Source organism: Abrus precatorius, unplaced genomic scaffold (assembly GCF_003935025.1).
Source record: "Abrus precatorius isolate BTA unplaced genomic scaffold, Abrus_2018 Scaffold1, whole genome shotgun sequence".
In the NCBI taxonomy this organism is placed as follows: domain Eukaryota; kingdom Viridiplantae; phylum Streptophyta; class Magnoliopsida; order Fabales; family Fabaceae; genus Abrus; species Abrus precatorius.
The window spans coordinates 5451654-5523742 of NW_020874291.1; the positions used below are offsets into that span (position 1 = coordinate 5451654).

Genomic DNA, 72089 nt, shown 5'->3' on the forward strand with positions numbered 1-72089 from the left:
AGCCAAAATGGCCAAGAGCTAGTATTTTTAAAAATTTAGAAACAACTATGTACTTATTGCAGAAAACTGGAAAACTTCATATTTGCACAATGTTTGAAAAATTAAGTGTAACAGACTCAAAGGAAGTCCAAATCATGATCCGCTTGTTAGAAAGCTAAGATGCTAAGGGTCAAAATCAATTTTTAAAAATTAAGTTTTCATTCATAGGAAAGTGCAGAAAAATCAAACTACACTGCTGTTCACGCAGGTTTTTCAGCTTTCCACCATTTTTGTAATTCATTTCGTAAGGTATTCAAATGAAGTCCAAAATTAACATAAAAATATGCGTCGGAAAGATATTTTCATGTAGTTTATGAAAATAAAGTAGTTTATGAAAATAAATATTTTGGGTTGAAAAAACTCTGTACAAAGGGTGTAAAAATTATTTCTTTATACTGTTTCTGCGAAAAACATAAAAATGAAGGTCCTCACATATTCTAGGCGATTAAGGGGGCAAACGATATCAGATTTGAGCTCAAGATACACCGTTGGAAAGATAATTCTGAAAGGAACACATAGGGATGTTGCATGTCAAGTTTTGGAGATCACAAAAGTGAGAAAAATAATCTCCTTTGCTGCTAAAACACTGAAAACGCAGAACAATGAACGATCTCACCATTTCACTATAACTTGTGATTTTGATGTTCGTTTTGAGTTAAACCACTTGCGTTTGAAAGATTTTTCACTGCACAATCCAAATATACAGAGGTTAGGCCAAACAAAATATGTTTAGACAGTCAAAATTGACTCACACAGCGGCTGGACGCAGAAAGCTCCATGCTTTTTCATGGGGAGGGTGCAAGAACATCATCTCTTTACTTTGATGGGTGAAAATACTAAGAAACCAAGATGGAAACCTTGTTCTAATATTTAAAGAGACAATCAACACTCACCTCCTCAACATGCAAGAATGGGAGCAACAATCTTGGTTCAAAAGAGGTTGTGGTTTGAAGTTTTGGAGGAGGAAAAGTGAGAAAACCTTGCTCCAAGCATGGAACTCACCCGAGAGAGAGAATCATGCAGGGGCATCATGGACTTTTCACACACTTAAAAATATGAAATCAAAATTTCCTTTCTTACTATTTACTTGAAATACCTCCTCCTCCTTACCTTGGTGAGTGAGGTAGTCCGCAAGTTCTTTTTCTTGGAATTCGCGGTATTAGAATTTGCAGTTTTTTAGTTCGTTGCGTTCCTAGTTCAGAGAAGAGTCTATTAGAATCCTTTGAGCCAAAATGGCCAAGAGCTAGTATTTTTAAAAATTTAGAAACAACTATGTACTTATTGCAGAAAACTGGAAAACTTCATATTTGCACAATGTTTGAAAAATTAAGTGTAACAGACTCAAAGGAAGTCCAAATCATGATCCGCTTGTTAGAAAGCTAAGATGCTAAGGGTCAAAATCAATTTTTAAAAATTAAGTTTTCATTCATAGGAAAGTGCAGAAAAATCAAACTACACTGCTGTTCACGCAGGTTTTTCAGCTTTCCACCATTTTTGTAATTCATTTCGTAAGGTATTCAAATGAAGTCCAAAATTAACATAAAAATATGCGTCGGAAAGATATTTTCATGTAGTTTATGAAAATAAAGTAGTTTATGAAAATAAATATTTTGGGTTGAAAAAACTCTGTACAAAGGGTGTAAAAATTATTTCTTTATACTGTTTCTGCGAAAAACATAAAAATGAAGGTCCTCACATATTCTAGGCGATTAAGGGGGCAAACGATATCAGATTTGAGCTCAAGATACACCGTTGGAAAGATAATTCTGAAAGGAACACATAGGGATGTTGCATGTCAAGTTTTGGAGATCACAAAAGTGAGAAAAATAATCTCCTTTGCTGCTAAAACACTGAAAACGCAGAACAATGAACGATCTCACCATTTCACTATAACTTGTGATTTTGATGTTCGTTTTGAGTTAAACCACTTGCGTTTGAAAGATTTTTCACTGCACAATCCAAATATACAGAGGTTAGGCCAAACAAAATATGTTTAGACAGTCAAAATTGACTCACACAGCGGCTGGACGCAGAAAGCTCCATGCTTTTTCATGGGGAGGGTGCAAGAACATCATCTCTTTACTTTGATGGGTGAAAATACTAAGAAACCAAGATGGAAACCTTGTTCTAATATTTAAAGAGACAATCAACACTCACCTCCTCAACATGCAAGAATGGGAGCAACAATCTTGGTTCAAAAGAGGTTGTGGTTTGAAGTTTTGGAGGAGGAAAAGTGAGAAAACCTTGCTCCAAGCATGGAACTCACCCGAGAGAGAGAATCATGCAGGGGCATCATGGACTTTTCACACACTTAAAAATATGAAATCAAAATTTCCTTTCTTACTATTTACTTGAAATACCTCCTCCTCCTTACCTTGGTGAGTGAGGTAGTCCGCAAGTTCTTTTTCTTGGAATTCGCGGTATTAGAATTTGCAGTTTTTTAGTTCGTTGCGTTCCTAGTTCAGAGAAGAGTCTATTAGAATCCTTTGAGCCAAAATGGCCAAGAGCTAGTATTTTTAAAAATTTAGAAACAACTATGTACTTATTGCAGAAAACTGGAAAACTTCATATTTGCACAATGTTTGAAAAATTAAGTGTAACAGACTCAAAGGAAGTCCAAATCATGATCCGCTTGTTAGAAAGCTAAGATGCTAAGGGTCAAAATCAATTTTTAAAAATTAAGTTTTCATTCATAGGAAAGTGCAGAAAAATCAAACTACACTGCTGTTCACGCAGGTTTTTCAGCTTTCCACCATTTTTGTAATTCATTTCGTAAGGTATTCAAATGAAGTCCAAAATTAACATAAAAATATGCGTCGGAAAGATATTTTCATGTAGTTTATGAAAATAAAGTAGTTTATGAAAATAAATATTTTGGGTTGAAAAAACTCTGTACAAAGGGTGTAAAAATTATTTCTTTATACTGTTTCTGCGAAAAACATAAAAATGAAGGTCCTCACATATTCTAGGCGATTAAGGGGGCAAACGATATCAGATTTGAGCTCAAGATACACCGTTGGAAAGATAATTCTGAAAGGAACACATAGGGATGTTGCATGTCAAGTTTTGGAGATCACAAAAGTGAGAAAAATAATCTCCTTTGCTGCTAAAACACTGAAAACGCAGAACAATGAACGATCTCACCATTTCACTATAACTTGTGATTTTGATGTTCGTTTTGAGTTAAACCACTTGCGTTTGAAAGATTTTTCACTGCACAATCCAAATATACAGAGGTTAGGCCAAACAAAATATGTTTAGACAGTCAAAATTGACTCACACAGCGGCTGGACGCAGAAAGCTCCATGCTTTTTCATGGGGAGGGTGCAAGAACATCATCTCTTTACTTTGATGGGTGAAAATACTAAGAAACCAAGATGGAAACCTTGTTCTAATATTTAAAGAGACAATCAACACTCACCTCCTCAACATGCAAGAATGGGAGCAACAATCTTGGTTCAAAAGAGGTTGTGGTTTGAAGTTTTGGAGGAGGAAAAGTGAGAAAACCTTGCTCCAAGCATGGAACTCACCCGAGAGAGAGAATCATGCAGGGGCATCATGGACTTTTCACACACTTAAAAATATGAAATCAAAATTTCCTTTCTTACTATTTACTTGAAATACCTCCTCCTCCTTACCTTGGTGAGTGAGGTAGTCCGCAAGTTCTTTTTCTTGGAATTCGCGGTATTAGAATTTGCAGTTTTTTAGTTCGTTGCGTTCCTAGTTCAGAGAAGAGTCTATTACAATCCTTTGAGCCAAAATGGCCAAGAGCTAGTATTTTTAAAAATTTAGAAACAACTATGTACTTATTGCAGAAAACTGGAAAACTTCATATTTGCACAATGTTTGAAAAATTAAGTGTAACAGACTCAAAGGAAGTCCAAATCATGATCCGCTTGTTAGAAAGCTAAGATGCTAAGGGTCAAAATCAATTTTTAAAAATTAAGTTTTCATTCATAGGAAAGTGCAGAAAAATCAAACTACACTGCTGTTCACGCAGGTTTTTCAGCTTTCCACCATTTTTGTAATTCATTTCGTAAGGTATTCAAATGAAGTCCAAAATTAACATAAAAATATGCGTCGGAAAGATATTTTCATGTAGTTTATGAAAATAAAGTAGTTTATGAAAATAAATTTTTTGGGTTGAAAAAACTCTGTACAAAGGGTGTAAAAATTATTTCTTTATACTGTTTCTGCGAAAAACATAAAAATGAAGGTCCTCACATATTCTAGGCGATTAAGGGGGCAAACGATATCAGATTTGAGCTCAAGATACACCGTTGGAAAGATAATTCTGAAAGGAACACATAGGGATGTTGCATGTCAAGTTTTGGAGATCACAAAAGTGAGAAAAATGATCTCCTTTGCTGCTAAAACACTGAAAACGCAGAACAATGAGTGATCTCACCATTTCACTATAACTTGTGATTTTGATGTTCGTTTTGAGTTAAACCACTTGCGTTTGAAAGATTTTTCACTGCACAATCCAAATATACAGAGGTTAGGCCAAACAAAATATGTTTAGACAGTCAAAATTGACTCACACAGCGGCTGGACGCAGAAAGCTCCATGCTTTTTCATGGAGAGGGTGCAAGAACATCATCTCTTTACTTTGATGGGTGAAAATACTAAGAAACCAAGATGGAAACCTTGTTCTAATATTTAAAGAGACAATCAACACTCACCTCCTCAACATGCAAGAATGGGAGCAACAATCTTAGTTTTGGAGGAGGAAAAGTGAGAAAACCTTGCTCCAAGCATGGAACTCACCCGAGAGAGAGAATCATGCAGGGGCATCATGGACTTTTCACACACTTAAAAATCTGAAATCAAAATTTGACTTAATGGAACTGGAACCCAAGTCCTCCAAGTCCAAAGTAAAGGACCACTCCTTACACCACTACACCACCTTTGTTGGTGTGTAAGAAATTTGGAAATCAATTATAATTAAGGGATTGTAAATAATTCATAGTATTAGTAAATCTCATCTTTCAAAAATAAATCAAACATGTATTTAAAGATGAATTATTTTAACGAAATAAAAATAAGCACTTTTATCTCAAAACTAATTTAATTAACATTGTAAAATTTTGCAAAATACATTGAATTACACCTTTGAAAAAGATTAAATCGTGCTAACACACATGAACATAAAGAGAGTAAAAATCAAGATGTTACATAAACCCCTTTAAATCTCTTTCTAGTCGCTACAGCAAAAATTTCAGAAGAAATCGCACTCTGGTTTTTGCAGAATCTTGCTACAGTAATGCCCTCTTGCTACAGCGAGACTACACTTAGAAATGCACCACAAACTATTGCTCTCTCGCTGCAGCGAGAAAACGACAATTTCACCCCTTCTCATGGCCACCTCGCTACAGTGAGAACACCCTGCATCAGACACTTAGCTAAAATTTTAGTCCAATTTCAATCATCTACAGCAATTCTAGTTCCACCATAATCAGTACACATGCTCATACCAGCTTACATCATCACATATAAGTATATTCTCATTACAACGCATATATATATACATATATATATATATATATATATATCAAGTATACAACATATGAAAATTCCCATACACCCTTATATTAATAATCAAATAATATTACAAAATTTGAGGCATCACATCTGCCATGGGACAATCAAATGGAGAAGGGCCAAATTGTGATTCTAACGCTCTAGTCCGTGTTGACCAAGTATTCACCACTGCCATTTTTTGAAGCATCTGAAACCATGGAACTACCTTTTTATCGAAATGCATTGTAGCAATATCCACCCTAGAGACATCTGGAGTGTTATGGTAAGTAAAAAATTTCTCAGCCTTAAAGATCCATTCAACCACTGGCGTGGTACCATTAAAATGCAAAAATCCCAAGGAAATATCCTTGATCGGAAGAGCTACATTCACCGGCATATCTAGCGGGGAGCCATTATTTGAAGAACTTCCATGAAGGTGAGAAGTGTTCTACAAAAGTAAAGCCAAAGAAGCCTAGATCTATTCCATACGAAGATTTTATTCCTGATAACGCAACTCCATCATTTCACCAATGCGAAGAATGTCATCAGCATGAGCATTCACCGCATTTTGCAAATCTCTCATCCTTGTGTTCTCAGCCATGGAAGTCAATGAAAGCACCAATATAATAGATATATATTTTTATGAATGGAAATAGTAACTTTGAATTCAGAAACAGAGCAAAACGAAACAAAAGAAAAAATACATTAAACAAAATTTTTAGAGCTTTCAAGCACGCCTTAGAACCTGAGAATCGAAGAATAGAAGAATGGAGAACTTATCAGAGAAATAAAGAGAATCTGATAATCAGAGGGAATGAATTATATCAGAAGGAAGCCAAATACCATTTTTCATCCTCAATTCAGTTCATAATCTTTCCATTTATAGTTGGGCTTCCTTTCACGAGTGTTGCGCCTGGTCTCCACTATTTCCGAATCATCTGCCACGTGTCTTGATGCTCCAACTAACTCTCCCACCAATTGTTTCTTCCTTATGCACGTTACATGAGTATTTTGATTTGGCTTAAGAGAATTGTCTCTTGTGGAGTTTCGGAGCTTGACTCAAACAAGGCTCTAGCAACTAGTGTGAGAAGATCTTTTCCCATATATATATATATATATATATATATATATATTTTGAATGAAAAATTATATTGGAAAGCAAATTTTAAAATTGGAAATAGAGTTAATCTGAGTACAATGAATGAAAAATACAATTATACTATGTCAAATTATAACCATTTGAATAGCTTATTGCTTAATATGTGATTTTGAAAACTTTACATGCAAAAGAAAACTATTGACGATTTACAAGATATGTAATTATGTATAAATATCTAGATTGAGGTAAGAGAAACAAATATAACCAACCATAATTATACCAAAATTTATGATAATAACTCTCAAAATCATATGGATAAAGTTTATATAAATTAGAGAGAGAAAAAACTATCATGAAAAATTATAAAATGCATTCATAAGTATAAATCTCACTAACCAAACAATAATGGTGATTTAGATGCCACTTGTAGGAATTTCAATAAATTACTAAATTAACTACATACATAATCTACTATGTCAAATTATCAAGGTTCTTAAAAGTTTAAGAAATACTTGAGTCCATGTGAATTGAATGAAAACTATAGCATATTTTGAACAATAGTCCTGAGCCTTTAGTATAACGATTTTTTAATCAAATCATCATATATCATTTCTTTCTTTTCTGATTAGATGAATATATTTTTTGAAATTATTATATGTTTGTTCAATTAACTTGGATATACCTTTTATTACACATCCATGTTGGTCTTTAAAATAACAAATACTAAGAAAACAGAGAAGCAAAAATTAGCTTTAGGAGCAAATCTTAACGTGATAAAATCATATTGGTTGTAGAATGCAGTATTTTTTATTTTAATAGAACTTAATTTTAAAATATACTTAGCTATATTCCATAATTCTAGCAACTACCGTTAATAACTTAGCCGAAAATAGGAAATAGCTAATTCACTAACTAGTAGTCACAGATTCTAAGCAAATTATTTGACTTGTTCAAACTAAATCAAATTTATTTAAACTGAAACAAATCTAAAAATCTTCCAAAACTAAACGCATGCAAATGCAGTTCTCAACGGTCATGTGACTCTCACGGGAAATAATATACTAATATAATAATAATAATAATAATAATAATAATAATGATGATGATGATGATTGTTTATGATTATTTCAGTAAAATAAGTGATCAAATTATTTTACTAAAATAATTTAAACAAATAAATAACGTTATTAAATTAAAATTTATTTCTTTAACTTTTTATCGTTAATGTAAGCATAAAATATATAAAATAACAAATTAATTGATATTAATAGATTGAAGAAAAAATAATTTACGATATATTTCGTCAAATTATAAGTTAATTAGATATTAAAAAAGATTCACTAAAAATAATTATAACATTTATCAATTATAAACGTGGCAGAATAAAGAATATATCTGAACGGCGAATAAATGGTAATCTTGTCATTGTTAGTTTTTAAGAAATAAAGTAAATAGCAAAACATAGAAGAAAAAATAGTGAAAGAGATAACAGAGTGAGTAAAGGAAACAGTTAATTTACTAAGTAAGTAATGAGATCTTCTAACTAAAATAATTTGACTTATTCAAACGAAAACAAATCAAAGTTTCTTAAAAATATGCACCATCTAAGGTCACGTTCTCAAGCGTTATCACTCTTTCAATATAAATAAGTACTCTGATATGCACATTGTTTATTCAATCATTCTTTTATTGCATTACATCGACCTCACACAACCCAGCAAGGCTTGGAGGCAACAATGGAAGCCACAACTTTCATGAATCATGAATTCTTTCTCCTTTTTCTTTCTACGGTAGTTAATTTGAACACTTCGTAACTCTTGATGAATAATTTAAAGTTGATGCATCAACGACAGATACCTGCTCTCGGTTTCCCTGTTTTCTTGGCTTACTTAATCCTCGGAACGGTAAATCTCTTTCTGTGTCCTACTTGAAGATCACTTTCTACTGCCTAATGCCAAGCATACGACAGGAGGAGACTTGCCGTTTCCAGGATCTAAATAAGCTAAGGAAACAGGACCAACATGTGAGAGCAACCTCGTTGATGCATCAAACTTAACTTATAAGCTTAGGTTACGCAGGCCTCAAATTAACTAGCTTAGAAAGAATACAGGAAAAGGACTTCATGCAAGAAAAGTGTGTCTTGAGTATGCAGTGATTGGGGGAGATTTTGTTTGCTCGGCAAGGTAAACATGCATTATAATTGATTTATAATTTATTAAAAAAAGAAATATTTATTATATTATTGTAACTTTAATTTAATAATTGTGTATTTTTTTATAAAAAAAATTTATCTTTAAATGTTTAAACTCAATTTTAAAAGATTAAAGTTAACAAAACTCTAAGACAAGGAATATTAAAATAAAAATAAATTAAAGTAGAAATGCATATTTTAGTTTTTGTAAATTAAATTTTTTTATCCCACTATTATTATTACTAATTATAAGAATAATAAATAATAATATCTATGACAAAAAGAAATATAAATATTGAGATAAATGATATACTAATTTAATAATAATAAAAAAATAAATAAATAACTTTTAATTTTAAATTAATATTAAGAATTTATTTATATTTACTTTATATTATTGCTGGAAAAATCAAAAGGGATAAACTTAAAAAAATATAAACAAATAAATGATTAGTATTCTATTTATTCATAATAATAATAATAATAATAATAATTGTTTATTTAATTATTATTATTTGAGTAAAATAAATGATCAATATTTTTACTAATATAACTTAAATGAATAAATACGTACTTAATTTAACATTTCTTTATGTAACTTTTATCTTATTTATAATATTAAAAAATATAATTTAATTAAATGTCATCTAAATTATCTTTATTTAAATAATTAAAACAGTTCAATATTTATATATTTACGTAACTTTTTAGTAGTGAACAAATAATATTTACATTCCAGTGTAGCATACTAGATGTAATAAATAATTATTAAAGTTTTATTGTATATATATAACTATTTTCTAAAATATTTAAAATAATTTTATTATATATATAACTATTTTTCAAAATATGAAATTTTAGTTATTAAAAGCAGTCAATCATATGAGAAAGTCAATTACTTTTACTCAAGAGTAGATGACTGGTATAGAGGTTATTGCAGATGCTGGAAATTTCTATGATAAAGACCCGACACATTTCTATAATACACATTTCTATGATAAAGACCCGATATAGAAGAGCTGGAAGAGATAAAGAACTAGTTTGAAGATGATGACTAAGATTGTATTCTTGGTATTTTGTGGGTGAAGATAGAATGTTTATTAGGACTTAAATTATTTTCATTTTGTAATTATGTAAATGAAGTCCTAACATATTTTTGGAATTATGATATGTGAATATTAAACTCTTGTATCTAAATGAAAGTCAATGTATGTATATTTTCATATGGTTTAAGTGCAAATTTATTTAGCAAGTTATAATATAATGGTAAATATTTATCTAAAATGCTTTATCTCGCTTGAGCGAGAAACTCTACACCAAAATTCTAATTTTTTTCACACAAAGATAACAAAATTGTGAGTGTTACAATATACTCTTACATTTTTATTTTTTAAGAATATGAATTTATTGTTTGTTAATATGACTTATTTAGTTTTCAAAATAGAATCTATGTGAATTGTTTGATTTGGATGAATATGTGTGAAAGATAATTTGTGATAAGTCATTGATTAATGTAATAAATTAGATATTTTTTATTATTTCTATTGAATAATCAATCTAATTCGTGTAATTAATTAAAAAATTTAATAAAAAAATTATTTCCTTGAAGTTGCATTGAATAGTTCATTTATTGACTTTATTCAGTTGGTTTTGAAGTTTTAGAAAAATAATTATATGAGATTATTTTTACCTTATCACCTATCACTCTGTACACAAGTTCATTTTTTTAGCCATATAATAATGTCTCATATGAGATTACATCTAAAAAGACAAATGACATAACTTTTCGTAATTAATTTGTAAAACATTGCAACATTAACATAATGCAAATTTTTGAATGATGATAAATTTGAATTATTTTAAATTTTTATATGATTATGTAATATTACTGAAATTATTATCCAATATCCACATTTATTATTGTGAATGCTTTTGTTGAAAATTTGAATGCTTTCTCTTACTTATTATCTCCAATTACTAGAGAATAAGCTATAAATAAATGCATGTACAAAAAATATTAGAAGAAAGTTAAAGTTCTTTGCTATAAAAAACCATCCATAAATAGTTATTTTTCTTTTTATAAAAAATATATTTATATATAAAATACATAAAAATATTTATTTTTGACAAATAATTTTTATATAAACCTACATTTATATTTAAACCATAAAATAAATATTAAGTTATAGACATATTTTAATTGTTTTAAAAATTTTATAATCAACTATCTTTATATTACTCTTAATTTTTATTGATAATATTTTAATTTATTAATTATTTACTAACTTCATAATATATATATATATTTATCTGAAAAATTATCTTTTATACAAATAAATATTTTACGCAAGATTTAACAAGAGTTCAATTATTATTGCATCATATATTAAATTTATTTTATTTATAATATTAAAAATATAATTTATTTAAATATCATCCAAATTATCTTTAGTTAAATAATAAAAATAGTTCATATATTTATATTATTTACATAATATTTTTAACGATGAACAGAGAAAAAAACTTTACATTAATATTATTCCGTGTAACATATAAAGCGAAATATAATGAATAGTTATTGTAAATTTTATTATTAAAAAAAATAGAAAAGACATTATCAAAATTAATTTTTTGAAATTTCTAATTTAATATTTAATTATCCTTAATAAAATGTTGATGTTTAATAAAAATATATTTAATTTTAATTTGATTTTTAGAATTTTAGTCATATTAATGTCATGTTTAAATTAAAAATTTATTGTTCATATTACAAAAATTTTAAATATTAGTTAATTATATTTAAATTTTATTTATTAAGTTTGTCATATATTTATCTCACAAATTATATACTATTTAAATATATACTTTACACAAATATTAATAAGAATCCATTCATTATTTTGTTATATATAAATTTATTTAATTTATGATATTAAAAAATATATTTCATTTAAATATTATTCAAATTATTTTTTTAATAATAAAGCATAGTTCATATATTTACAATATTAAAATAGCTTTTTTTAGTCAATAAAAAAATAATGTTTACGTTAACAACTATAATAATTTGGTATATTAAATAATTATTAATTTTTTTACAAAATTACATGTTAAATAAATTTTGTAATTGTGTCTACTATTATAAAATAAATGTAATAAATAATTAGTATAAATATTTATTGTTTTAAAACAGTATCATCCGAATTGAAATGTCCTATCTAATATTTAACTTTAATTGACATGAAATTTTTCTTAATATATTTTAGTCATATTAATGTCATATTTTTAAATTTTAATATATTCAAAATTTTATTAATTTAAAATTTCAATAGCTTAAATTAATTTTATATTTTTTTATAAATAGTATATTTTTTTAAAAATATTATTAAACATTATTTCATGTTATGCACATGGCTAAAAACACTAGTATATATATATATATATATTATTTTTGAAGATTACATAGTCAAATTATATTGGAAAGTAAATTTTAAAATTAGAAATAGAGTTGATATGAATATAATGAATGAAAAATATAATTATATGTATGTCAAATTATAACCATTTGAATAATTTATTGTCGCATATATGTTTTTGAAAATTTTACATGCAAAAAAAAACTATCGCCGATTCAAAAGTTATGGATAAGTATCTAGATTGAAGCATGAGAAACAAATTCCTACTAATATTAAATTACTTATTTTTATATTGTTGAAAGTCCAGTAAAAACAAAACTATATGTAGGTTATGGCAAAATTAATTTTCAAATGTGGTTATTTTATTTTTTGATGTAATAAAAAATATTTTTATAATTTATATACTATTAAGCTCATTAATTTTAACTCACATTAAATAACTCAAAAAATTAGGTTGAAAGAGTTTTGGAGAGTTTAGAAAACCTCCAAGTTCTTTTCCTCTTAATTAAACAAGAGTTAACCTCTTTTAACCCCTCCCTTTCTTCCCTTTCCTCTCTTCTCTCCTCCTTAACACAACTCTCAAACATAGTCGAAGACAATGAATATATGACATAATGAGTCTATCTTTTTATAGATCCCTAATGTGCTCATATCTCATTTTGTATGAGACTCAATTTAGACAAGTGTTTGAAATAATAATTTTTTTTAATTAAATCACCAATTTTATACTATTCATTTTTTTCTAATTGGATCAATATTTTTTTTTCTAATTTGATGTCTGAGACAATGATCACACTTTAAGTTTTAAAATCTATTATTAAATTTTCATTATTCTATAATCGGCTGAAAAAAAATTTCAAATATAAATGAGATAATATGTAACTCACTTTAATTAAATATAATAATACTAATAATCTTTGTAACGTTATCAACAGCATAGATAGTTGTCGTCTGCCACCACACACGGATATAATGTGTGTTTTATTAGACATTCATAGAAAATATATAGTCAGGAGATCAGTCAAGAAATGAGCGTGAGGCTTATAAATGCTTTCGTTGTCAAGCGTGTACACGTAAGCTATTAACATTCATCACCCTCATTTTTTTAAAATATCTCGAATCTCTTCCGGACTCTATACTCTCAGTGTACTTCTGAATTATATTGCAGTAACTTAAATGTGACACATCACAATCATACTATTCCAATACACGTGTTACAATTATATTAATCAATATATTATAATATATGTGTTATAATATGATAATTTATAGACATAACCATATTATATATATTTAGATAGTAAAGAGAAGTGTTTTTAGAATACTTTGTATTTTTAACTAAATAAATTTTATATCAAATGAAAAAGTTTGAAATAACATGATTTTAAAGATAATTTAGAAAATTCACTTATTATACTAACTTGTAATTATTATTATTATTAACTCTTTTTATGTTTTACTCTCACTTAAATCATTCTAATTATTAACTTTATACTATCTAAGAATTCTAAAATTATCTATCCAAATATAATCTTAAGATATTGTGAATATCAATTTTTTTTATTACTTTCAAATATTTTTAAAAAAAGTAAAAAAGAGTATATATTAAAAAAGATATGTAAATAGGGTTGTTTTAATAAAAAAAAACTTAAAAAATTAATTTGACTTTGACAAGAAAAACCTGCATTATGCAGGTTTATACCTAGCATTTAGAATAAGCTTTAAACATGAGAAAAAGAAAAGAGCAGAAGAAGAAATCGGGCCAAGAAAACAGATAAAATCATATTATTATAGCTACTTATCATTCTTCATTGTTACTTAGATCTAAAACACTCATCAATCTTTTAAGGTATCATCATTGTTTATAAACTTATTTTTTAAACCATGTTTTGAGTTTATTTTTACAAAAATAAATGATGTAGAGTGAAAGATAAATATAGAGAGACAGAAGGTTATAGACTATTTGACTAATATTTATCCTTTTTTTTAATATTATTAATATAATATTTAAAAATATATAAAGTTTGAGACACATTGAACTTTGTAGCATCACACACAAGGTTTACTCGTAAATGCAATCGCACCACCATACAAAGTTCATCAAATCATTTTCTTTTTTATTTATTATTATTATCAAAAAAATTTAAACAATATATATTAGATAAAGATCAAAAAGTAAGAAATATCCAATTATCATTTGTACTTTTTTTTTGTAAAATTTTTATTATTATTACTTTTTAACTTTTTTTTTGTTGTTTTATTTTTTCAAATAAGATTCTTATTCTTATTTATGTTAGTATATTCCAAATGAAATATTTTAATTTTTTTATTGTTTATTTATTTTTATTATTTAGTTCTCTTAATCTCATTTATTAATTTTTTTAAGCAATAAAAATTAGAATAATAATAAAAAATGATTAAAATTGATTTAATTCTAATATTTTTTTGTTTCATTATTTTATTATTTGCATCTTAACCATTTATTTATGTTATTTAACATTATTATACTTTATTTTATCGTATAATTTCAAATAGTTGATGATAAACAAATTATATTTTTAATTTAATATTAAATAAATAAATAATACAATATTTGTGTCAATTTATAATATTAAAGTGTAACTTTTCTATCGTTATGTATTATAAATTGATAAAGTCTACGTGTACCTACATTACCTTAACTTTATGCAATATTAATCTATCATATGTTGTCTTTAATTAATTAGATAATTATCTTAATAATCAATTAAAAGGCGTTTCTCCTTTAATTGCTAATCTATTATTTAAATTGAATTTGTTTTATTGATGCAACGAATTATAATATTAATGTGTAACAACCCTACCTTTATGTATTATAAATTGTCAAAACTTATGTGTATTCAATGTTTCCTTAGATTTTATACATCATCAATATATTTAAAAAAAATTAATTTCTAAAATTAATTGATTGTATATATTTTTTATTTAATTAAAGTTTATTGATCAATTGGATTTTTATAACATTATTTCCTCTCATTCCTGGCTCATTAATCCTCTTTTGTGCCTAATTGGTTGAATTGGATCATTTTATGATGTTTGAATTTTATTTGGGCTTTATTTAATTTGTTTAGTATTTGGCAAATTTTGATACTATTTTAGTTTTTAGGCCATATCTTGAGTTGTAGAGCTCATTTTATTATGATTCTTGATTTGTAGGAAAGTTAAGAGAAAGGTCCATAATTCCTATGAGAGGTCAGAAACTAATTCTAATGATAAGAAGGTGAAACTGGGCTAGAAAAAGTCAGAACGCTGCAGTCACAATTTTTGACCTTGGTGCAGTATTTGGGCCATATCTCAGTTCATAGATGTCCGTTTAAGCCCATTCTAGTGGTGTTTTGAAGCTGACATCCAAAGCTACAATTGTCTTTCAGGCTACAAACCAAAAAGAGGCCGTTTTCATAGCTGAAAAAATGGAACAAAGTGACTAACGAAATTTTGAATTTTGAATTTGGAATTTAAATTTTTTTTGCTCTTCTCTTCTCTTCTCTTCTCTTCTCTTCTTCTCTCTCTCTCGTTCTCTCTCCCCTTTACGAATTGTTTCCCTCCATTCATGGAGGCTTAGACTTTCATCTAGTCTAAATATTGAAAAAGGGTTGAGATACTCTTGAGGATCAGTTTCGCAATTTATTCAACAACAAATTTGGTTTCATCTCTTCCTTCTTTCTCCTCTTACTAATTATGATTTTGAATTGAAGTTCTTCATTTAGATTGATAATTGTGCAGTTGTTTGATTACATATTATTCGGTTGATATATGTAATTAATTCTTAAAGGAGTGTGAATTAGATTTTCAGGTTTGAGATCTAAGATTAATGGCATTGGTGAATTAAATTAACACAAATCGATTAGGTTCTAGAGGTTTCTAAACTTTGACCGAATTGTGTGTTAATCAAATACATGAGGATTCTCGTGTGAATGCTTAATTTGTATAGGAGTTTCATTCGAATTTAATGTTAATCACTAATTTGTTGGTTAATGCATCTTCTTGGAATCTAGTGATAGAGTGGTCGTAGTTCTTCTAAATTCTTGGATTAAAGTTGTTAATTCTTGTTAACTTTTGATTCTAATTAGTGTTATTCTATAAATCAAACCTCCTCTAATTTTATAATCGTATAACGTTATCATCGTTGGGAGACGACTCGGATTGCACCTCTTACTACATAATTTTTATGCAATTTGATTTTTATTAATTTGTTCGAATGCAACACTCGCGATCAAATTTTGGCGCCGTTGTTGGGGATGATGATGTTATTTGATTATGTAATTCTGTGTTACTGTGATTGCATTGCATATTCTGTGTTGCGTTTTACATCTAATTAGAAATATGCATAATTAGCATTTTTCATTGAATTAGAATGCTGCATAATTAGCATTTTTCATCGAATTAGGATTCTACATAATTAACATTTTTATTTAGCATAATTGTGTCTATGCATTTTGTTTTAGTAGCCTTTGAATAGCATAGTAGGTAGTCATCTATCCTTGCTTAATATTACATCATTCAATTCTCTACACTTTGGGTTGTGTTTCTGCATATTTGTATTCTGCATTCGTCGAGAAAGTACACGGACATGTATATAACCGTGTAGATCACTGCCCAAAAATTCTCAAAAAAAAAGAAAAGAAAAAGTTGGCATAACTTAAAAGTGGTATAACTTTTTGCATACAGCTTCGATTTCTTATTATAATATATGCATTTCATATAACTCGACAAGATCTATGCAATAGCAATAGGCCGAAGGCCAGTTGGTGGTTTCTAAAAAACAAATATGTCTTTTAATTCTTATTTAAATATTATGACTGATAGAACTTTTCATGCTAATGATCAAAGAAGAATAGAAAACAAGCTAGATAATTTAGCTTCTTTGATCAAGCAATTGACTTTCTCACAGATGGATACAATGTTTTGTGAGATTTGTACTTCACCTGAATATTCCACTGACTTCTGTCCTATTTTGCATGGTATGGTACTCATAAAAATTCTTTAGGGTACCACAGAATTTATAACAATGAAATGAAGTTTTAATCTTTTTATTAAATAATTATATTCTTTAATTAATTCAAATATACTTATCTCATTCATTAAATGGAATTAATTTTATACTTTAAATTGTTTTACGTCATATTTCAAATTTTGATAAATTAAATAACAAAATATTTGATTGCTTAATTTTATTTATTTTATTATATAAATCTTTGCAATATTAATATGTAATTTATATTATCTTTGATTATTCAATAAATTATAAAAAATTTATGTATAATTTACGCTATCTTAAATTCTCTTCCAATATGAATATTCAAATTCAAATAAATTCAAACTTTTTTATTTACAAATAATAATATTTTTTAAATTATTAAATTATTTTTAATGATTTACAATGTAGTTGTGTGATCTCTTTCTATATTATTTATCGTAGGATAAGAGTATAACCATATTGAAATTGTATGAATTAGACTGAGTCTGAAGGTGTTCGACCTTCGACATATTGTTTGATTGTATATTGTGAGATTTGTGGTAATTTTTGTGTTAGATTGATATATTATACTGATTGTATGCTGTGATATTGTATGATAACTTTCTATGTTAGATTGTCATGATACAATAAATATAGATATGATTTGATAGCTAAAGTGTATTCAAATTGAGTAAATTCACATGAATGATTGAAGTATTGATTGATATTGAAAGTATATGATGTATGATAGAGAAAGAATGAGATACATGATTATGATGCGTGGATCAAAATAACTTGAAAAGGTTAATTATGATACATATTATAGCATATTGAAGAATGTGTTATATTATCTATTGTGATCCATGAATTTCTATAAATTATAACCCACGTATTATGACATGCTGATTGATAGAAAGAATATGAAAATGAGAAATGTTGAGAAATAGAAAGAGAATAAGTATAGATAGTACAGTGACACACACTGGGGGTATAGAGTCTAGAGAAGATTTGGAAAATCTTGAAAAAATGAGGATGATAATTGCTAATGATAAAAAGGTGCACAGTAATTTATTGAACAATAGACATTCACAGGTCACACCCTCATTTCCTGACGAAGCTCCTAACTATACCTTTGCTAAAAGGGACTAGGACGGCACATGTGTATCTGTGATATTGCGGCCAACCAGTAGCTATCTATGCTAGGAAGTCCTCAAGGGATCTTAGGGAAAATTATTATTAAAGTGTTATAGATGTATAATGGTAAAGAATATGTATGATTATAATATATTTATCGTAATGGATCAATTTTTTGTTGTTATAATATAAGTATTGTAGTACATTGACGCGTGTGACTGGGACACATATATCGTGACATATGAATTGAGATGATATGATATATATATATATATATATATATATATATATATATAATAACATGCATGTCAACATAGAAATGTATGTTTAATGAATGAAGTATTGTATATGCTTTGATTGATAGTTGTATTATTGTATATATTTGGATGGGATGAATGTAAATATGAATTGTGCAATATTGATAATGAATTAAAATAGAGTATTAGACAATAACTTTAATTGCTTTTATGATAATTCATAATAAAAGAGATTTAATGGGGCGGAAAAATATTCACCTTTACTGAAATATTTAAGGTAATGAAAGAGAAGAAACAAAGATAAATGATCCATTTTAGGGTCATATTCGTCAAAGATTATGGAAATAGAACTGCTCAGATATAATAAATTTTAATGTAATAGATGTATAATTCCGTTTATGTATTTTTATTCCTTGAAAGTAAAAGTTTTTATTGAGAGATTTTGTAAATTTGTCAAATTTTATTAATTTGTATTTTCATGTTGTATCATTTATTTAAACCTGTACAATTTCTTACAAAATTTCTTATTTATATTTTTAATAATGTAAATATTTAAAGAAAATTATTGATAGAAGAGAAGGATGTTACAATTCTCCCTTCACGAGGCATAACATACTTCTCTTTAGACCTCACCTATCTCAAATCCAATTAAGTCACAATTTTGCTTTATAGTTGTCACAATCGGATGGTTATAATGATATGGCAAAAATGTATTAAAAAAACATCTTCTAAGAATAATTTTTTTTTTTAAAAAAAAAATCAGAGGAGTCATAACCAAAGTTTATTAAAGAAAATCTTGAAAAAAGATATTTGGAACAAAAATTGAGTTTGAGAGTCGTTTACACTTATGAAAGGTATTAGAATCTTGAAAAGTTTGTTTAAATAATGGTTACCTTAAATTAATTGTGTAAATTTATTTTAATTTTAAAAAATATTTATTTAACCTCTAAATAAAAGTGTTGTTATTTTTATTTTTAAAAAAGAAAAATTTATTTATTAAAATATTAATTGGTATCTTTAGGAAAGAAAAATAATTTTGAAAATAGTTTTGACTCGACGTGTTTGTTCCTGTTCCTATGTATCCCAGGTGCAACGAAAAACTCAAAGTCAGTAGTTCTATCATAAATATTATGAAGTTGATTAATTAAAATTAAATTTAGTAAAAGTAAGTTTATTTTGAGACTAAAATTAATTTATAATATTATATTTTTGATACAAAATAATGTGGTTATACACGTATCTTATGATAAACAATATAGAAAAAAATTAAAAATTACATAACTATATTACAAATTGTTAAAAAAAAATCATTTTAAAGTATGTTTGTTTATGAATGAAATATTTGAAATTATATTCAAATTTAGAAGTTTATATTGAAAGAAAATTTTTTAAGATAGTGTAAGATATACATAAATCTTTTATAATTTATTAGATTATCGAAGGTGATATAAATTATATATCGATATTGCAAAAATTTATATAATAAAATGAAGAAATAAAATTAAGTAAAGAAAAGTTTGGTTATATAATTCATCAAAATTAGAAATGTAACTTAAGAAAATTTAACATATAAAATTAATATCATTTAATGAAAATAATAAATATATTTAAATTAATTAAATAAAGACAATTATTTAATAAAAAAAATTAAAATTATATTTAATAAATTTATATTACATAAGACTCAAATAACGTTTATACACGTGAGTCTTAACGATTTAAAGCATATAAAGGTAAAAATATTATAAAATAATGTTATAAATCATTGCATTAATATAATTAAAATATTCTATATGATAAATTTTAATTAAATAAAAAAATATATAATTGATTAATTTTAAAAGTCAGAAAATAAAAGATTATTTAATTAATAAAAAATGTAAATAAATAAAAGTAAAAACTTTTAACATTTTTCACTTGAAAAATCTTCTAAATTTTCAAAGTATAAAATTTTAGTAGATAAAAATTTATTTTCTCTAATTATTTATTAATATTTTATTTTATAAATACAAAATAAATTAAATTTTATTAAATAAAATAAATAATTAAAATATTTTTCTGAATAAAAAGTGGTCAGAAGTCCAAAATATACTAATAATTTAATTTCATATTCTTTGAAATATCAGTGAAGCAAGTCGAATTGGAATTTAGAACTTAGTAAAAATAGTTTTAAATATCAATCCTCTTTTTATTTATTTATTTTTTTATGTAGGAGGTCTCATGAAGTTACGAATCCCTTAGCTGAGTTTTTTACTTTTTCGCCACTTTAGAATAATTTGAGTTTCAGAGGGCACACTTAAGGTTAATTGCGGTTAGCTTATGCGAGAGAAAGGAGCTTATATTAGTAGGGAATTTGAAAATTAGGGTACTTTGCTGAGTTTTGTGTAGTTATTGAAATGTATGGTTTTTTGGAACGACATCTGTCAATGTATAGAGGTTTGTATTGTTATGTCTGTTTGCATTTAGATCCACGCTTGTCAATTTAAAAATAATAATTATCATATTAAGAGAGTGTTTTATATTCTATTTAGATTAGCGTTATAATTCTTCTATTATTTTAAAAATAGAAAATATTAATATATATTTTAATTATATTACTAATTTTATTTTTTATTAATATAAAATTAGATCATGATTATTTTATATGTAAAAAAATTAAATTATTATAAAAAAATTAAATCCTCTTAATTAAAAAGGGTAAATTTTATCTTTAAAAATATTACATTCTATTTATCATTTTGTATTAATAAAAAAAATCCTATAAATATTATGAGTACATTGAAATAAATAATTTAATCAATATATTTTATTACATAAATAATTATAAAGTATTTTTATATTGGTCTTCTAAATGTTCCTAAATCTAATTTTATGAAATTTTGGTAATATTGTACTATGCTGACTCACATCGGAAAAAAAAAAAACACTGCCTAAAATGCAAAGAAGGAACTATTGTTTGAACAACGCATGATCTGTAAGTGTGTTCTCGTAGGTGGAACCTCTGCGAGCAGTGGCGGAAACCACTTAATTCCCTCGTCAACATTCGATAATCAAGTGAGTGTTCATTTCGAAAGTCGATGCATTTCATTCATCTTCGTATTTTTCATTCAATTTGATCGCTTTTCCTCGAAAAAAAAAAAAGGGACAAACTGGTAAATGGATCAAGGGAGGCAGGTGTTCACAGTGGACCTTCTGGAACGATATGCTGCAAAAGGACGCGGAGTCATCACATGCATGGCTGCTGGAAATGATGTCATTGTGATTGGAACCAGCAGAGGATGGGTCATTCGCCATGATTTTGGGGTTGGCGATTCGTTTGGTAATGGTTCAATTCCTTCAATTCGCAGTTCCATATTTTCCTTTGAATTTTAAAGAGTAATCCTATACCTACCAACAATAATTGTTACTCAACGGAGAGGGATAGGAAGAGAAGGGGGTAGTGAGGTGTAAGTTAAGACAAAAAAAAAGTGAAGATGTAGAAATTGTTGTAAAATTTTGTGGTAAGAATAATAATAGTCATTTTTAAAGAGCGAAAGTGAATTGGTGTTTGACATGTTATTTACATGGGTATTTCAAATTCAGTAACTTTTACATTTTGGGTGTCTGAATTGGTGATTTAACTATGATATGGTGTAGATATAGAGTAGGGGTTCTCTGTTTATATGTTTTTTTAGGGTTATTGATAGTGGCGTGTAGTTGAGCTTATGCTGGGATTTGGGATTGTTTTTGTGCCTTGATGAAATGCTTGTTCAATTGGATTGTTGAGGGTCTGATATGTTATTGTCTTTTTGGAGTGCAGACATTGATCTCTCCGCGGGTCGTCCTGGGGATCAGTCAATCCACAGGGTTTTTGTCGATCCTGGAGGGAGTCACTGTATTGCCACTGTTGTTGGTCCCGGGGGAGCTGAAACTTTCTATACTCACGCCAAATGGACCAAGCCACGGGTATTGGGCAAGATGAAAGGCCTTGTTGTAAATGCTGTTGCATGGAACAGGCAGCAGATAACTGAAGGTAGTTAGTTGATCGCTTGTTTGATTTATGCCTGTTGCAGCTTGTTGATTTATTTATGGCAAAGACTTTCACTTACCCGTTTCTGCTTGAGGTTCTGACTGAATTTTTATATGCAGTTTCCACGAAGGAAGTCATTCTTGGTACAGAAAATGGTCAACTTCATGAGCTGGCTGTGGATGAGAAGGACAAGAAAGAGAAGTATATCAAATTTCTCTTTGAATTAACCGAACTTTCAGAAGCTTTTATGGGTTTGCAGGTATATCTTTTGTCTGTTTACTGCTATTGGTTCTTTTTTCAAGATATTGTCTATGGTTTTGTCCCAATTTCAAGAAATTTAAAGAAGAGTGATTGGTAACCCTATAGTTAGTTAGAGGTATAATTAGTTAGTGTTTAGTGTGTTAGTTGTTTAAGTTTGTTGATTGTGCTGAGAAGGAGAAGAATAAAGGCAGATTGCTTATATATAAACAACTAAATAACTTGAAAGTGACCAGTTTTCTATCATAGAGTTTGGGAGAGAGGAGTATCTTGTTATTTGTGAGAGGACTGAGCCTTTGGGCATTGGGTGGTGCAGAGACTTGAAGTTTTGCAACTTAGGCACTGTATTCAGGCTAGAATTCCCTTATTCTTTCTAATAAGTGACCAGTTTTCTAGCATAGAGTCTTGTTTAATTTTGAGGCCAAATGTGAATAAGGCATTCAATTTTCATTTTGGTTCTTGTCCTTTCTGTTCAGATGGAAACAGCTAGCATAATCAATGGGACTAGATATTATGTGATGGCTGTTACTCCTACTCGGCTTTACTCTTTCACTGGCTTTGGTTCACTGGAAGTAAGTCAAATACTAACTATATAAATTTTCACATTTTGTTTTTTTCCCCTCTCTACATTTTAGTAGTTGAGTAACCTATCTGTACATTTTGTTTTTAGAAGTTAAAAAAATGTCATATAATTCTTATGAACATGTGATTACAGATATTGTGTATCTGTTCGAAAACATGATGTTTTATTCTATCACATTATTAAAGATTAATATCCTTTTTTTTCATTATTCCCTTCCCTTCATTATATTTAAATGTTTATTTTTACTAATCATTATACAACTGTAGACTGTTTTTTCAAGTTATTTAGATCGCACGGTACATTTCATGGAACTTCCTGGTGACATTCCAAACAGGCAAGGAGACTCTCTCTGTCTCACTTTATAATAATAATAATAGTGTTATATCAAGGGAACATTCAACATAAAATATTAAAATGTAAGAGATCGAAAGGCTGAAAATTCCCTTATTATTTATAGTCTCACATTTGTTTTGGGTATATAATCTATCCTTTCTAAGACTTCATTGTATTGGTTATCTTCCAGTGAGTTGCATTTTTACATTAAGCAACGAAGAGCTGTACATTTTGCATGGCTTTCTGGAGCTGGTATTTACCATGGTGGCTTAAATTTTGGAGGACAGCAGAGGTAGTAGAGAATGAATTGACTTTGTTGTGTGTTTCATCAATAATGGATATTGATTCAGAAAATGTTCACTATGTGGGTCATGGTTCTGCAAAACTCATGTCAGAACATGCTATTTGTGCTTTATGAATGGTTCTTAATTTTGTTTTGTGAAATCTTTCGATATTTTTTTGGGAACTTATTCACCTTTGGCTTACACATTTTAATAACTTGACAGCTCTTCAAGTGGAAATGAAAATTTTATTGAGAACAAGGCCCTTTTGGACTACTCCAAATTGTCTGAAGGAGCTGAAGTAGTTAAACCAAGTTCAATGGCTTTGTCTGAGTTCCATTTCTTGTTACTTTTAGGGAATAAGGTCAAGGTGTGTTGCACATATATATCACTTTTGTTTACATCCTTATGTCCATGTCATGCACAATCTCTGTTTGAAAAATTTCATGTATGCTTGCTAAAATATTTGAAGATTTTAACATTTGTAGGTTGTAAACAGAATTAGTGAGAACATCGTTGAGGAACTTCAGTTTGATCAAACTTCAGATTCAGCATCAAAGGGTATTATTGGATTGTGTAGTGATGCCACGGCTGGTTTATTTTATGCATATGATCAAAACTCTATCTTTCAGGTTTGTGCTGTTGTCTCACTATCGTAGCTTTCTGAATTTTGGATCTAATTGTCTTTGTTGTAATTGATTGTGCTGTGGTATTTGATAATTTAGTAGGTGTCTATCAATGATGAAGGACGAGATATGTGGAAAGTATATCTTGACATGAAAGAATATGCTGCTGCTTTAGCAAATTGTCGTGATCCTTTTCAAAGGGACCAAGTATATTTAGTGCAGGTACTGTTCATTTGCTTTGATAGTACTGCCTACGAAATGGTTGTCTGGTGACACAAATTCATGTTTTTTTATTTTTATTTTTTTGGTGTTTGACTGAAACAATTTTTGGTGCAGGCTGAAGCTGCGTTTTCTTCTAAAGATTATTTTAGAGCCGCATCTTTCTATGCCAAAGTAAGTTTTCCTTTTAAGTTCACTATTTTGATATATTTAGTTTGTTATATTAATGCTGGAATTTCCTTTGGTTTTGTGACATCTGGTTGCTTAAAAGTTGTTGTACTGCCCCTTGGGCTTTTGATTCTCTATATTTGGTGGTAGACTTGCCTCTAATGAATAGACTTGTGTTTATGTGTAATAGTTTAAAACTGCTACTCCTTTTTTAATTATGTAACATCACACTCTTGTTGAGAAGGAAGATGAACGAGAGATATAGAATGAATTTGTGTGTTTAAATTGCACATTGGAGCAACGTTATCAATGGCAGATGGCAGGTCATGGCGGAAATCCAAAAAACTGCCATAAAGTTATGGCGGCTGCCATGGCAGATATAATAAAATATATAAAAAATATTATAGGTCACAAGAAATGATAAAAAAGAATTAACTCAAAATATATGTAGCATAACCCACAATCTAAAACATAATTCAATGCAAAATATGCGGTCATCAAAATGTCAACAATAAAAATAAAGATTATCAATCTAGTCCTCTTCTTCAACTACAATGTAATCATCTTTTTCATCCACCAAGGCATATCCCTTCTCTTCTCCTTCAGACTCTGAAAGATTAATTTCTAATTCATTTTCTGTTTCTTCTAACATCTCTTCATCTTCTAATTCTTCATCATCATCATCATCATCATCTTCAATTACCATTTTCTCTTTCCCTTTTGTTGTTGAACATGTCTTGATCTTGGAAACTTTTGCAGCTTTAATAGTAATACCACTTGATGGACTCTTTCTTTTCTTAAAATGACGCCTAGTATATGTTCTAGGCTCTCCAAATGCAGAATTCATAAACAGTTGCCCAAAATTATGAATCCTAATTATATATAATTAAAAGGCTGAACAATATTCCTAATTTATAATAGGAAGTACATATACGTATAACAGAGCAGCAGATTGTTAGGGAAAATAATAATGGTCCAGTGGACTCCTTGCCTAATAGTAGAGTATATATTTATGATAGGAATCATTAATACAAGAATTAAATAAGAATATACAGTTACCTAATTACTGGAATTACAAAGATATAACCTTCCCTATTTACAACATTAGACAGGCCACTGAATATTTTAAAAGTTCTGTTTGTAAATTTGAACTTTGGAGGTGTAGAATTTTTTTATAACATCACTTTTACATTCATTACACAATTTTGATAATTTGGTGGTAATTGTGTTTTGTACTGAAGCAACGTGCCTATCATGCTTTCAAGTAGTAACATTTTTGAATATTTGTCAATCCAAAAGAAAAACAAATCTGACATGAATATGATTTGCAGATCAATTATATTTTATCATTCGAGGAGGTCACATTGAAATTCATTAGTGCCAGTGAACAGGTACTTGTCATGTTACTGGTGTATACAGCTCTATGAAACTAAGTAGATAGCCCTTTGATATTCCTCAAAAAAGAATTATACGGCAGCAGTGTTTCTGGTGTGTGTATTTCTGGAAGAGTTCATGTAGTAAAGTTGTTTTTCAAGAAGAAAATCTTTGATTATACTACGCTGCTCTATTTTAGCTTTGTTTTTCGTTTCTAAAACTTATGTGTATAAGTTTGCTTAATGGTAAATTTATATAGCATCATAGTATTCCTTACGGGCATTTTATATTTACAGTTATTGCTTTACTATGTGGGCATATATTTGAATTGCTTTCTTAAAATTTGACTCATGCATATACAAATTCACTGGTTTTTCTTTTTGCAGGATGCTTTGAGAACTTTCTTATTGCGGAAGCTTGATAATTTAGAAAAGAATGACAAATGTCAAATAACAATGATATCCACTTGGGCAACTGAATTATACCTGGACAAGGTTTTACTACATTTCTAACACTTCGAAGGAAAATTTAGTTTCCATTTTTATTCCTTTATCCCAATATTTATGAACAATCACGTGATGAAACCTTATATATTATCCCTCAAGGTTAAAGATATTTTTCGTGTGCAGTTTAATTTTGGTTTCATATCTTTATCTTTTAGATAAATCGACTGCTCTTGGAGGATGACTCTGCTTTGGAGAATAGCAATTCAGAGTACCAATCAATTATTAAAGAGTTTCGTGCTTTTCTAAGTGATAGCAAGGATGTATTGGATGAAACAACTACAATGAAACTTTTAGAAAGGTAGAAGTTGATACTTGATATGTCTGCTGCTTGTTGATTTTTGGCTGGATGTATTCTTGTTGCATACCTGTTATCTTCAATTTTATTTGTACAGTTCTGATATTTTACATGAACTTCTCTCAACCACATGTTATTTCATTTACACTTCAATTCAACAAAGTGCTGTAGCAAAAATAAAGGATGTGCTTTAAGGGCAGAGTGGGGATTCAGATCCATGCTTGTTTGATTTGATTATTTTTGTAGTTTTGATAGTTTTAAAATTTAGTTATCATTATGACTATTCATGAGGAAACTATTGGATTTCTAAATGAGGATACTGAGTCTACAAGGATTGAAGCTGAGAAGATTAAGTATATATGGATTATTTGTTATCTAGGTTCAATGGTGTTAGTTCCATCCTTCTGTGTTGGATGTTGCAGTTTTCAATTTTACATCCATCACACTGATGTGTTAGTCAGGTTCTTTTAGGGCATTAATTACTTCTGGGAATCACAAAATGAAGAAGACACAAGAAAAATCTGAGGAAGTACACTGATATTGGTGTCATTTTGCTGAAAGTGTTACATTTAATGCACAATACAAAAGGGTGCTGGGTTTTTGTTATGAATAATGATGTGTATGTGATGTGTATGGGTTAGACTTGGTTGACACCAATGTGGATCAAAGTTAATTTTATGCTGATGATTGAACTTGTTATATGATCACAAAATCTACCATTGGACTGAAAGTTTGTCTCTTGTTCATAAAACTTTTCATTAAGTCTATATTTCTGTACTACATCCGTTTATATAAATTGTCAAATGTTATTTATTTTTTGGGAGAAATTTTAAATTTTGTCTTTATTAGAAATGGATTGGGCCTAATTCTCTCCATGCACTAACTCAAAGGAAGAGGATTGCCCAAGTATTATAATGAGTGTTTGGACTAGACAATTGGAGTATGAGGTTTGCAAGACTAAACAGCTATAGATGGTCCAATAATAAGAGTGAATAAGCTCTAATATCATATTAGAAATAGAATAGACTTAACAAGCTCCCAAAAGGAGAATTGCCAAGTCTTATAAGGAGTATTTTGGTTGTATTTTTAGTCAATTTGGGACATCTTAACAATCTTTCAGTAACATTATATTTATTGTTTTTCATAATAATCCAAGCAGAATCAGCACTCCAGTTTACTTAGCTGTATATTGCCATGTCATTGTAAGTTTGGCTAGAGTTAGTTCTATACGGTTACTGATCTGATATAATTTTGGTTTTTCAATTCTTAACAGTTATGGAAGGGTTGAAGAATTGGTATATTTTGCTAGCTTAAAAGGGCAGTATGAGATTGTAGTGCATCATTACATTCAGGTGCCCTGATTCCACTTTGAGTTCGATGTCATTACTACAGATATTCATTTTGAGATATATACCATCTGATATTGATTGTATGTCTTTTCATTGTTATTTGTTTCTGATTGTGTTTTTCCCCCAGCAAGGAGAAGCAAAAAAAGCATTGCAAGTGCTTCAGAAACCTTCTGTACCTATAGATCTGCAGGTATGATTCATCTTTGGGATGTGGTGCATGATCTGTCTACGTTGTATCCCATTCTTCCTGAGCTTTTTAGCTGTTACTTTTGTTTGGGACTGAGCCTCTCAATCTCTTTTGAGGAATATTACAAGGAATTAACAATATTGACTGTCCTATGCAGTATAAGTTTGCTCCAGACCTTATTGCTCTTGATGCATATGAAACCGTGGAGTCATGGATGGCAACAAAGAATCTGAACCCAAGGAAACTGATTCCTGCAATGATGCGTTACTCAAGTGAACCACATGCAAAGTACTGCATATTTGTATTTGTATTTTCAATCAGTTAAATGTTTCTTCAATTTATTTATTTCTTTTCCTTTCATCTTTTGGTATTCGCCCTGTCTCATCTGACAGATTCATATATTTCAACTATTTCCACATGCAGGAATGAGACACATGAAGTCATTAAATATCTTGAATATTGTGTTCATAGATTGCATAATGAAGATCCTGGAGTTCATAACCTGCTACTTTCTTTATATGCAAAGCAGGTTGAGTGGCTTGCTTTATTCATCCCTGTACTTATGATGTAGGGATCATGAAGGGCGTTAATGAAAATATTTGTTCCTGCATGTGGAAAAATATTGTGTTCATAGATTGATAAATCATTCATGCTTGTGCAGTTTTCATAAGGAATTGGGAATATCTGGACAATTCACCCTATGCATCTTACATTTTTAAACTATGTAACATCAATTTACCGGTTTTATCACTTCTCATGTGCATAAACAAACCTACTCTTTACTGTGTATTGCCATTCATTAAAACTAAAATGACAGATCTGGACTGTATTGGCTAGCATATTTGAATCTTTTTTCCTTCTAAGATCAAATCAAATTGCCTGTTTTTCCACTCTTGTATGAAAATAAGATCATATTCTTTACAGTATAATGTCTTTACTGATTGGGATTGAAATTGTAAACGTAATTGAACAAGAGCCTTCTGGGAAATATTTTATTGAAATTCTAACATGTGCTTTTTTCTTTATAAAATAAAACATGGAGATATCAATTGAAGTTTTGAGTTTTGAAGTTGTCTTGTTTCTTGTAGCTGATGCATTTAATTTTGGTTTTTCTTGATTAGATTTTATGGAATTTACAACTTGGACATGTTTGATGTTGACAACTGTGCCTACTTATGAACTTGTTTCCTTATTTTGTCTACTCAGGAAGATGATAGTTCACTTCTACGTTTCCTACAATGCAAATTTGGTAAAGGACCAGAAAATGGTCCTGAGTTCTTCTATGATCCTAAGTATGCCTTACGACTTTGCCTCAAGGAAAAACGAATGCGTGCATGTGTTCATATATACAGTATGATGTCTATGCATGAAGAAGCAGTTGCTCTTGCCCTACAGGTGAGACTAATATGAATATATAATGATTGTGTGTTCCAACTTACCTCTATATTAATACAAAAATGATACTGCTCATAGTAGTCAATCCTGAATAGCGGCGCGGAGCGGCCAACCTCAAAAACATTATAGCGGGGATAGTGGTAGCAGGATGAGTGCTATTCTGAAGTTTTAATACACATGCTGAAAAATATAAAATTAATACACAAATTTGGACCAAAACAAGAAAGGAAAACTCAAATCAGAGAAGGAAATAAATAACAAATAGCGAAGGGTGTAGGAGCAGCCATTGCTTCTACTTGAAGCTTTGAAATTTGCAACAGAACAGAGTAGGAGAATCAAAACAGAGAAGGAAATAAAAAAACAGAAAAGAAAACAAGAAGACAAAAAAGATGTTCAGTCACTACAAAATGTGCAGGTTTGCTGAAGATGTAAAAGATGACTAAAAAGTGTCTGCGTGATGTCGGATGCTTCGCTGAACTTGAAGAAGACAACCAGAGATGAGAAAGATGACTCAAAACAATTTGGGTCATGTTGGAGACTTCACCATAGAACGTCTCAAAAGCCTCGTCGGAGATGAAGGCCACCAGAAGCAGCGGAAACGTAGAGACCAGAGATGAAATGAGGGGGAGACCTGAGAGATGAAATGAGAAGCTAGGGCTTGCAGAAGAGGGAGGGAGGGGGGGAAGAAATCAGAAAATAAGGGAGGGCGAAATCCCAAGACTGCCTCCCTTAAAAGTCGCCCAATGTTAAAAAATAGAGGACAAGTTTGGAACTTTAGAGAGGATAAAATAGCAGCTGTGGCCGCTATTTTCTGCCATTTTTGGCCGCTATTTGCAGCACGACAGCAGCTGCTCTAAACTGCAATGCTATTGGGTTTCCATAGCGGTGCTGCGCCGCTCCACTCTGCTCCACTGCGATAGCAGCCCGCTATTGACTACTATATACTGCTTAATTAAAAATACCTGCTTTGTGAATATTCTTCGTTGGTAATATTTTTCATTAGCAGTTACATGGTATGGAGATGCTGCAAGATCAACCAATTGTTACACATCCTCATTTTATTTTTCATGCTTTAGAAGTCTTAAGTTTAGAAATGATTCATTGATGAGGCCTAAAAGTGCCTTTCATTGAAGATACTTTTTCCCTTTTTCATCCCCTTCTCAATTATGGCTGGAGTAAGGTAGTGGCCTTGTAGTATATATAGTTATCCAGGAGCTAGGTTTTGAAAAAGAAGTTCAACATATCCACTTAGAAGTTCTTTTAATCTTTGTTGAAAGAGAGAAATGTGAGAGAACATTTGAATGAATTCGTGTCTCAATTGTACAACAGAACATAGATTTATATTGATGTAATAATTTTAGAATGTTTACTTAATTAATTAACTTAAATAATTACAAAGATAAACTTCCTTATTGTTAGAATTACATATATTAATGCTACTTCTCAAAATGAAGCATATATGTCATATGCACCGAGTTTGTTACATGTATACTTATACAAGAACCTCTCAAGTATTTGTTGAAGACATCTGTTATTTGATTATTTGAATTAACAAAGCTAGTGCTGATGTTTCTACATAAAATTTTCTCCCTGATAAAGTGACAATCTATCTCAATATGTTTGGTTCTTTCATGGAATAATGTATTTGAGGCAACATGCAAGGCTGCATGATTATCAGAAATGAGTGTCATTTTCATAATATTCTCAAATCTTAGTTTTTTAAGTAGTTTCAATCAAACAAGTTCATATGTAGTTGATGTCATAGCTCAATATTTTGCTTTAGCACTAGAACGGACACTACACTTTGTTTTTAACTTTTTAGGAAATCAAATTACTACCAATAAGAACGCAATATTTAGAAGTGGATCTCCTATTGGTAGGAGAGTCTGCTCAATCTGCATTAAAGTAACCCATAGTTTGAGTGTAACCCTTATCTTCACGCAAGAGTTCTTTTCTGGATCTCCTTTGATATATTTTAGAATGCGATATTGCAAATTATCGCATTCTAATGTCCTTCACAAGAGGAATTGAAATTGACTTACAACACTAATTACAAAAGAGATATTTAGACCAGTGATAGTGAGATAGTATAACTTTCTAACAAATCTCCTATATTTCTCTGGATTGCTTGTTACCCATTAAACTTGCTTCCTCTAAGATATCTGTTAAGATGTCCCACATTAGTTAGAAATAGAGTTAGAATACTCTTTATAAGGGATAAGGTAGTCCTGCTTCTATGAGCTAACTTCTATGAGCTAACTTGGTAGTGAGTTAGGTCCAAGTTTCTTAATATGGTATCAGAGCCTATTCAGTTTGAATGTTGGGCTGCCCACAAATGTCCAGTCCTGTTGGGTCCACCCATGCAGATGTCCAGTCCAACGTTGGACTGCTCACAGATGTCCAGTCCTGTTGGGTCTACCTATGCAGATGTCTAGTCCTGCAAATTTCATGCACCAGATGTTCAGTCCTAGGCATGAGGGGTGTGTGTTAATATGTCCCATATTAGTTAGAAATAGAGGCAGAATACTTCTTATAAGGGCTATGGCAGTCCTCCTCTTATGAGCTAGCTTTTGGGAGTGAGTTAGACCCAAGTTTCTTAACAATATTAAATGCAAACTTCCTCTAAGAAATCACAATGTCAAAGTTTGCTAATATCTTTTGTCTGAAAATAGTGACATGAATGATGCTTTGTTTGTGTAATGCCATGATGATCACTTCAAGTAATAACAATGTCTTTGACATAAACAATCAAATAAATGCATTTTGAAGCAGAATGACAGTAAAAAGTTGGATGATCACCTTCACTTCAAGTTATTCCAAATGCTTGTACCACAAAACTGAAGCGAACAAATCATGTTCTAAGATATTGATTTGAGGCCAAATTGGGATTTTTGCAGACGACAGATTAATTTTAGAAAAGACTCCTCTTAAGATAAATCTAGGAGGTTGCTCCATATATACTTCTTCCATGATATCACCATTGAGAAAGACACTCTTAATGTTGAGTTGATAAAGAGGTCAATGATGGATTGCAACCATTGATAAGAATAAATGGACAAAGGCCATTGTAGTCATTGGAAAAAAATGTTTCACCATAAGACAGTCAATATGGCCATTAGGGCCAAACTTGATAGTGTAAATCCATCTGCTTCCAATAATGAACTTCCCCGAAAGGAAATGAATGGGGTCTCAAGTACCACTAACACTACTCTGAATTGCATATATCTCATCAATCATGGCCTGTTGCCAACTGAGATGGGAAAGAACATCACGTACATTCTTAGGAATAAAAACAAAAGATAGAGGAAAGACAAGTATAATGAGGGACTAATGATGATATGTTAAAACAACATAACGAGGTGAAGAATTATGAGTGGAATGTATACTTTTTTGGAGAGCAATAGGAAGATCAAGCTTAGGAGGTAGGAGGCAAAGCTAGAAGAGGCAGAGGAGTTTGTACTGAAAGTAAGTCAGAACAAGTCTCATCACTAGGTGGTGGCAAACTGAATGTGTGGTTTTGTCTGTGGTTTACCTATAAAGGACACAGAGGAGGAATATTTGGAAGAAATGGTGCCTTTAGTGGTTGAAAATTAATAGAAACAAGAAAAAGAAATCAGAAAAGTGTGATAGGCTCAAACTCGGTGAATGAGAAGGAGAAAACTCAAAAACTGAAATTGACACAAAAAAGGTAACCTTAGCCGAAATAAGGTAACAATTAAGAGTAACAAAGTAACACTTATAACCTTTTTGAGATCGAGTGTAACCAGGGACACATTTGTGAGCACGAGCAGAGAACTTGTTAATCTGTGAACTAAGATTGTGAACAAAAAAAGTGGATCCAGAGAGACAGGGAAGGAGAAGATGTAAAGACTAACAAGGGAACAAGGCAAAGTGTGGTAAGATGGAAAAAGACATCTGATTAATAAAGTAATAGGTTATAAGAACATCACCCCAAATATAATGAGGAAAATTACCATGAAGAAGAATGCCATTGGTTTCAATGAGGTGCTATTTTTTCTTATAATAATTTCTTTTTGTTGAGAGGTATGAGCACAAAAAGTCTGATGAGAAATGTCATCGGAATCCATAAAATTTTGAAAAGTGAGACAAATATTCACAAGTATTATTATCACAATGCAAAGTGAAAATAGGAATACCAAATCGATTTTGAATTTCATGGTAAAAAGATTAAAATATAAAAAATAACTTTGATAAATTTTTCATTAAATATAACCAAGTGCAACCGGAATAATCATTAATAAAAGTAATAAAATATCTAAATCCTAAGGTAGACATAACACAAATTGGTCCCCCAACATAAAAATGAACCAAACTAAAAGGAGACGAAACTTGACCATTATCACGATTATGAAAGGAATTGTGGATATGCTTATCTAATAGACATGATTCACAAGACAAAATGGACAACCTGGAGAGATTAAGTACTATTTGTTGTAACTTTTGAAGACTATGATGACCTAACTAATCATGAATCAAGAGAGAAGAGTCCACTATTGAACCAACATGAGCAGAGTATAGTTGATAAAGTCCTTGTGATTCAAATATGATGGAAACTGAGATGCAAATATTATTGATTATCAACAAGAAAAGGTAACTACACATAACTAGAGCCAATGGCTCCTACAGAAATCCCAATAGCACTGGAATTCTGCTCTATTGCTCTCTCTAACAGAATGTAACAACTTCCCTTTCTCTCTCCTCTCCCCTTACTCTTATCATTCCCCTTCTAACTAACTCGTGGATTAAATTCCTTTTTTTATCCCATTGCTTTTTTTCTTTATCACATACACCCTCCACACTTTGGGCCCCTCAGCAGGATCCAATAACTGATCCCATTCCCTTAATTCGTCACTTGGGCCAACAGCTCCAACAAAATCCGATGCCAATCATTTTTCTTGAACTCTAGTCCTACAAAAAGTCATTTTTTGTAAAGGATATGACTCAATCTAAAGAATGAGTTAGACAAGTAATAGATTACAAATTAAAGGGAGAAAGAAACATGATCCTTTAAAAAATGTTTACATCTTCAATATTTTTGACAATCTTCAATATTTTTACATATTACTATTGAAATAAATAATCCTTTAAATATGTGAAGGGATTAATATCAAAATAATATGTTGAAGGGATTTTACTTTTCTTTTTCATTTTTCGAAAATGATTTTGTTAGGTAACTCTCGTCAGAAGTTAATTACAATATATTAGTTACCTATTAGTAGATACAATATCTCAGTTGGTTAGCCTGATTCCTGAATTAGTTAATTTGGCATGCTGCCTATAAATAAGAAGGGATGAGGGGGGGAAAGTCTTGTGAATTGAGAGAGGATTGGAGCCTCTGGGCATTGAGAGAGAACCAGGTCTCTAATGTTTTGTTTCATGGTCAAAAATATCACAAAAAACTGAACACTAAAGGAGCATGGTTGCATCTACCTTTTTGTGTTCAGGAGGGGCTAAGGCTATTTTCAGGTGACAATGGAGTGGGGTTTCAGACGTACTTCAAAAAATGGGACCCAAGTGGACTGTTTTTGTATATCTATCCCATTCACCTTGAGGATAAGGTGAAACTTAAGGAGGGGAGTATTGATAGATACCCATTAGTTAGTTAGTTTAGTTGGTTACAATCTGTAGTAAGTCAGTTTCTTACAATTAGTGAAAGGTATTACATGTATAAATAGAATAGAAGAGAGGAAAGGAGATCATCTTGTCATTTGTGAGAGTAAATTAGGGCCTTTTGGCATTGGGAGGTGCAGACCCTGTGAGTTCTGCAATGGATGTGTTTTGTTCTGTTAATTGTTGAATTCTTTCTCCATTCTTACTGATAAAGATACTGGGTTTCTACCAGATACTTTTGTGCTTACTCACATTTTTGTACTAGGTTGATCCAGAGCTTGCTATGGCTGAAGCTGATAAGGTTGAAGATGATGAGGATTTGAGAAAGAAGCTCTGGCTCATGATTGCTAAGCATGTTGTTGAACAAGAAAAAGGAACTAAGAGGGAAAACATAAGGAAGGCAATTGCATTTCTTAAAGAAACTGATGGCCTGCTAAAGATTGAGGATATATTACCATTCTTTCCAGATTTTGTCCTGATTGATGACTTCAAGGTACAATTAATTTTTCTCTGATTTTGCTATTGACTGACAATATTTAACTCTGATTAATTTATCTAATGATACTAGTACACTTGTTTTCTATTTTTATTTTCTGTTGACATTTTCATATAATATCTCAGCTTCCATTTTAATTATTAACAAGAATGTTGCACCTTAGATGATTGTTTTCTAAACTTCTATTGATGAATTTATCCGAATTTGTGATAGGAACCAGGATAAAGGGCCCAGGCCCAAGTAGACAAAATGTGTAAGTAAGTTGGTTATAATTGGAGGAGTGTGTGTAGCATGTTAGGGGGATATATCAGGAGAAAGTGGGGATATATGAGGGGGAGCGTTGTATTAGTTTGTGGTAAAGCTGTTTAGCTAGGCAGGGAATGCACAAAACATTACTCTGAAGGAGCCAAGAGCTTTGGGTTGGTTAGGGTTTATCTCTACTAGAATATTTGTTCTGTAATTCATATTTCAATCAATACAATTTCTTTTATTTCTTATATCATACATTTGAGGGTCCTGTCAATTGCTCCCACTCGCCGGATACAAAGGATGAATATCAGCGTATTCATTGAGTTCTCACTCAATGAGTTCTCTGAAGATTCATGATGGAATGAATGCCATTTTAGATTCCTTGAAGGAATTCTGACAAGATTGGAAGGAACTTCGGCAGGACTTAATGAATACTGAAGAAACATAGATAGATAGAGATTATGCTGAAAAAAAGGCTAAGGAAGGAGCTAAAGCAGAAAAGTCATTGCAACAAGGGCATTCCTCCAAACAAAAAAGGACTGGATGGAGGATTTTTTCCTGTCAGCAGTTTCAGGTTTGGAGGAAGAAGGGAAGGTGCCAAATGATGAAAACAACAGTTGTTTTGGGAAATTTGAATGTGGGTAACAAAAGACTAGCAGAGTCCAGTATGTCATGGGCAAGATGCTGGTTTGCACAGAGAACTCGAACATTTGTAAGAGGCTGGACAACTTGAGGCATGTAGAAGGATGCGGAGATGGAAGATCTTCAACCCTCGATGTAAATTTCAAAGGATGGAGGTGAGAACATTCTATTATTCATCTAGATGTGAAAAAGGGACGAAGAGGAACTGGAGGTGTTTCCTGGAAAGGTATTCAGACTCTTCTAGGCCCAAAGGTAATGGGTGTCTCTAGCCCAGTCAGCCCAAGTACGTATTTGCTTTTACGTTCTGTTTAACTCAGTCTCTCGTAATAACACTCGAGGGGTAATAAGCTATTCTTCTACAACAACTGCTCAAAATTGAAGGGTAATCCTCAGCAACATTGTACCTTTCCAATGTCTAGTCCCACTGTCAGATTAGGTTGTGAAGCTTCTAGGAGGGGGTATCAAGGTGCATGTGTAATAGTAGGGATGATAGTGCCTGGGTGGCCCTCTATGTATTGGAATTTTGGGGTTTATTCTGTGTATTTGGTCAATGAACAAGGACTCAAATATTTTCAATACAGAAGTTAACAACACTGAGTGGAATCAAAGGGGTATGCAGTAATGACTTTCAATATGTTGCAAGGGAATTATGCAAATGAAAAGTCAAAAATGATGGGACACAAACCCTTTATTGGCATGTGTCTGAGCAATATTTCTAAGAATAAAATCCTGTTTAGTTGTCCAAATACGGAACTATAAAATACTTACAAGTTGTAAGAGATTCACAACAAATGTGTAGAGGGGGTGCGTGTTTCAAGTATGGAACAAAAGAACAAATCACCCAAGAGGCAAGCAATGATAAATATATACTGAAGGGATCATATGTTACACTGATTACCAGATGGGTTGGTGTTGAAAAGAAAAGGGAAGCTCAGAGGGTATATAATGCACAATCCCAAGCTTCTATTGCCAATTGTAATACACTGATCCTTGATATCAACCTGCAAGGTTTGGATGGGATTCAAGGCCTTGTGTGTATGCATACAAGTTGTGTCTCCATTGCATTATGCAGTTATGAATCTCTAGGTAAACTCAAGCATCATAAACCTGGGTTGCTGAATTCATTATTTGGTGTTAATCAAAAGAAAGGTTCAAAATTTGGTAAGAAGGCCTCTGATTATAAACAATTTGGAAAAATTAGTGACCTTGCAGTACCAATTTTCAACCCAGAGGACATAAAAGGGACAAAAGTGATTGGGTTTGATGAGAAGACAGTATAGGAAAGTATATTTGCTGAATGTGTTATGTGCCTAATGCAGCCCACACAATATTAAATTTATACTAACTTATAGAATTAAATACATTTAATTTCTACCTAATAATCAGGAATCAATTATCCTAATTTCCTAAAATATGTAATTGTTAATTTTCTATGCACCAAGCTTGTTACAAATGTACTCAATTGGAGGGCCTCTAAGGGACTTGGTAAACATGTCAGCCAGCTGATTGCTAGAATTGACAAAATCAGTAGTGATTTCTCCATAGAGGACCTTTTCTCTCACAAAGTGACAATCAATCTCTATGTTTGATTCTTTCATGGAAGATCGGGTTTGATGCAATGCGAAGTGCAGCTTGATTGTCACAAATAAGTTTTGTTTCATGGATGTCCCCTTTTTTAGTTGTAGTAGTAGTTGCCTAAGCCATGTAAGCTCACAAGTGGCTGCTGCCATAGCATGATATTCTGCTTCTGCACTGGATCTGGCAACTATGTTTTGCTTGCTTCTCCGTGAGATCAAGTTTCCTCCGATTAGAACACAATACCCAAAAGTGGATCTTTTATATGTTGGTGATCTTGCCCAATTCACATCAGAATAACAAGTGAGCTTAGTATTGCTTTTGTCTTCATACAATAACCATCTCAGAGCATTTTTTATGTATCGAAGAATACGTGTTACAATCATCCTAATTTCCTAGAATATGTAATTGTTAATTTCCTACAAATCTGTAACGGCTAATGACTTAATTACATTCTAACAGTCACTAAGTACCACATGTAATCCTTGAGAAGATGGTCAGTCACCCTAGAGTTTCTGTTGCCTCTACACTTGAGGAGAATGGTGATTCTCCTCAGTCTACTATACCTGAAACTCTATTGATGAAGAAGATAGGACAGGTCTACAATTCTTCTAACTAGGTATTTCTCCATCTTGTATGATCATAGTGGAAGGTTAAAATGGTTCGGAAGGGTTGCATTGGTTAACAATGGTGCAGTCGAGATGGTAGGCCTTTATTTCAGCCTTGAGGACAAGGCTGCACAGTTCTAGAGGGCAGTAATGATAGGAACCGGGATAAAGGGCCCAGGCCCAAGTAGACAAAATGTGTAAGTTGGTTAAAATTGGAGGAGTGTTGATAGCATGTGAGGGAATATATAAGGAGATAGTGGGGATACATGAGGGGGAGCATTGCATTAGTTTGTTGTAAAGCTGTTTAGCTAGGCAGAGAATGCACAAAGCATTACTCTAAAGGAGCCAAGGGCTATGGGCTGGTTAGGGTTTATCTCTACTAGAATATTTGTTCTGTACACATTTCAATCAATACAATTTCTTCTATTTCTTATAATTTTGAGGGTCCTATCAATTTGTGCAGGAGGCTATCTGCTCGTCATTGGAGGATTACAATAAGCAAATTGAACAGCTGAAGGAAGAGATGAATGATGCAACTCGTGGTGCTGACAACATCAGGAATGATATCAGTGCACTTGCTCAAAGATGCACTGTTATTGATCGAGATGAGGATTGTGGGGTATTGATCTTTCTCAGACAACTGCAGCTACTGCTTTTAAGTTGTGCAGTTTACTTTTGTACTAGTGTACCATAATTAAGATCAATCTTCCTTTAAATTTCTGATTTAATTTTCTGAATTTATGCTCTCATTTGAAATGATTTTTAATCTGACACCCTAGGTTTGTCGGAGGAAAATTTTAACCGCTGGCAGGGAGTTCGGCATGGGTCATGGTTATACATCAGTTGGACAAATGGCTTCATTTTATGTCTTTCCATGTGGACATGCGTTCCATGCACAATGCCTGATTGCCCATGTGACTCGTTGTACAGTTGAGGCTCAGGTAAGTGTACTACCTTTTTCTTATATTTTTGACATCTCATTGTGACTATTTTATCTTATGCTACCTGAGTTTATTTATTATTTTCAGCAATATCCACATTATAATCAAAACCAATAAGCTTTATTCAAAATAAGGAGACCAGTGACCTGTGCATTGTTTCAGATGAGTTGAACACAAGTATTGAAAGGATACAAAGATCAAATCTCTAACTTTGTTAATTGTTGCATAAATGATATCCTAACTTTGTTAATTGTTGCATTAAGTTCATTAAAATGACACAATGCACTGCAACTGGGCATGGAAATGCTTTTTGACCCTCAAATTTGGGTTGACCATGCTGGTTTAACATATGGAAATAAGTCAATCACAACATGAGCTGTTTAGCAGCTTCGGTTTGTTAGATAATAGAGGGCTAGCTGTGGCATTTAGTGTTGGGGCTGTTGGCCCAAGTGACAAATTAAGGGAAGGGGATCAATTATTGGATCCTGTTGAGGGGCCCAAAGTGTGGAGGGTGTATGTGAGGAAGAAAAAGAGCAATAGGGCAAAAAAGGAATTGAATGCATGAGTTAGTTAGAAGGGGCATGATAAGAGTAAGAGGCGAGGTTTGTGGGGAAAAAAGGTTAAGTTGTTACATTTTGTAAGAGGGTGCAGTAGGGCAGAATTCCTGTATCAATTGGAGATTTTTGAGGAGCCATAGGCTCCAGTTATGTGTAGTCACCTTTTTCTTGTTGATATTCAATAATATTTGCATCTCAATTTCCATCAATTGGTCTGACCTGCCAGATACATCACAATGTCACTGAAACCAACTGATCAGAGTGATGCTTTGGAGGGGTGAGTAACTTAGTTTGAAGCCTTGGGACCATGTTTGGAGGGCATGGAGAGTTCTTTAAGTGAGTTTTGTGCTGCTCTCTTAAGAGATTCAGCAGTCACAACACGAGATGCAACATTCATTCTGGGAATATCATAAGGATGTGCACCAATCCCTTCACAGAGATGAGGGGCATAACAATAGTTGTGGAGCAGAGGGAGACTAGATGAATGATAAGTCATTTGACAAACCACCAAACAACGGAGTACACGATTATCACCTTACAGCAAAACGAGTGGAGTTACGGGGATTCCAAGGGATTGACCCCATGGGATGGATTCAACGTGCAGAAACCTACTTTGAGGTACATGATATGCCTGACGAGTTGAAGCTGAAACTCTCATGGTTGTGCATGGAAGGAAGTACCATTCATTGGTCTACGTTATTATGAGAATCAGAAGGGCAACTAAACATGGGCGATGTTAAAACAATCTTTGTTGTTGCGCTATGGGGGAACTATCTATGACAATCCTTTTGAACAATTGTCAGTGATTTATCAATTAAGTGCAGTAGATGACTACATTAAGTTGTTCGGAAACGTTTCGGCACAGGTTCCTCGCTTATTGGAACCCCAATATCTTGGATATTTCATGGCTGGACTAAGACCCTATATTCGACAAAGGGTCCGTTCTTTTCACCCTATCAATCGATGGAAGGCGATGCAGATTGCACAAGACATGGAATGGGAAATTGATGGCTTGGTAATAAGCAATGATGTTGCATCATTTCGGATTCGTTCTAGTTACATAAGCCAAATTGGAAAATCATACAGGTCACACTTTACCTAAAAGGAGAAAGGTCAAAATCTGATGGACTCTACTAAGCCCAATAATAGTTGGGCCCAATTTGGATTAGGTTCGTCCCACCAAAAGTCAGCATATGTGAAGGGCTCGTCTACAACATTGAACTCAGCTCCGCACAAATGGGACAATGATCATCGTGGTTCTAAGAATTCCAGGGGTGTGCATCACTTGTTTATCAAGAATTGATGGACTCAAAGGTGAAAGGGGTGTGTTTTCGTTGTGGAAAGAAGTTTCATCCTTTGCATCAGTGCCCTGAAAAAAGCTTAAAGCTAGTAAAAAATGGGAGATGGGGACAACGAGGGAGAAGCAGAAGAAATCATAGTAGTCAATCTCAGTTAGTGGTGCAGAGTGGCTGACCTAAAACACGCGATAGCAGCATAGTGGATAGCGGGCAAATCATAGTAGTCAATCTCAATTAGCGGTGCAGAGTGGCTGACCTAAAACACGCGATAGCAGCATAGTGGATAGCGGGATGCCCGCTATCCTAAAGTTCTAAGTATTATACCTAATATAAAATTAATATCCAAAACAAAGAGAAATAAAAAACAGAGAAGGAAATAAAAACAGAGAAGGAAATAAGAAAAGAGAGAAATGGTCAATCACTAGAAATGTTTGGATCACGTCGAAAGTTCGTCGGATGTTTTATCAAAGATGAAGAAGATGACTGTAAATGTTTGGATCATGTTGGAAACTTCGCCTGAGTTGAAGAAGACAACCGGAGATGAAGGCGACTGGAAACATCTAAGTCACGTCAGAAACTTCGCTAGAAATGAAGAAGATGAAGACACTTCAGAAACCTTGTTGGAGATGGAGGACACTGGAAGCAAGAAAATGTCGTAGAGAACAAAGATGGGGAAGAATAAACCACAGGGAACTGAGAAGAGAATTGAGAGATGAAAATGAAAACTTAGGGCTCGATAGGAAGAAGATATCAGAAATGTAAAAGGGGGCAAAATACCAATATTACCCCTATTTAAAGATGTCCAACGTTAAGAAAAGAAGGGCAAAGTCAGGTTTTGGCCAGAGATGAAATAGCGGCCGCTATGGCTGCAATGCTCCCGCAAATTGGCTGCTATTCGCGGTGCGATGGTTGCTCCATTGAAATGCAACGCTATAAGCTCCCTATAGCGGCAACTTGCTGCTCTGCTCTGCTCCTCCGCGATAGCGGTCACTATGGCTGCTATTGACTACTATGGAAGAAATATTGACGTTAGAAATAGAGCACGACACAGAAGGTGAGGGGTTAGAGTGTAAACTCATGGGCCTCATGGGAGTGACCAGTTTTGAATTGTCAACGTATAAAACTCATTCTAATTCTGGTTGATAGTGGGGCAAGTCAAAATTTTGTGGCATCAGAGGTAGCACATTCACCAAAATTTTCTTATAGACCCTACAAAACTATTTGGGGTGGGGTTGGGGGATGGTCATAGGGTCTACACTAAGGGCAAAAGCTCTAGTTTACCCTTGCAATTCAAAGATATAGATGTGGTTGTGGATGCTTATATTCTGGACTTAGGAGGGGTGGATATGATCTTGGGGGTAGCATGGTTGGAAACACTAGGTAAGGTGGAAAAGGATTGGGGAAATATGACTATGTGCTTCAAGTTAGGAAAAGAGATGCTGGAGTTGGTAGGTGGTGTTGTGCTAGGTTCAAGATGCACTTATGGTGGTAATCCCAACCTTAATGACTCTTCTCTTTGTGCTTTGGAAGGCTCAAAACAGATGCAAGGAGGGTTATACTGTTGAACTCAGAAGAGGGGCTTAATGGAAAAAAACAAGGAGTGCTGAATTCACAACAGCAAGTGGATATAGAAGGAGTGCTGCAAGAGTCACCAGAAGTTATTAATGAACTTTCTAGGCTACCCCTTTGTCGAGGAATAGCCCATTCCATCAATCTGAAGGAAGGTGAAGGAAGGCAAAGAACTGATAAATGTTAGTACATATCGCTATTCACATCATTGAAAAAATGAAATTGAGCATCAAGTTCACGAAATGTTGCAGCAAGGTATAATTCGTCATAATTTTAGTCCTTTTTCTAGTTGAGTAATTCTTGTTAAAAAAAGGATGCTACATGGAGGATGTGTGTGGACTATAGGGCTCTTAATAAGGCAACAGTGCGGGACAAATTTCCTATTCCAGTTGTTGATGAGTTGATTGATGAATTACATGGGCAAGCTTCTTTTCAAAGTTGGATCTGAAATTTGGGTACCATCAGATAAGAATGAGGGAGGAAGATGCGTCCAAGACAGCATTTAAAACCCATGAAGGTCATTATGAATACCTCGTAATGCCCTTTGGGTTAATGAATGGCTCAGCTACCTTTCAAGCAACAATGAACCAGATATTCAAGCCATTTTTATACAGATTCTTGCTTGTATTTTTTGATGATATATTGGTGTATATAGCAAGGATTGGAAGATTCACCTACAGTACCTCTCCATTGTCCTCTAGGTGCTCAAAGAAAATCAGTTTGTTGCAAATAAAATGAAATGTAGCTTAAGGAGAACTCAAGTAGAGTATTTGGGCCACATTTTGTCAAACAAAGGGGTGTCTGTGGATCCAGCTAAGGTACAAAGTGTTCTAAATTGGCCAAAGCTGAAATGTGAACGGTGTTATAGGTTTTTTAGGATTAACGATTTACTATCGAATGTTCATCCAGGGGTATGGGCAGTTAGCCAAACCCTTAACAAGATTGACAAAAAAGGAAGCTTTTAATTGGGGACCAGCAGCTCAACAAGCATTTGAAATCTTAAAGAAGGCAATTACAACTGCTCTGATGTTTTCCTTATCTGACTTTTCACAGCTCTTTGCCTTGCAATGTGATGCCTCAAGCCCGGGCTTGGGCACTGTCTTAATGCAAATGGTTAACCCTTGGCTTATTTTAGCAAGTCACTCTCTACCAATTACCTCTCAAAATCAATTTATGAGAAAGAGCTCATGGCAGTAGCACTATCAATTCTGCATTGGCACCATTACTTATAGGGAAGGAAGTTTATTGTATATTCAGATCAGAAAAATCATAAGGACTTATTGCAGCAACAAGTGATTTTTGCAATTCACCAAAATTGGTTGGCCAAATTACTTGGCTTCCAATTTTAGGTGATTTATAAACCGCGGCCTGAAAACAAAGCTGTTGACACACTTTCTCGTTTGTCAATAGAAGGATGATTGGCTAGTTTAATTTCTTTCCCAATTTGGCAACAAAGCACAGAACTTAAAAAAGAGGTGGATATGGATCCTAAGCTACAACACATCATTTCTGATCTCACCAAGGATGCAAATAGTTGGCCTGGTTTTTCTTCTCACAAAGGGTGCTTTTCTTCAAAAATAGATTGGTCATTTCTGCATAGTCTGCTCTTATTCCTACTTTATTACAGGAGTTCATGCTATAGCTATTTGGGGGTATTTCGATTATCACTGAACGTATTGTAGGTTAGTTGGCAATCTTTATTGGTTGGGAGTGAAGAAATCTGTCATGGAATTCGTAAGATATTGTGATGTGTGCCAAAAAATGAAGTATGTTGCTACCTTTCCAATTGGATTATTGCAGCCCTTATCAATTCTGAATCAAGTGTGGGAGGAGATATCAATGGATTTCATTACAGGGCTTCCTCGATCTGAAGGAAATGATGCCATTTTGGTGGTAGTTGATAGACTTTTTTAGTATGCCACTTTATCTTACTTAAGCGTCCATATTCGGCGCAAATTATTGTAGCATTGATTGTGAAGGAAAGTGTTAGACTACATGGGTTTCCTTTGTCCATTCTTAGTGACAAGGGTCCTATTTTTGTTAGTATGTTTTGGCGAGAGCTTTTTAAATTACAAGGTACATCTCTCACAATGAGCACAGCCTATCACCCTGAAATTGATGGCCAAACAAAAACAAAAGTGATCAATTGCTGTTTGGAATCTTATCTACAGTGCTTTGCTTCTGAACAACCCCGAAATTGGTCTTTGTAGATGCCTTGGGCAGAATTGTGGTATAATACCACGTTCCATGTAACTACTTGTTTCACTCCTTTTGAGATAGTGTATGGGTGTAAGCCTCCATTAGGGGTGAGGTACTTAGATGGAGAAACTAAAGTAAAGGTTGCGGCAAGAGATTTTAAAGATAGAGATGAGGCTTTGAAGCAGTTGAAAATCAATCTCAATAAAGCACAAGAACAAATAAAATGTTATGCAGAAAAACGTCGAAGAGATGTAACTTTTGCTATTGGTGATTGGGTTATTGATAAGGTAAGGATTCTGAAATTTAAATTATGTATTGAATTGGCTCAGTTGAGCAGAAATTACAGCAATGGAGAGTGAGCTCTCAAGTGGCTCAACACCCTAAGTTTGAAATAATTTTCCTGATGCCCATTCCCCTTTGTAATCCCCTTATTTAAGTTGTTATGTTTCCTAAAATCATGCTCCTAGCTACTGTAACAGAAAATAACAAAAGGTAATAGAAAACAATAACAAAAGGAAATCCTAAAACAGAAAATAACAGAAGGTAACAGAAAACAATAACAAAAGGAAATCCTAAACTACTCAAAACAGAACATAACAACTTATTTCCTAATTCCTCTCCTATAGTTTTGCCGCTTGTAAACTTTCAAGCACTCAGGAAACTTGTCTCTAACAATATCCCTTCCTGAACAATCACCTTGTACTCAAGGTGGAAATTTTGTTGATGTACAATTGATTTTGCCTTAATAGCTCCAGCACATTCCTTACTTGCTTCAAATGTTCGTCCTCTGTTTGGCTGTAGATCAAAATGTCATAAAAAAAGACTAAGGTAAATCTTCTTAAGATGGGTCGGAGCACCTGATTCATGAGCGATTGAAATGTGGAAGAAGCATTGTTTAACCCAAAAGGCATTACCAAAAATTCATAATGTCTCTCGTGTGTTTGAAATGCTGTTTCTCCGATGTCATCTTCCCGCATCCTAATCTGGTGGTACCCAGATTTTAGGTCCAGCTTAGTAAACACCGGTGCTCCGGCCAGTTCATCCAACAGTTCCTCAATGACTGGAATGGGAAACTTGTCTGGTCTGGTGATTTTGTTCAGGGCTCGGTAGTCAACGCAGAACCTCCATCCTCCATCCTTCTTCTTCCCAGCAATACTGGCCTTGAATATGGGCTAATACTGGGCTTGATGATGCCAGCTTCTAGCATCTCATCCACTAATTTGTCAATCTCATTCTTCTGCGAGTGAGGATAACGGTAGGGCCTGATATGTGGTATGACTGCTCCTTCCTTAAGGATTATAGCATGGTCGCATGTCCTCACAGGGGGTAGCCCCTTTTGTATTGTGCCGATATCTTCAAACTCTTCCTGTAACTTGCGCATGACGTCTAGTATCTCCGATGGAGCCTCCACCTCTGGTCCTACTGCAGTCACCAAAATTCCCCCGCCTTCCTCCTTTAATGCTTTTAAAGTTGTTTTGAGTGTGGCACATTTTCTGCCTAAGGATGCGTCCCCTCGTATCATCCGACTTTCAGCTCCCTTTTGCCATTTAATGTACAGCTGATAGAAATTTGCTGTAATCGTTCCCAAGCGTTGCAGCCACTCCATGCCCAGTACTATATCCACACTACCCAACTTGATGAGATAGAATGTTTGTACAATTGCCACCCCTTGTACATCAAGTCTGACTCCCTCGCACACCTTTTTGCTTTGGAGCTGTGTCCCTGTTCCGAGTTCCACCCCATAGGGGAGGGTCTCAGTTACCTTCATCTTAAGTCTCCACTAGTGTCGTGTGTAGGAAGTTGCCTTCTGGCCCACAATCCACCAGGATCATGACGTCCTGTCCTCGGAGAGTTCCTTTCACCATGAAGGATTTTTTTGTTGGTGAAGCCCTTCAGGCTTTGCAGGGAAATTTTCAGCACACGAAGACCGGTCTCTAGAGAGGGTCCCTCTTCTTCCCCCGAGGCCTAGCCTCGCCCTTCCTCTACTTCCTCTCCTTCGTTTCCTTCGACTAGTTCAAGCCGGAAGTGCCAGAACTTGCAGATGTGCTCCTTGTTCCATGGGTCCCCTCACTTAAAGCATAACCCTCTGCAACTTCATTCTTGAATCTCTGCTTGGGACAGTCGGGGTCGTGTTTGATTCGGCTAGGATGGATCTCTCTTGGGTTGGAAGTCCTTAATTGTTGTTTTATTGGGCCCTGTTATCACTTGCGAGGAGAAAGTGTTATTGGACTTAGTAGTGTGCAAATGAGGTGTATTATTGGGCTTATTGTTCACAGCCCCTTGGGCCCAAGCCAAAACGTGGTTTCTCTTCCAAGCCTGATTTCTTTCTTCCAACAAAATAGCTTTATCCTTCATCTCCATTAACGAGTTAAGTTCTAGGCTCCTCAATTCTGCGCCGATTTCTTCCTTTAAACCATTTAGGAAAACCCCAATCTGCACCTCCGTGTCAAGGTGCTTCAGGGGCCGTGAGAGTTTCTCGAAGTCTTCAATGAAGTCGCGCACAGTCCCTGTTTGCTGAAGCCGAAATAATGCGCCGAAAGGGTCCTTACTTGCGCCTGGTTGGTAGCAACCCAGCAAGGCGTTTTTGAACTGGCGCCATGAGGGAGCTAGTGCCTGCTTTTCCCAAGCATAGAACCAATTCAGCGCCGCTCCCTCTAGGGCGAGGAGCACCACCTCCAGCTATTCGTCTCCCTCAATCCGTTGAAGGGTAAAATATCTTTCAATTTTCACCAACCAACTGACGGGGTCTTCGTCGAAAAGGATAGGGAGTTCTATTCTCCGATCGTGGTCCGCTAGAGGTGAGTGATCTCGGCATCGATCTCGAAACGGGGAGTGGTAGCGTCGACGCCTGGATGTGTCCCCGTAGTAAGCGTGGTCACAAGGAGTCACCGAAGGTTGCCTCTTTTCGTGCTCCGGTGAGGCGAATGCCTCTGATCTAGAGGTGGGTTTCCACCATCCCGCACAGCGGCGGTTAGGGGTTCTCGGTGGTGACCTGTCGGATCGGCGTGATCGGCCCCAGACTGCCATTCCCTGCATCAGTTCTTCCAGTGTCTTCTCCACACGTTCTAAACATTCAGAGTCCATCGTTTCAAGAGGAAATCCAAGCACCAGGAAAGTGCTTTGATACCAATTGATAAGGTAAGGATTTTGAAATTTAAATTATGTATTGAATTGGCTCAGTTGAGCAGAAATTACAGCAATGGAAAGTGAGCTCTCAAGTGGCTTAACACCCTAAGTCTGAAATAATTTTCCCAATGCCCATTCCCCTTTGTAATCCCCTTATTTAAGCTGTTATGTTTCCTAAAATCATGCTCCTAGCTATTGTAACAGAAAATAACTAAAGGTAACGGAAAAAAATAACAAAAGGAAATCCTAAACCACTCAAAACAGAACAGAACTTATTTCCTAATTCCTCTCTTATAGTTTTGCCGCTTGTAAACTTTCAAGCCTTCAGGAAACTTGTCTATAACAGTTTTCCTTAAACTGCATCCACATAAGCAGTCTTCTATGTCTCAACGAATTTAATCGAAACTGTCCCCACAATATTTTGGGCCTTTTCAGATCTTGGAAAAAATTGGAACAATGGCATACAAGCTTCGATTACCTCCCACTTCTAGAGTTCATCCAGTATTCCATGTACGACTGCTCAAAAAGGCTGTTGGTTAGTATTCAGCTACTCCTGGTTTGCCAAAGGAAATGACAATAGATAGTGTGACAGAACCTGAAAAGGTTTGGGTGGTACAAGACAAAATGGAGGCGAGTAACCTATTCAAGGAGTATCTAATTCAATGGAGGGGACTTGCAGCTGAAGAGTCTAGTTGGAAGAAAGAATTTTTTATGAAGAGTCAATTTTCTCATTTCAGCCTTTGAGGACCAAATTACTGTTTCAGCAGGAGGTATTGTTGGGACTGTTGGCCCAAGTGATGAATTAAGGGAAGGGGATCGGTTATTAGATCTTGCTGAGAGGCCCAAGTGTGGAGGGTGTATGTGAGAAAGAAAAAGAGCAATAATGCATGAGTTAGTTGGAAGGGGCATGATAAGAGTAAGAGGCGAGAATTGTGGGGAGATGTAGAATTAAGAGAGAGAGATAGATTAATGTGCTGGAATTAGATAGATACTCTACAATGTGTAAAAACCCTTATATTTATAAGGATACATATGTAACCCCAGTGGGCTAAGCCCGTTATTGTAATACTATCATAAATCTTAATCCTAATAAGTCCATTATAGCTATTCATAACACTCCCCTTCAAGCTGAAGAATAGCTATTAATCATGCCTAACTTGTTACAAATACAATTGTTACATGTACCATTTAAAGCCTTTGTAAACACATTTGCTAGTTGGTCGCGTGTCCTAACATGAGAGATGGATATAAGCTTTTGCTGAACTTTTTCTTGAATAAAGTGACAATCTATCTCAATATGTTTCGTTCGTGCATGAAAAATTGGATTTGAGGCAATGTATATCGCTGCCTGGTTATCACACCAAAGTTGTAAAGGCGTAGTCTTAGTGCTGCCAAATCCTATCTCTCCTAACATATGTTTCAACCACATTAACTTACAGGTAGTCTGAGCCATCAGCCTTCACCCTGTATTTTGATTCCACACTCGATTTTAATATAATGTTCTGCTTCTTACTTTTTCACGAAATTAAATTACCTCCCAAGAGCACACAATATCTAATAGTAGATTTTCTGTCCATAGATCCTGCCCAATCAGCATCAGAAAATGCCTCTATCTGTGCATGTCCATGATCTTTGTACACATTTTCCTGGTGCTTTCTTCAAATACTTCACAATGCAGATTAGTACTTCCCTATGAGTATCCGTTGGAGATGACATAAATTGGCTAACAACACTCACTGGAAAAGCAATATCCTGCCTTGTAATAGTCAAGTAATTTAGCTTGCCTGCTAATCTCCTGTATTTCTTTGGATCTGCAGAAAGAACTCCATCTGCTGTCAGTTTCACTCCTAGTTCTATAGGTTTCTTACATGGTTTAGCTCTTTTTAGTCTAGTTTCAGTCAATAAGTCTAAGACATATTTTCTGTGAAAGGAAGATTCCTTACTTGGAGTACATGACTTCAATACTCAAGAAGTATTTCAGAATTCTTAAGTCTCTTGTCTAAAACTTGGTTTGAAGAAATTTCCTTAGGTTGCTGATTCCTTCTTCGTCGCTACCTGTAATAACAATATCATCAACATAAACAAGTAAAATACAACCAAGGTTAGTCTGTTTGTAAAACACTGTATGGTGACTCTCACCTCACTAATCCAAATTCTAGAATCACATCATTGAATCTCCCAAAACATGCTCTAGGTGACTATTTCAAGCCATATAACGACACACTCTTCCACACTCTCCCTGAGCTACAAAGCCAGGTGGTTGCTCTATGTACACCACTTCCTATAAGTCTTTATGTAAGAATGCATTCTTGACATCTAACTGGAATAATGGCCAATGATGCATAGTCGCAAGAGAGATAAAGATGCGAACAGATAAGAGTTTAGTAACTGGAGAAAACATATCAGTGTAGTCAGCGCCATAAATTTGGTGATACCCTTTAGAACAAGTTGTGCCTTTAGACGAGCCATAGAATCATCCGGATTAACTTTCACAATATAAACCCACTTGCATAGCATGTTGCCAACCATCATGACTAAGGGCATCTGCAAGGTTCTTAGAAACAGAAAGAGAGTCTTTACCAGCCATGAAGGATTTAGACATAGAGGATATATGAGCAGACGTCACATAAGATGAAATAGAATAGGTGCAAGATCTCTTACCTTTACGGATAGCAATAGGAAGGTCAAGGTCAGATATAGGATCTGTTAACACTTGAGGAGATAATGGTAGAGGTTGAGTACCATCTTGAATGTCACTAGGCACGGGGGTGCATCATCTGAAGGCTGTTAAGGCCAGCGAAAGTATGTTCACTCAAAGAACTTTAAACCTGTATCAATAGGAGCTAGAGATGCAACATAATGTGTAGATTGGTCAATAGTGTAAGTCAAGAAAGATTCATCTACCTCATACATGGACTTAGAATATGAGGACTTAAAGAATGAAAGACTTTAAAAAAAAAACACATAAGAGGTCATAAGATAACGACCAAGATCAGAAGAAAAATAACGTAAACCTTTTTGTGACCAAGAATAACCCCAAAACACACATTTTAGGGACTTTGGATCAAGTTTAGTTACATGAAGATGAACATCAAACACAAAACAAGTGCAGCTAGAAACTTTAAAAGGTAAAGAAAAAAGAGATTGTGATGGGAAAAGTATAGAGTGGGGAATCTCATCATGTAACAGATGATGGCATGCGATTAATTAAATATGCAGTAGTAAAAACAGCACCAGCTCAAAAAAGTTTAGGAACTTTCACTTCAAACATTAGAGCATGAGCTACCTCCATAAGATGATGATTTTTACCTTCAGCTATCCTCATTTTGTTGTGGGGTAACAATACAAGAGGACTGATTAAGTATGCTATGTTTACTCATAAAACTAGGGAAGGATACAGAAAAATATTGTTTAGCATTATCACTTCTAAGAGTGCGTACACAAGTATTAAATTGAATTTTAATTTCAGCACAGAAATTACAAAATATAGAAAAGACTTCAGATCTGGATTTTATCAAAAACAACCATGTTACACGAGAATAATCATCCACAAAGGTGATAAAATATTTTACCAGATTTAGAAGTAACTAGACAAGAACTCCAAACATTAGAATGAACAATTTCAAAGGGGGCATGAGCCCTTTTATTTAAATGAGATAAATAAACATTACGATGATGTTTACCAAACTGACATGACTCACAATAAAAATTAGACTTATACTAGGACATAATTTCCTAAGAACTTCTAAATTTGGCTGCTCCAGAGTGTCTATTATGGTCCCAAAGTAAGCACGCGCAACACTTCTTCAAAATGGGTCTCTGTAGTTGTTGCTATGGGTTCATAGTGATCACTTTAGTCTGCCCTTCTGGACTTAGCTTGCTGTAGTGTTCACTATAAGATCTAAAGTGATCACTTTCATCTCAAACTTTCTCAAATGCTAAAAATCCATGGAAAAAGTCTAGAAATTTCTGCACAATTATTCAAATTATCAAAATTGCAAACTATATCTATGTAAATCAATGTAAATTAACCAAAAATTAAGAAACCTATGATATTTGACCAAAATGTTGTTTTTATGTTATTTACACTTTCTAAGTTTACTTTTTCTATTAAGAAACATCAAAATGACAAGTAAAAATCCAATAAAATGCGGATTCATCAATTCTGCTCATAACAGCTCTATATAAGTGAGGAGTCCTCACTATTGTAGTTTAAGTCTTTCATTTTGTTCAAAATTCAATAATAGAAATTTCTCTTCATGCTTTCTCTGAGTTTTCAATCTCAGTCTCAAACCTTCAATTTCAATTTTATAATAAATTTAGAGGGATGGGTTTAGGGAGCGAGAGAGAGAGAACAGAATCTTTTAGAAAGGATTTAGTGAATAAAAATGCTTTCTAATCCAAGAGAAATGTAGTACATGGGATCTGCATATCATCCATATGTAGTCTCTTAAAAGACTTAGTGGAGACAATTTGCAGGCTAATGTTGAGTGCAAAACTCCGTACCCATGAATACTAAATGCATTTGATCATGAGATGCAACATATTATTTCCTAAGTGCATTAATTAAAAATATTTCCAAATTCCAAGAAGCTTCTAAGAATGAAACTGTCTCGACGAATGTAGTTGGTAATTGTTGTACTTAACCTTTGGATATGAATGTTATACATGCTGCCAATTTGTTACTACATGTGGTCATAAATTGGCGTCGTTAATTTTGTATCTTAAAAAAGCTGTGTTTGTTCATTCACCTTTGTCACTGCCCAAAATGAATCAGTTCAAAAGGTCAGCTGCTACATCAGTTGGCTCATGGGCCAAAGGGTTGGAAAGTTTGCACTGGGAAGAAATAAGGGGAGGAATAGGCAGAATGTTTGAGTTGGCAGAGAGAGGACAGCAAGGGGGTTGTTACTGATTTGTGGTTAATGGTTAGCATATTGGTGGGTGTGTGGGGTAATAGGGGGAGCATGGAAAATATTGTGTCATGAAAGCAATAGCTCTCAGTAGGAGGTTGGCTCTGTGGCAGTACAAAAGTTCTTCCACTGCATTACCTTTATTGCTTTTCAGACTTAATACATACTCATTTTTGCCTGCTGAGTTAATTTCTGTTGGGTGTGGTTCTGGTTTGTATCAACCTATTCTTAACTATAGCTATAATTGTCATAATCCATTTTGCTTGCCGTCAAAATGTTGTCGCCACCTCAAAGCAGCATAGTCTTATTATCGCCCATGCCATCATTAAATTTAATCTGTAGGAAATATGTTGCAGGCTGAGTATATCCTGGATCTGCAGAAGCAACTTACTTTGATGGGCAGTGAAGCGAGGAGAGAATCTAATGGTACCCTTTCTTCAGAGGAGTCCATTCCTAGCATGACCACTGTAGATAAGGTTTGTTCAGAACCTTCTTTCATGCATCAGGTGACTTGTATCACTCATCAACGTTGCAGCTGAGTTGCTCAATATTACATTTTTGCTTGCATTGATATTTAAGCTTCAAATTCCTTTTCTTATTCTATCAGTAACTATTTCCATGGGATATGACTGTTGACCAATTTGATTTTTAAAAACTCACTTTCGTTTGCATTGAGCATGTAAAGAATTGCTCTATAAGCAAGCTTATCTGTACTATTTAAGTTAATTAGGTTCGAACGAAATTAGGGTAAAATATGTTTATTCTTTGTAAATATGGCGAACAATTTAGTTTTCATCTTATTATTTTTTGTTGATTTTAGTCCTTGTAAATTTTAATTTTTTTTAAATGCTCCCTGTTACCAATTGCTAATGAATAGTAGTTAGCGTAAAGTGGTTAGTTTTGTGCCATGTTATTACTAACTGGTAATGGGAATCGTTCATAAATTTTTTTCAATTTTATGAGGATCAGAACCAACGAAAAGGTTTCTAAAATAAATTTAGTTAAATTTACTGACATTGAAAACATTTTATAACCAAGAAACTGCTTTTCCGTGTTTGTATCTTTTTCAACTTTGCATTGTGGTGTTAAATGCTTGTGCTTGATGAACTTGACCTATGCTGAATAACTTTATACACTCGTGTCAAACTATGGGCAGCTCCGATCACAACTAGATGATGCTATAGCTAGTGAATGCCCATTTTGTGGTGACTTGATGATCCGAGAGATCTCTCTGTCTTTTATCCATCCCGAGGAAGAGCAACATGTGTTATCATGGGAGATCAAACCAAATGTTGCTGGAAGCCAGAGAAGTATCTCCTTACCTTCATGATTTTGAATTTGCTTGTATTGTGTGAAGAATGTATTTACAGGGCTGTTGTCAAAGCTCAGTGTGGTTGTGAATCTTGCAATTCTTTTTTTTTTTTAAATTTACATTTTGCTCCCTTTTTGTTATGCGATTGGCTCTCTAATTTGGTGATTACAAGGAAATTGTTACCCCAATCCCACTGTAAATTATGTACCTTGTTGTAACTTACCTTTGCATCCTTTTTTGGGTCCTAGAAAGCATTCGACACTTCATTTAATTTCTTAGCTATGTAGTGTTCTGCCTTTACCTTTGCAAATAAGAACACTGGCAAAAGAGTCTAAGAGCAATTCTAACGGATTTTTTTTTAACTTAATTTTAGACATAAGCAACCTGTAACGTTTATATACTCGATTGTAACTTCACCACGTCTACCGTTAAATTATAACGTTTTAATTTTATAGCAGTTTTTCTTTTTTGGGTAAATTCGGGTTAGAGTTTAATTTCTTTATTTCTTATAACATATACTTATAAGTTTAGAAGTGATAACTAAAATTCTATTTTTGTAAGTAACTTTAAATTTTATTAGAACACCTATTTCATTACTTAACTTCGTTACATATACTCAGTGAAAATTTAGCTTGATATAATAACTTGATGCATTATTTTGAAACTTGAAACAATAAAACTAAGAAATATTAAAAAATTATCTTCATACTCTTCCAACTCACCCACGATAGTAACCATTTCCCCTTATTTTATAATTGTTGTTCCTAGGAGCACTAGATTTCCCAATTTGTTCATTATAGTATCTACTTGGATTCACAATGGTTCTTCATCAATTCTTGAGTTATTATTCCTATTCGAACAAGATCTTGTTTCTAGAACACGTTGGAGAATAATATTGCATCACAGGATTAGGTGGAATGGAAAAGGTCATCGTTAAAGAAACAGCAAGAGGCAGATTTTTGTTTATTATGAGGGAACGAAAAACCAAACATTAATGTAACCCATCCCAAAATGTAGTTAAATTTAACTCTATTATGGAACCATGCTTTTCATTGAAAAATTAAGTTCACCATCACTAGTGGAAGGCTTTCCTTTGTTAGGTTTATTCACATGTTATCAAAGCCAATATTGGTTTTGTTTCATCAAAATTACAGGTAAATAACGTAATAGCATTTAAAACATCTCCAGATTCAACGTGTAATACAAGAGAATGTTAGATAAAATAAGTTGTAGTTTCATCTATATTTTCAAAATAAAGAAAAATACTTTAAAAATAATTGTCTCATACTTGTAATATATATCCAAACTAATTTATTAAGATCAATTTTCATGAATTATATTTTGAAAAGAAAGTGCAAATTTTATTGAGGAAGTGGTAAGTATAATTTTCTTAAGTTTTTCATCAAATATAAAATGGAAATGGTGAATACATCAAAGTATTATTTTCATACACAAATCTTTGAAAATAAAACACATAATAAAAATATATATATTTTCATAATTGTTAATAAAAGAGTTATTTTTTAAAACTGAAAAGCTCATTTTATTGGATTTTTTTAAAAATAAAAAATACGTAATTATAAATGTCTTGTTTTGCTAAATACTTAAAACATATCATCCTTTCTATATGAGCACAACCGTGCTCATGTATAAATCATACCAAAGTGGTATGACTTGTGTGTAACTGCAAAAGTTGAGTATGTGCATGTATAGTACAAGTACGCCTTGCTTTCGAGTTTTAATTGTACATAAGTTGCTATAAATTAGAGCAATTTATATGAGTACAATCGTGCAGACTGTCAACATGGTATTAGTTTGACTTATGTTTATTAAAAGTTTAGAAAAATTAATGCAATTAAAAAAGAGAATATGAACGAATTTATGAAACGAGAAAAACTCAATCATTACAATGATAACAGGGACATATTTGTGAGATTAGAAGAATTGAATGTAATGACTATGATAGGACATTTATTAAGACCTTGTTGAGTAGTGGCACTTAGAGATACTTTTTGTTTTCCATATGGGGAGTACACAATCACACTTGAAATTATTGTATTCCAATTAGGATTGCAAGTAGATGGTTGGCTGATAATGGTTGCACACATGATTGAATGAGATTTCATGGTCATGATATCTTGGCATTGTGCAAGGATATCCTCAAAATTGTCTTGTCTCAAAGTAACATGAAAGGGAATTATGCAAACTTTTCATGGTTTAGTGTAAATTTCCCAAAACTGTTAAAAATGCAAATTTAGAGATAATTTTGTCTTACTTGGGTATATTGTATGCAAGTAATTGATGAATTTTCATTTGTAGACAAGTCTGGTTCTAAAATGTGTCTTAAATGATTCTTGCATTTGAGTGATTATAACTCTTGATTGCAAATAAAATAACTTTCTTGTCCTTGAACAATTGTCCCACTTCCAACTATTTGTCCTCTACAAATTATGTCTTGGTAGGACATGCACTTTTTTTTTACTATTAAATTGAAGTAGTTAACTGTAGGGTCTAATTTCCTGCAATTCTACTTACTTCACCTAAAAATCCATCACTACTTGATCATAGCATCCAAATTAAATGTTGAATGGTAATTAGTCTATCATTGAGAATTAGAATGTGACTATTGTGTATGACTAATATCCTTTATCTTCTGATAGAACCTTCATCAATTTCATTTGGTACAAGGCCATCAAATTTCTCTTCTTCCACATCTTTGCATGCTCAATCAGATTTGAAAAGGGTTTATGAAGTTGTGCAAAGCTCGGACTAGCCACAATATCACCAATATTTTCTTTTTGTTGTTCAAAATTATTTATGTCAACTTGATCAATTAGGCAGCATGTGATATTTGTATTTAGAAAAGGATATATGTGGTATTTGTAATTCTTTTGCATAGAAAAGGATATATGTGGTATTTGCATTTAGAAAAACTTGATAGCAAAAATCCTTTAAAACTTCAAGTATAAATAAAACATTATTTTTTCAATTTTAATCAATAATACTTCAAATGTACAAATTCATTGACGTTGAATTTTTTTTTCATAAACTTAAAGTTATAAGGATTTTACGGTTAATTTTTAAATTTTTTTTATTCTTTTTAATTTGTTAAAATGAATTTTCAATACATTTTTTTTTCAAGAGAATATATATTTTTAAAATCTAAGAATTTTTCATAAAAAAAATTATAGGACAGTACTCTTATTATAATTTTTGAAATTTTATGAAAATGATATTTGTTCAATTGATTCTGTATGTATATAGTTTTTTTAATAAAACAAAAGTGATGTATTTATTCTTAAAATTTTTTTATTTTAAAATTAACTATCATATTTAAATTTACATATAACTAAATTAAAATTAGATTGATAAAGATTAAGTAAAATATATGAATTTAAGTTGTATATATATTTTAAAATTAAAATCTTAAAAAATAATTAATTAAATCAACTTAGATGCACATGGAAAATTTATCATATTATTGAAATTTTGTGTTAGGAACTTAATAGACAATGACATTAATGAGATAATGATTAAATGATATTTTTGTTTATATATTTATACTCACATTTGTAAATTAGCACACATGTATATTTATTTTTTATTTATTTTTTGTTATTATGTATTTCTGCTAAGGATACTCTCGTCCTCTGTCCTACAACCAGGGTCTGTGACTCTCTCTCTCTCTCTGTGTGCCTGTTTTCATGTCCTGTTATGGTATTCTTGACGAAATTCCAAGTTCTCCTTTTTTTAGAATAGGGAAGTACTTGCAATGAATACTATTAAATATTCTCAAGTCAACCGTTTTACCTATCCTTCTTACTTCTCTTTTATAGGCACTATATTGAGCTAATGGGCTTGGCGTGTCAACCCTAAATTAACTTTAAGATAATTTTAGATGATTAATCTTTTCTTTATTAGTTACTTATTCTAATCATGCTATTAATTTATTTTAAGATGATCGAGGGGTGTCGGTACCCTAAGACAAGGACGAAGGGGTAATTGACACTGCTCATTCAGAGGTGGGCCAAGGGAGTAATTGGCACTTCTCGTCCAAAGGTGAGGCCGAAGGAGTAGTTGGCATTCCTTGTCCAAAGGTGAGGCCGGAGGGGTGATTAATATCTATCTTCCTAAAATAAGGCTGAAAGGATATTCGGTTCCCTTTATTTATTAAGAGTGACTGAATGGACCCTGTCAGGTACATTATATTTAAATTAAACAATATTAAATAAACTCAATTTAAATAATATTTTTGTTTCTATAATTGATTCACATTTGTAAATTGCTTCTTACATTAAAATATGTAAAAAAAATAAAATTTAAATTGAACATTAAAAGTGTGGAAAAATTAAACTGAACATTCATTGTGACAAGGAAAATTTTAGAATTTCAAAGGATTTACGGTTTTAGAACAAAAATTGGCGAGAGGCTTCGGTTGATGATGAGGAGGATGCGTTGGCAACCTCTTGATGCGAGGATGACGATCACATATTTCATGTCAGTTTCATTAAGATTAAAAGTCAGAAAATACGAAAATAGCCTTGTGTATGCAGCACATTTCAGATTTTTAGCGTAGTTATGATTTTGGGCTGAAAATGTCGACACGAACTTTGATCAACGATCGGAAAGCGGCATTGGAAAGCGTGAACTGCTCAGCTGATGGAAATGCCGCTGAATGTCACATTGATGGAGGATCAAAGTCAGAAATGGGTGAAAATAGCCACTGTTTTCATGGTAGAAACCAAAAATTATGAAGAAGGGTTAATGATTCGAAGATCCTATCATGCATGCATGATTTTAGCCATGTAGATGGTGATTTCCAGCGCTCCAAGCTTGCTAAGACCAGCTTCAATGTAGAGGCCGAAAGAAGAGTCCATTGGCCGACACCAAGAGCATGCAGGTGCCGAAGCACACTAAATAAAGTATACTGCAATTCACAATTATGATACTGACGTGTCTATCCACTAAGGGTCCCTATCTCACTAGTTTTGTCTCTTTTTTTGAATTCTCAATTTTATCCACCTAGTTTACTACTTATGATTGAAAAGATGTTAGATTTTTGCAAGCATTTGCTTTCCTTGATTTAATCGTTAAGGTTTTATTACAAATTCAAAGTCAAAGATAAGCAATTGGCTAGACTCAATAGTGTAGTTATACTTACATGTCAATTCTCTCTAAGCATTCTCATAAACGCATACACGCCCCTTCAGGGTCTTATAATAAGTATTTCAATAGCCTAGGCTTTGGCCACCACCACACTTTGTATTAGTCAGTGCCCTAAGTCAATTGGCAGAATAGCTTTCACCATTTTACATTCGACCGAGACACGTCGCTAACTTTCATCCGCTTCCTTCTCGATAATTTAAAGTACTCTTTTACTCTCTTTTCAAAGTCTTTTTCATCATTCTCTTGCAATACTTGTTTGCTATTAGTTTCTCACCAATATTTAGCCATGGACAAAATTTATTGTCGGATTGGAGTTGCATTTCCAACCAACTCAAGTCCCTAACAACACCTTGTGGTTCGACAAGGTCCAGACACAACGGGGCTTCACCCTCTTTAGCGCCTCCTTCTAGGGGACTTGAGTTCGGTCCATCACTAAGGACACTTCTCCAAACTACAATTCAAATGCTGAAAGTGACTGATTCTCATGGTTAACTATTTCTGATTCACTCTATGTTATTGAGAGAATCCTTGCTAATTTATTTTCCTCCACTTACTGATATACTTAAACTCAGTGGGTAGCCTTGCTTGACCTAACGTCTTAAGCTTTCATTACAACATACATAGGGTCAAAGCCTTAGTCCAATAGAACCACACATGATTAGTCTAGAGTATTATTCAACCACCATTTTATTACAATGTCCTCTACCATAAAATCATTTTTCAGCAAACCACGAGTTCATGCTCTTAGGAATAGGATCGATATTTTTCTAAAATTAGATATCAGTCTTGAAAAATTTGGAATAAAACCAAATAATTTGACTTTTAATGAAAAAATTAAACAATATTGTATTAAAAATAAAAAAAAGATGTGCGTTTCTTTTTACATGAAAAAGGAAAAGTTTAGAGTTTGAAAAAAAAGCAAAAAAAATGAAAAATTTAATAGAAGCAAAACAACAAGAAAAATAGAGTAACGCAAAAGAATTTTAAAATTGAAAAGCATAGTGGATGAGAGGACTTAAAAAGTGAGAATAACATAAGGTTCAAAGGGAGGGAGGATCAAGAGAGAGGAATGAAGAATTAAAAAAAATTGAAATGAAAAATTGAAACAAAAAGAGGGAAACACGAGGAAGAGAATAGAATGAACAATAACAAGAGAAAACAAACCAAATCAAAAAATAAAATCACACAAAATCAAGTAATCTTCCTTTACTCAATATTATAATAACCATGTATATGTATGATATTATGTAATTATTTTCTTTATAATATTTTCAATAATATCAATATATATATATTTTACATGTGATTATACATAAATATTATGTGATTTAATTTCTTTGCAATATCCACAACAGTTTTCATAATGATATTAGTCCAGATTATCACACCTAAATCACAAACATACATACTCACAAAATACATAACATTCAAAAAGAGACACTCATGATCAAAGTTATTAAACCCAAAAAAAAAAAAAAAACAACACCTTCGCATTTAGTTTGACTTAGACCAATATTTGATATTTATCGAAACTCATATACTCCACCAAGTAGGGATAGAAATAGGTCAGGCCATCCAACAAGGGCCTACAGCCTAACCTTTTTAAAGCCTAACCCTTTTAAAGCCTAACCCGACCTAACCTATTTAATTAATAGACTTAATTTAGACTTTTTAAAAAAACTTAATTAATTAAATAGGTCAGGTTTTAGCTTAAGAAAAAGTTAAGGACTATTAGAATGACCTATTTAAAATTCATAAAATTTATGATAATATATTAAATAATTTTATATAAAAATTATAATATAATAATATATTAAATCAACTAAATTTTAAAATAATAAAATTTTAAACCCTAATCCTTTTTGTTAGAGTTGAAAAATGTCTTCACTATATACCTTCTAAGAGAGAGAGTTCTGCTTGCTGGATTGCATATCCTATATGCATAACACTGAAAGTATAATTTGACGAGATTGGTTTTCTCACAAGTATAATTTGACAAGAAAATAAAAAGTAATAAATTCTGAAAGTATTTTTAAAAAATATTTGTAATCACTATTTTTAAAATATTTTTATTTTAATAATATTTTTCTTTATTTTGAAGGTTGGTGAACAACATGAAGAGATCTCCTTGAAAATATGATGACATATTTGTTGCTTCCTATTTACTATGTGTTCCTATTATGGATACACTAATCTTCCTGTTACTCCTCTGCTGTGGGATAAGGTGACGTCCTTGTTAGTACTGCTGATAATTCTCTGTCTGATGTGGGAGGAGTGTACCTGCAAAAGGTATTCAAATGATAAAGTTAGATATCATTTTAAGTAATAAATGCTATTAAATATTTGAAAGTCAATCTTTTACCTGTACCTCTTACCTTCCTTTTATAGGCAATGTTATGGGCTAATGGGCTTTGTGAATCAGCCATGATTTTGGCCTTTCAATTAAGTAAATAATGATCTGATTATTTATCTTAACTGGTTTAATTATCTTTTAATTCATTCTTAATTTGACTGAGAAGGTACTCGTCCTGTTAATTGTTGTTTGCAATCTAAACACTAGCAAGTGCACTAGTATTGCAACAAGTAATGAGTAATTTTAAAGAACAGGATATCGTCTCCACAGGGAATTTAGATTTCAAGTATCAATTCACAAAATTGTAACCATTTGAGCCATACGAATTTTGGAGGAGAGTTGTAACATACAAAAGCAATAAACCAAAACAATTAAGAGTAAAGAAAACTTGCAGAAAAACAGATCCATGAATGCAATGTGAGATGAGAAATGGATTGAAAGGTAGTTAGGAATTTACTTCACAAGAATGTCAATATTAATTCAATTATGCTTCTGAAAATTCAAGAACTTAGTTAATTAACAATCAGTTTCGCATTTTAATAGTCAAAGGTTAATTCCTTAACTCATTGACCCTAACAAGTAATTAAACCACCCTAATCGCTTAGGTGAAGTTCAATTTCATATTGCATTAAGACTTGGAACATTAGGATTGCAGAATTAAGTGTACTTATCCCTAAGAAACCCCTAATTTTGGTTGTTCATTCAGATCAGAGAATCAAATCCAATTTCCATTGGCAAATGTTCCTCTAAGGTTAGTCAAATGAATTTCCATTCAAAGATTATGTAAAAGTGCAGAATTAACAACTCAATTAATCCAAATACTTGAATTTCAGAAGCAAGAATCAAATCAATACATCAATTCGAGTTCCACAAACCCCTAACTACAAGAAAACTACTCAGACATGGGAGAAGAGAAAGAGAAAGAAGAAGAAGAAAAAGAAAAACTCTAAGAAGCCATGGCCGGAAGCTCCAATCCAATTCCTCTTTGTGGAAGCTTCAAGACTTGACCCTAATCTTCTCTCTCAATTTCTCTCAACGACAATCTAACAGAAAAAATGGAAAATGAATGAAAGACCCCAAGATCTGAGCTTAAAACATGTATTTATAGAAATCCCGATTCTTGGCGTTATCACTCTTGCTGATAAGAGTGGCCACGCAGAAGGTCGCGATGTTGTGTGTAATCACTTTTATGAGTAAAAGTGGTCACGCGCAACTTGCCAAGTTGAGGACTCTCTGGAACATCCACTTTCAATGATAAAAGTGGTTACGCATAATACTCTAAAACTTCGCCTTCTCTGGAACGCTTACTTTCGCTAGCAAGAGTGACCACGCAGAGTATACTGAAATTCTGCCTTCTCTAGAACGCTCACTTTTGCTGATAAAAGTGGTTACGCCAGGCCTGCTGAGTCTGAAGCTTCTCTGGAACGTTCACTTTCAGTGATAAGAGTGGTAACGCAGATCATCCTGATATTTTCACTCTCTGGAACGATCACTTTTGCTGGCAAGAGTGGTAACGCCCAGGCTTCACTTCTTCTTTGAGCTCTAGAGTGATAACTTTCACTGACAATAGTGATCACGTCCAGCCTGCATTTCCTTGTTCTTATGTTTTGGAGTCCAGACTTGCTACTTTCCTCTTCCTTTTCATCAAGCCTCCATTTTCAAGAACCTTGCTTGAATTATTCCTTCAAAAACAAGATGAAAAACTTAATTTCTAAGCTAAAATTTCACAATTTCTAAAATAACTATAAATTGAAAGAAAACTTCAAATCATTCTCTTTTTCTGAGTTTTTCTGCTTTCTTCATATATTTTCCTTATTAAATGAGTTAGAATTATGCTAAAATATCAGTAAAAATATAGATTCATCATTAATGCCGAAGGGGTATTTGGATTCTTTCTTTTGTTATTGAGATCGAATGGTGTCCTATCTAGTACACTAAGCCCCCAAGCCCGATGTAGCACCCCAAATTTTTGAAATATTGATTATTGATGTATATATATATATATATGATGTTAATGGATTTTCATATATATATATATATATATATATATATATATTGGAATTTTCACTTGAGTGCGTGATGAATATTGAATGCTGGTGTGTATAAATGCATAGGGATGCGTATAAATGTATTTATATATGATTGGATTGGATTGATTAGACTGAAAAATAGGTTAAGGGTGTAATACTGGGGCGTTCTCACTGTAGCGACAGGGCCTTGGGAGGAAGACGTGAAACTGTCGCCTTCTCGCTGCAGCGAGAGGTCCCTCGCTGTAGCGACAAAGTGACAGTTTGGGGTGCATTTCTGGGTGTAGTCTCGTTGTAGCAAGAGGGTTTCACTGTAGCAAGATTCTACAGAAACTAGAATGCAAATCCCTTTGAGATTTTTGCTATAGCGAGAGAGGGTGTCACTGCAGAGAGGGGATATCTCACTGTAGCGAGAGTGTTGCAACCAGAGGGGTTAGGGTTTGGGAAAATTATTTTCCACTCCTCCCTTCGACCTCTCTCTCATTTTCCTCAATTCCCAAGCCATTCTTACCGATTAAATTGCCTCCAAAGCTGTTCGTGAGCTAGATTGAAGATTGGATTCATGTTGGAAACGCTTGGAGATGAGTTTTAATGGTTAGGGTTTCGATTTTTGTCCTTCTTCTCTGTTTTCTGGGTTCTCTTTGAGTTCTCATGGAGTTTTTCATGTGTTCTAGGGACAAAATTCGTGTGGAGAATGTTTTCTATCATTGTTTGTGCGTGGGTCTTCAATTTGAGGTAAGGGGGGACTCTACCCTATCTCATTGTATTTTGTTTACCGTTTATCTTGCTAAATGTTGCAATGTGGCTGAGATAGAGGGAAGGAAGTGTGTGATTGATGGAAATTATTGTGTGTTTGAATACAATGTGGTTTGATTGTGGGGTTGACATACCCTTGATTGAGAATGTGAGTGAATGTGTGTGAGCATGACAATGATTGATGATTGAATAACGTAAATGGTTAGAAATGGGTGTAGATGGCATGTTGAATGTAAATGTAAATTCTGTTGAAAATGATGTGTGATGGAATAAGGGCAAATGTGCCGAGTGTTGTAAATGAATGTGGGCATAGGTGCCGTGTAATGTGAATGACTATGGGCAGTGTGCCGTGTACTGTGAATAAATGATGTATGCAATGGAAATGCGTGTGAGTGGAGCATGTTGAATGCCGTTGTAATGATGGTATGAATGGTTCAGCGATACACTGGAGGTGTGGAAGATAAGGACAGTAGAAATACCTTGGAGAAGAGAGAGTGGTGGTGACACCAACAGTGAGCGTGGGTGCACCACAGGTCACACACTCTCCTCCTGACTAGACCTCTAACCACTACCTTTGTCGAGCGACTCGTGACTGCCCACGTGGTATTCGTGAGGTGGGGGTAACCGGCGACTATCCATGGTGTGAATCTGTGATTACAATGCCACAGTAAGCGTGACTACGTGCAGTGAGCACATGTGTGTGTGAAATGTTTTGGTGCCGCGAGTGCATCAGTTATGAACTGAAATGAAATACTTAAAATTGTTGCTTGTGATTACCTAGACTTAAGTAGTATATGTTAGAATACATGTGGATGTGCAAGGTGAGTCTCTATGTTATGTGTGTGTTGGATAGTGTAGAGTACTCACTCTTATATTTATTTTTCAAGTGACTAAGAGGATCAGCACCGGGCTTAGTAAAGGGATGGATGAAACTGCTATAGGATGAGAAATTTATTTGAACTTTGATGTAATTGAACTAATCCTGTAGCAATGATTTGATGCAAGTTGTAACCCATCCTTATTTTGAATATTTTAATGAACTATGTATGGGAAAAACTATGTTTGATTGAAATTTTATTTTCTACTATTTTCTGAAATTTGATATTTGAAATTAAATTTAAGGTGTTACACCCGAGGAGGTACGACTGAACGGTTTATTAAGTCCCGTCATCAGTTCTTTTGTTGGTGGTATGATTTTCTGCATGTCGGTAATGATGTGGAAGTTGCTGCTACCATATTTAGTTTTGAGTATTCATTCGAATAGGTACTCGAAATCCTTCTACTGGTGTTGAGGCCGAATATATGTTCGGCTTAACTTCTAGTGAATTTTTCAGAATTAATGGTTTCGGCAAATTAGGGTTTCAATTTTTTAGAGTTTTTTCTCGTGGTTCGTGCTCTTGAAATGAAAGGTTAGTTGATCATATCTGCTCATCTGGAAAAGATCTAATGGTCAGGACAGGGTGCGATGCTTCATCTGCCCGAAACCTTATGTTCTATAAATATGTGGTGGTTCAAGCTTCATCCTACATTTTTTGCTCTAAACCGAGGGGTATACTTTTATCATCCTGTTAGAAGCTTTTTTCCTTCTTCCGACACCCCAAGATACACTTTGTTTCCTCTTCTCTTCTTTTCCTATTATCCTCATGGCCTATTCACTTGAGTGGGAGGATTCGTTGTCGGATCATGCAAGACCGACTACCACTGTTGAGGTTGGGGACCTCGAAAACACTGAAAGGTTTGAAGAAGTTTCTTCAAGGCTAAATACTGCTGGGGATAGGCTTGAGACAACTGTTAAGGAATGTGGGGACAATGTCAAAATGTTTGATGCTATTACTGACAATACTGAGTCTAGTGAATCGTTACCGAACACTAGCCCCCTAAGAGAAAAGCCAACCTTTCCCCCTTGTACGATTCCTAGATACGAGTGGGTTCACGGTGAAGTGGCCGCCTACTTCTCGTTTTTCCAACAAAATAAACGTCTCCAGGCCTTTGTAGACTATTTTGATATATCATTATAGGAGGCTTCGGATCCTTATCCCATAACTATAAGTGTCTGCTGAGGGGATGATTCTGGTAATGCTGAGCTAGTATTTTTAGGGGATGGTGTTGAAATGGTTGACACCTTCTTTGTATATGAATATATGTTTAGGGATTTAGGTATTAGACTTCCTTTTGACGACTTTCAGATGGGTGTGTTTAGGGTTTTGAATGTCGCACTAACACAACTTTATCCAAATAGGTGGGCGGCGATGCAAGCCTTCAGAATTTTTTGTAAATTTCATTATATAGAGTCTAATGTAGGTTTATTTCTTAATTTTTTCTATACCCGTCCTTTAGATAAAGCAAGATGGGTATCTTTAATAAGGCAAGTCAAACTGCCACTTTTTAAGCCTTATACTTCCTCTTTTAAAGGCATAAAAACCGGGTACTTTAAAGTAACCGTCCACCCTGCAGGTAGAAAATACTTTTTCAATATAGAAAATAAACCTCTATTCCCTTTTCATTGGACTCGGGTACCGTGGCGGTACAATGTGTATCCTGAAGAGATGTTATCCTTGGAAGAATAATAAGCTCTGGAATATTTGAAATCTCTTCCTCGAGAACTACCTGCCCGAGCCCTTATTCTTTTTTCCCCAAGCCTCGCTTGGATATGGAGGTATGCATTATTACTTTAATTCATAATTTGGACACCAAGTTATATTGATTTGACTTCTTGTTTTTATTGCAGGTATCATGGCGTAGAGAGGAGTACCAAAATCCTATTATAGATCAAGTTTCACATCTGGCCGAAGCCCACCCAACTCCTTGGGATCTAATCCTTGTTGAAGGTTAACCCAAGAAAAGAAAAGATAAAAGTAAGGAGAAAGAATCCGAAAGGGAGAAAAAGCGAAAACATGCCCAGGATGCAAGGTCGAGTGGTCCGAGTAGCTCGGCAATTCACACCGTCGTCCCCCCGCTGTTTACTCTAAATCCTTTTTCGCCGAAGGGGTTTAGGCCAATAAAGTCGTCTCCCTAAACTTGCTGTCGGAGTCGGGGAGGGCGATTGTAAATAAACAAAACAATAAGTCTCGGTGACAATGGTACTGCGAGTTTCAAACTCGAGCCATGGTGATGACGCGTAGCTTCACTTTGGAACCTTTACAAGAATTGGAAAGGGTCCAAAGCTAATTCTCTTCCCCCCAGAAGGCTTTAGCAGAGAGCGAGGAGGTCCAGTCAAACTTGGCCGAGACAAGTAAGTTGCTGAAGGGTGAAGTTGCTCAAATGAAGGAGCACTTCCATATAATGGAGAATCGGCTACGTTCGGCTGAAGAGGCTTTGAGGGTGAAAACCTTGGAGTTGGACAAAGCCTTGGCTAGGGAAAAGTAGAAGGCGGATGCTGAGATGAGAGCTTTTGCTTCCAAATGCAACGACAAACTAGTTGTTAAGCATGAAGCCGGCTTTTATCAGGCATTTGAATTTTGTCAAGTCTCTGCCGACTTCCACTTCGATTTGACTAGGGACTTCTTTGGTGGGAAGTTCTTACCTTATAATGAAGTGGACGAAGAGGTGGAGCTAGACACCGAGGCACCTAGCCAAGCTCGTGGTGTTGCTGCCAAAGACGTGCTTGCCTAAGATGGTGCCGAGGGGGGAATTAAATTTTTGTAAATCAAAGGCTGATAGTACCTATTTTTTGTAATACCTTTCAGCCTTTTCATTAACACAAGTTTTAATTTCTTGAAATCGTACGTGTCTTTATTTATTTGCTTTATTTTTTCAAATTTGTGTTGCTAACCAAAGTTTAAACCGAATGAGGTGTGTGAGACATTCCTATTTCCAATAGTTCAATCTCCATTTTCTGATGCTTCTTAGGAAAATACCCAAGTTTTTTTTTTCATAACATATAGAAGAGTCAATTATGTCTAAAGCATCAACTAACTCTTTTACACAAAAGCACTAATATCATACATTGGCCTAATATTATAGTGCTCAATAGGTTACAAACCTTCTAAATTTCTTCTTGTCATTCAATTAATTACATCATAAAAGAACCGAAGGTCTACATAGTGACCCTTAAAAACAAATCACTAAACACGTAATTAGTTGCAACAATCTTAAGCTACTCCCTAGTTAGCTCATCACCTACTCCTTTGGTCCATCTAGAGGAGAGTCATTCTATATCCATAACATTGTCAAAAGACACAAAACAAAGAAGAGGGGTGAGTACAAACCTTCATAAACAATAATACAAGGCAATACATATGCTTAAATGAACAAAACATCATTCAAGCATCAATGATATCAGACATACCCATACTTGTGCTTAAATGAACAAAACAACATTCAAGCATCAAGCAACAATCATTCAATGTCTTTTGTCCATGCATTCTCTATGGAGTAGTTAATTAATTATCCAACATTTTATTTTCAGGTTGAGATTGGAAGTTTCGTGTCTGCAATTCGGCTAGTGTCATAGGTACATCTTCTCCCATTACCGGAGATAGAACATAAGTGCACAATTCTCGTTTTATGATCACTACTAGCAGCCCACACTCAAACCAATCTTGGTATGCTCTAGTTTCTGTCGGGATAGGCTAGCAAAGTTCCTACTGCCTATGACACAAGTTAGCTAGACTTGGTACCCTGTAAGTCTTGGGCACTCTCCTATTCCCTATGGTAAGACCAACACTATTTGCTCCTCGCCTGTACCGTGGCGTATTCAAACTCTTTCACAATCACAAACACAAATAATATCATAGCCATTAATTGTCCAACAAGCACATTATAACATCTCTATTTCAAGAGAACAATCAATTACATGGACATGGCTAACAATCAAAATTTTCCAGATTTCATGAACTAACTTGTAAAATTCATAACTAATTTGATACAAGCCCAAACATCATGAAATCACCAAGGTTTTCTTCCTTTAAATTTCTACTATAATATACAATTATAGTCAAAATACAAAAGCTTCCAAAGAATTAATCAAGTTTCAGTTTACCTCTGCTATTCTTAGATCATTTCACTAAACAACCATCATATTGTAAAATTCATAATAAATTCAATTCTCATCTAAAACATATGAGACCAGTGATATTATTCTCATTAACATGTCTATTTTCATATAAAAATACTTCCAAAATAAAACTATTATCATACATCAATTCGTGCTTTAGTTTCTCAGTTCATGTCACAGAATAGCACAATTTAACAACAACATATTGGAAATATCATAAGTTATTCAATTCATCATCAAAAATCATGAAATTAGTGGAATTATTTCAATTTGGTTATCTAGTTTCCTATAAAAATATAATTAAAAATTTATGGCTTCCAGATTCCAGAACAAGTCCTAAACATTCTCTATCACTCTTAGTAACATACTTCTCAGAATCAATCAAATAGAAAAGTCATAACTATTTTATTTTAAGTCCAAAACTCATCAAACCAGTGGGAATATTTCTATTATAGTCTCTATTTTAATAATAAAAAAATAATAAAATAACACCACTTAAAATTTTAAAATGAAAATAGGTTTCTCAGTAACATGCACAAAACGTTACTTTAATACAATAGCATATTGAGAATATCATAAATATTTAAATTTAACTTCAATATATTCAAACTTAGAGATAATATTTTAATTATGAAGTCTAATTTTGTAAAAAAATATAAATAAAATAATATTATGGATGGAACTTAAGACAAAGAGAACTTATAATGAGTTGTTCTCAGGAAATCATTCACACACATCATAATATTCAAAAATTCATATCTATTTTGTTTCAAATCCAAGTCAAATGAAACCAGTGAGAAAATTTCCATTAGTAAGTCTATTTATATACAAAAATATAGATAAAATAATGCCACAGAGAGAAATTAAAACGAAATTGAATCAAGGCACACTGCTCCCAGAATACTATTTTCATGTAGCAGAAACTTAGAAAAATCATAAATAAATCAATTTAAATAAAAAAAAAAAAAGTAAAACTAGGGGGAAAAGTTTCAAAATATAATTATACACATGAATAAAATACTAACAAAAATTTTTGCAAAGGTTTTCTCATATGTTACATTATTTGCAGTTTAGTCCTTTTACTTTATATTAATTGCAAAAAGGTCCTTTTCTCAATCTTTTTGGTAATTCTTAGATAGTCCAGAACGTTTCTAATCAGTTTATAGGTCTTGAATCATGTCTCCACAAGTTCTAAAATATTCTCTTGGTTTTACCACACATGTGGTCAAGTGTCTTGCACTTTTAAGGTATATTTTAGTCCAAAATCATAGTCCATCATCATGTTAAGGTTCAATCTTTCAAATTTAATCTTAGATCATTGTTTTCATCATATTTCTCATATATTCCAAAGGTTCCAAATATGTTCAAGGTTCCATAGGTCCTCCTCATAGTCATTTTCTAATTTTAGTCCATTTCTTATTAAAGTTTTATATGAAAATC

At 33.1% G+C, this 72089-nt stretch overlaps 2 protein-coding genes across 6 annotated transcripts; one reads left to right on the plus strand and one right to left on the minus strand.

Moving 5' to 3' along the window:
• Positions 1–21613: 21613 nt before the first annotated feature.
• On the plus strand, positions 21614–55689 carry LOC113855879 (vacuolar sorting protein 18). Of its 5 annotated transcripts, none has more exons than XM_027487512.1 (24): positions 21614–21709; positions 21798–21974; positions 22455–22667; positions 22784–22923; positions 23399–23494; positions 23772–23839; positions 24029–24130; positions 24345–24489; positions 24608–24751; positions 24848–24967; positions 25082–25138; positions 26464–26523; positions 26893–27000; positions 27168–27310; positions 28581–28659; positions 28784–28846; positions 29001–29131; positions 29267–29372; positions 30050–30238; positions 36135–36362; positions 39903–40058; positions 40219–40380; positions 54396–54515; positions 55196–55689. In XM_027487512.1, the coding sequence occupies exons 2-24, from the start codon at positions 21812–21814 to the stop codon at positions 55367–55369; spliced, it is 2967 nt and encodes a 988-aa protein (XP_027343313.1). In that variant the 5' UTR covers positions 21614–21709; positions 21798–21811; the 3' UTR covers positions 55370–55689. The 5 variants fall into 5 exon arrangements, with proteins under 5 accessions (XP_027343313.1, XP_027343320.1, XP_027343327.1 ...); XM_027487519.1 differs by having other exon boundaries at positions 21617–21709; positions 21802–21974; positions 55196–55620; XM_027487526.1 differs by having other exon boundaries at positions 21617–21709; positions 21802–21974; positions 24848–24961; positions 55196–55618.
• LOC113855916 lies at positions 46300–48149 on the minus strand. The gene is made up of 2 exons (XM_027487549.1): positions 46918–48149; positions 46300–46798 (listed from the first exon to the last, which is right to left on the minus strand). The coding sequence occupies exon 1, from the start codon at positions 47769–47771 to the stop codon at positions 47100–47102; it is 672 nt and encodes a 223-aa protein (XP_027343350.1). The 5' UTR covers positions 47772–48149; the 3' UTR covers positions 46300–46798; positions 46918–47099.
• Positions 55690–72089: the final 16400 nt, after the last annotated feature.

Bases quoted from the DNA above. Each gene is read 5' to 3' on its own strand.
- LOC113855916 (XM_027487549.1), bottom strand. From the start codon at position 47,771: ATGAAGGTAACTGAGACCCTCCCCTATGGGGTGGAACTCGGAACAGGG.
- LOC113855879 (XM_027487512.1), top strand. From the start codon at position 21,812: ATGGATCAAGGGAGGCAGGTGTTCACAGTGGACCTTCTGGAACGATAT. The intron at 27,001-27,167 runs GTTTTACTACAT...TTTATCTTTTAG, and splicing joins CTGAATTATACCTGGACAAG to ATAAATCGACTGCTCTTGGA. The intron at 36,363-39,902 runs GTACAATTAATT...CAATTTGTGCAG, and splicing joins TCCTGATTGATGACTTCAAG to GAGGCTATCTGCTCGTCATT.